The following is a 60,948-nucleotide window of genomic DNA, read 5'->3' as shown; positions in this document are numbered from 1 at the left end:
ATACACACATATACACACACACTGCTAGGAATAAACGTACGTATTCCTTAGGAAAACCTCCAAGCAAAGAGGAAATCAAGAGTTTCATGGACGGCTGGCCTTAATATTTGAAGTGTTTAGGAAGAATGAATTAATCTCACTTATAAGTCACTGGGGGAGTGGAGTATTGCACACTAATAGACAGTATTACTAGACAGAGTGTTACACTGTCTAATAAACTTGACCTTCTTTCTACACCCATGTGAAGTTCCTAGAGAAGTTAGTCTGATACGTCTGCCTTATGATCTGCTAACTTTTCATGTATCAGCCAAGTTTCCACTGCTTCTCTGTGGTGAGGAACGGAGGTGTGCAGGGTCAGGTGAAGTAGCAGGATCTTACTTGCTGATTGCATATCTCCTCACCTAGGACCCCTCTGCTCTACACATACATCTCCAGCCTTCCTCATTCGGCATTGCAGAAGGCGCCCAGATTTCATGCTTGTCATCTCTCATTATGTACCTGTCCTTTCATTCCCCCATCTTCTAAATGAGTCCTTTTCCCCCCTTTTTGTTTGTGTTTGGACCACAGTTACGTGAGTCATTATATCTCTCCTGAACCCAGAGACAAATTGGCATGAATACACAGGAAATAAGTGCATGGAATTGAAAATATGACTTGGATTGCTGGTTATTCTGACGCAAGACTGTAGCTTCCACGTGTAACTGGTTTTGGTTTCCTCATAGTGCCCCTGAGTTGATCTTCGGGTGACCCTCAAGGGAGTTTAGGTTTGAAATTTATCCACAGTGGCTGTTTCACACCTGTGAGATCTCATAGACAGAAAGGGAGAGATCTCAGATACATGAGGAGACTTTTGCTTGATGAAAAAAGAATGGGTCCCTTGGACTTCACAGTCACTGGGTTGAGACAGTGGAGGTGACTTTGGGGTTAGCGTGGGCCTCCACATAGATGAGGAGAACACTGAAATAGTCTGTCTGTTATGCATGTAGTCAGTTAACTCTGAAATAGTTTTCACTACTTAGAGCTATGGTAGTGGATTTTTTTGGTAGTGGATTTTACCTAAGAAGGGAGGGGGGGAAGCCTTGCTAAGTTTCAAACCATTGGTCCTTTGGATATCTAAGTCAATACTCTGAATGGGAGAAAAGCAGTGAGCCATTCTGTGGCCTTTCCATAATGTAACGCTGGAATTTTAACCTAGAATAATGAATATTTTTATCCTTTCCTACTCCCCATATCTTTTATTTTTAAGGCAATATATTTTTAGTTTTGGGCTCTGAGGGGAACTAACTAGACAAATGATCCTGTTAGTTGGTTGTTACTAGGGGAAAAAATGGGAAAGTTTTTCTCTTCTAAACCACGTATAAACTTAAAGTTTTTGATGGGTGTTTCTTAACTTTTCACTTTTGTAAATTGCGATTTTCACAATAAATTACATCATGTTGGGTTGTACGTCAGAGTTAAAATACTCAGCAGGAAGTTCAGAGATGAATGAGGATGTGGGAAGCTTGCCCGAATTGTTTTTCCCGTTAAACTCTTCTGGCTTTGCTAAAGCCTGTACAGCTTTGGGGTTTCAGGCAAACGTTTGTCTGTGTGCAGTGGACTTAACGTGGTTTACCGAAAACTGTCGGGATCCCCAAAGTGAGTCTTTTTGAGGCCCAGATCTTTGGTAAAAGGTGACCTCCCTTATAGAAGCTGCTCATTCTTGTTCATAATTCCTCAAAAGGACTGGAGCTCAACTCTATTATATATTGAGATAGACATACAATTAAAACAGCAACCATTGAATTATAAGTAACTTTTTTCCAGAGATTTTCTGAGATTATGCTCCCTATATTCATTAAAATATATGTTAGTTGAAAAAATATTTTGAAAGGTGTGTTTATATTAGCCCACTATCCCCAAAACACTGATCATAATTAAGTTCACTATGAGATGGGAAATCAGTTCACAATGAATGTGTGTTGTCCTTAGGCTACACATGTCTTCAAGACATTTTTATTAAACATAACGTCTCATGAACCTCATCACTTTTTTTTGTCTAGGTTTCCTTTTTGTGGTTAGGCTAATAAAAACAAATGCTGAATTTGTGGTCTCCCTGTGGCACACATATAAATCATCACAATGGTATGCCTTTTATTTTGAAATGTCTTTTATTTTGAAATTCTCAAACTTACAAAAGAGCTTAAGGGATAGATAGTACAATGAATATTTTTTATCACCTTTGCCCTAGAATCACCATATATTTAAAATTTTACTTTCCTTCCACGCCCTCACAAAGACTTTTTAAAAATTAATCAACCATTTTAGCCAACTCATTCAGCACATGGCATCTTCTGCTTATGAGGGTCTTTATTTATAATCTTAGCACCCATTGATATTATCATGAATTCAGTAAGATCACACAAAACAGTGCACATCAAGATTTGTCCGGTTGTCCTAAAAGAGTCCACCCACATTTAAACCTTGCATTTGGTCTATGCCTTCTTAATTTCCACTGCTATAGAAAGATTTACTGATATTTTTATTTGATAACACCGACTTTCCGCTAGACTGTCCGTGAGATATCTTGAGAATGTTTTACTATCTTCATTTCTCTGATTTTTTTTTTCATGATCACATTCAAGTTAAGCACTTTTTGTAAGACCATGCAGTGTTGGACTTCGTACTGTATGATGACGATGTGAAAAGCGATAGACCTGAGTTTTCAGCATTGTTTGATCAGTGAAAGCGATACCTCTCAGATTTTCTACTGAAAAGGCACAGTTTCCTCATCTGGGGGAGATATACTGAGGCCATATAATGTACTTCTGAGCATTGTGCCTGGCTTAATCTTCCCTGTACCATTGTTTATTTATTGAACCCCACTTATTATGTTCCATACCATCATGTTTTGGGTAAACTTATAAGGCATGTCCTTTCACCTCTGGAATAAAGTAGAAACAAGCTATGATATACCTAATAAAGATAATAATGATAAGCTGTTTTCAAACCCCTTCCATATAAAGCTCTTGGGAGAGTCATAACAGAGTAGCTGTTTTCATTTAAATCTCCGAACGTTTCCTAGTCAGTCTAATGAACATCTCTTCCCTTATTCTCACTTGGCGCTGAAGCATGCATGTCTAATAACAATGACTGGTTCTCACTAGTGCTTGCCTCTCTCTGTCAGTGTGACTTTAGGAATATATCACTTGCACGATGACTAACACGGGAACAAAGAGAAAGATGACGACAACACAGATACATCTGAGCCAAAACAGACGAGAGGGCGATGCCTCAGGGTGTTTGAGCACACGGGTTCTCAGGGGTTTGAGGATCCGTTCTCTCTGAGTGAGGATGGCTGCCCGAGCCCCCGCCCATTTCCCTGGCCCCTGTAGACGGTACTGGTATGGGGTGCAGGGTCCCCAGAAAATCTCCTTGGCCAGCTTTATGTCCCAGAGGAAGAGAGAGAGCAGGCTGGGTTTGACACCTAACTCTGAAGCGATTTCATCCATGTAGTCGATGTACTGCACTCGATGTATGCCTCTGGGACTTTTCACAAACCTGGAACGAGAAGAAACATACTCGGACGCCTGTGTTAGATCTCACCCCTGAGTTTCCAGTGGACTTTGTTTCTGCTTTGTAGCATGTTTATTTTCTTCTGTTCACAAATCATCTATCTTCATTTTGTACACAGGCTTTACTACAGGTTTTAAGGATAAGTCATATTTTACTGACATCTTTAAGCTTCCCAAAGGAACCAGTAAAGTGACATAAACATAGAAATTGTTAAATGAATGATTAGATTAATTCTTGGAGAGATATGTGTGTTTTTTCCAGACAGAGAGTCCACTTTCATCATATAAAAGTGATAGGCAAGAACCATGAGTTGAGTAGAACACTGATAAACTGTACTGTCTATTTCATGGTTCCTAGCTACATAAAATATCTTGTTATATATTAATTTCTGGATACAAATTATGGTCTGGAATACTCTTAGGCAAGAGCAACTTGGTCCACAACCTTGGAAATTTAGAAGCCCTTGGCTAAATTTTTCTTGAGTAAAAGAGAAACAAAACCAATATTATAGACAACTTATGAACTATCAAAAGTTTTCAAAATGTTTAAAAGACACTAATGAGTATTTTAAAAATATCATAAAATGTGAATGAGCATCTAACTAAATGAAAAAGTTAGTTGGGAACACAAACCAAGGCATAAGAGAACAGCAATAACCCATTAATTAAGGCAAAAATTGAATCCATGAAATCCAGAAAAGGAGAATTGGTGTATAATAAAGGTAGTTTCTTGAAAAAGAAAACCAGATAGTAAAATAAGCACAATTCTTAAAGTTATGAAGTTGTGATAAGAATATTTTATCATGTCTCTGGTTTCCCTAGGGATGTTCTTGAGGAAAATGCCCAGAGTAGCTGATAAACCAATCAAAATAACTGTGTATCTAGCTACCAGCTACTGCATTAAAATGTTTGTTTGTCCCCTGGATTCTGAATTTAGCTATTTATTAAGTATTCTTCTTACAAGGAGTGATTGACTGCCTCCCGTGGGTTTTTTTTTTTTTTTCTTTTGTGGTTTGTTTGGAGACTGCTGACCGTGTAGACTAGAGCATTCTGGGGCGGTTCAGTTAGTGTAGGGACTTGTGCTCCATTTGCTGGGTGTTTTTACACACACACCCTTTGTGCCATTGAACAGAAGCAATCATATCAGATCATAGTGAGGCACAAAGCATGTGAAGAGAAAAACAAGGAGTTCCCTCTGGACGGGTGTCATTGACTTTAACAACAACAATAACCAAACTCCCCCAACCAAGCTCCTTACTCCTTCTCCATTTTCTGTTTCCTTCTGTTGATGGCTGCCAGCATGTCACTCTGTGAGGGCAACTTTTTCAGTCCTGAGAAAACAAGACAGGCTTTGGAGGACTGTCAGGAGGGCTGGGTAAGAGAAGCAAAAAAAAAAAAAAAAAAAAAAAAAAAAAAAGGCTGGCTCTGAAGTAGAATGGTTACAATGGTTACAGCCATCGAATCTCCATGGAACATACAGTCATGTATAGAAAACTCCCCAGAAGGCCATTCTCTTCCAATCAGCTTTAGATTATCAGCAAAGGGAGTCAGTTTTCTCTCACAAGAAAAATAGGTTTTTGAGTTTTTTTTTTTCAGTTTAAATCCATGCTTAAAACTCATGACTATTAAACATTCATGTTAATATGGCTTTTCGATCAATACATAATATTTGCATATATTTATGAACTACGATATGAGGCTTTAATTCATGTATATATGGGGTAATAACGAACTTGGAATAATTAACATATCTGTTACCTGAAACCTTTTCATTCCTTTTAAAAAGTTTTTAATTAAGTTGCAAAGTAGTAGGTTTCCTTATGGCAGAACCGCAGAGATAAAATAAAGTTGGGCTCATAGTGCCATAGTGATGGGGGGGCAGGCATAACTGATGGTATGCAAGTAAAAGCCATAAGAGGAGGCAGAGAGATGGCTCAGCAGTTAAGAACACTTGCTTCTCTTCCAGAAGATACAGGTTCAGTTCCTAGCATCCACATTAGGCCACTTGCAGCCATTTATATAATTCCAGTTTCAGGGTTTCTAAAAACACTCCTCTGGTTTCTAGGTGCACCTGCATGCACCTGGTACACATACATACACACAGGCACACACACGTACATATAATAAAAGAAAACAAAATTAAAATAAAAAAAAGCCACCAAGTCGTTTGCTCCTAAGAGTAAGTTTCCCCTGTGAAAGTTAGATTGCTCACAGGATGGACAACTAGGGTGTTCCTTAAATTAAAGGGCCAGATATGAAAGATAGATTGTAACCCTCCCCCCCCCTCCCCGCAGTTCCCCTTTTCCAATAGATCAGGGCTATCAGCCACTCTAACAATAGAGCCCCCAAGTCAGCTGAGGGATCTCATTTTTCAATGTTAAGATTCAACCAGAACTAGAATTGTGGGGGAACCCAGGCCAGTGCTCTACCACTGAGCTACAACCTCTGGCCTTGGCGGAATAGGGAATAGACAGAAGAGAAAACTAGGTACCCTTAGCATCTGAGTGTGTGGTCAGGGGCACAGGTGCTCCTGTGGAGACCCTCATACCTGCAAACACACGTGCAACCCATCGGCTTTGGAGCTCTGAGGTGGGAATGGTGGCCCCCACTGGCTGGAGGATGCCAATGAAAGCTAGGGTTGGCTTCTCCAACTTGGGAGGGAAGACAAACTTAAACATTGTGTGTTTGCTGTCCAGGATCTCAGAGTTGTCATCCAAGAAAGGGAAAGAGAAGGTGTAGCCTGTGGCAAAGATGACAACATCTACAGCCTCCTCAGTGCCATCCTCAAAGATGGCGGACGTCGAGGTGAATTCTTTCACGTTTGCCTTCACCTGCACTTTCCCAGTAATGATGCGATTTGGCAGGTCGTCACTGAAGATAGACTGATGGCTGAGAAATCTGCATATTAAGGAGCATAATAATATGGAATGGGAATGAATATCCTCATAAAGAAGCTGAGGTTGTTAGCAACTAAAAAACCACAGCAGTATTTCAATAATTTCAATATTGTTTGCTACCCTCTCTGGACACCTGATAGTGTTTACTGGTGAAGAACTAGGTTTTGGAGTCAGAATGGGCTTTATACTTATTCTACTTTTTCTCACTGTGACTTTCTGGGCAGGTCATAAAACAGTTTATTCTCAACTTCCAAATCTGTAAGACGGTAATAAAGACATAACAATCAAACCAGACCTCACTAGTCACATCATGGTAACATGGAATTTTTACCAGAAGTAAAGTTCTTCAATATTGACTTAGGCATTTGTGTTTGGAATCATGTAAAAATCGACGTAAATTGGTGACCAGTCTCTTTTAAGGGTCCTAAGAGGTGTAACTGCATGACGTTAATATTAAATCTTCACTGGGAAATAGCTGCGCTTAGTGACACACTGATGTCGTGAGTATAAAGTCGAGTTACAAATTTCTTGCACAAAGCCCTGTTCCCAGGCATGCTTCATAGTTGGCACATTTGTCTTCTCTCCTCTTTTACCAGGCTTACACACCCAATATCATAAAACTAGGCAGGTTCTTACTCTGTAGCTCATGCTGGCCTGGAATGCATTGTGTAGTGTAGGCTGCATTCGTACTTAGTTTTGCCACAGCTTCTGGAGTGCTGAGATCATAAGCATGATCCACTATGCCTGGTTTACTTAGCCTTTTCAAACACAGAAATCGATGTCATGTGGGGAGGGAAGAGGACCAAGAGAGACCATATGATGACACCAAATTATAAGTGTCAGTTTCTGGCAAAGCACCGAGAAATGAAATAGAAGGAGAATATCTATGGAATTGGAAGAATCAGTGAAGCGTGAGAGGGATGAGAAAACTAGATAGATTGAGAAAACTGGATTGGGTGGAATGGGTGTGAGGAGGAAGAGGGAGAATCAATCCACAGATGTCACCTGAAACCACAATAGCTCTGGGAAGTAGGGTTTCATGTGGTGGTGAGTGTGGATGGTATAAGTGGCTGATGGGATGATGGAAGAAAGGACCAGAACAGCCGGATTCAGATATGTCTGCACTGCATGAGTGTGGGGTGGTCAGAACTATGGATGGTGAAACTGTCCTAGCTGACAGCAGGCTTGAAGGTTACTATGGAACCATCCATGCAAATCCGGAAGACGAGGAGAAAGCAGTTGACAGGTGATAGTGCAAGAGGTAAGTGAGGTGTAAAGGGGCACAGTGAGACAGGGTGAATAAGACTGGTGGTTGAATGTAAGACTGCTTCACCAACGTGTATCCCACATGCATTCTTTTATAGCTCAGTAGAATGGCCAGAACACCTAGTTGGCAGGAAATGACTTTGGTGTTTCCAGTTACGATAAATTCTATTAAGACTCAGAATGTCACCCGTTAGTTTTTATTTCACACACCTACCTTATATAATCACTGACTGGCATTGCATTTTTGTTTTTGTTTTAAATCATTTGTTTTAAATTGTATGTGGTGTGTGTGTGTGTGCGCGCACACGCAGTGTCCTTGGAGGCCACTAGAGGGCATCAGATCCCTAGGACCTGGAGTTACAGGCAGTCGTGAGCCTCTAGATATGGGTGCTTGGAACAGAACTCTGGTCCTCTGCAAGAGCAGTAAGTGCTACTAACTGCTGAGCCATCTCCTCAGCTCTGGCATAGCAGCTTAAAAATATTTCCTTGTCTTAAATTTGGTCTAGATCTTACCTGTGTTTTGCCTGCAGTCCATAATTGGCATGATTAAACTTTGCATTTAATTTATTCTCTGCCCATCTGTTGATCAAGAATGTGGGATAGAACCTTTGGATGGTTCTGTTATAACGGGTGAAGAGTGTGGTGTCCAAGGGATTCCCATTATCCCAAACTCGGTTCCATATCCATGCCCCTCTTCTTGTGCTGAGGAAAACCTGTGTAGAGGAGTGGTCACCCGGTAAACCATTTGTTTCTAATCATATTGGCCTAAAATTCTGATAGTTTCACTTTTTAATTGCCAAGGAGGTAGGATTAACTGCTCACATCGCCTGCCTATGCTGTGAACATGTCTAGTAACTTAGCAGCTTTTCAGTTCACTTACTGTTTGTCATGGGTCTTTCTTCCCCTACCTGTGCCAGATGTCTGAAATGTGTTAGGCTTCAGAATATGAAGACTTTATCCCAAATAACTGACTACATTGGGAGTTATAAGTTCACCCACACGTTCCCGGAAAGCCACATCATTCTATAGTCCACGGTGATGGAAAAATAGCTGATCACAAAGTATGTAGTAACAACCAAAATGAACGGGGAAAATTCACTCTGCAAATGTCCTCATATTTACAGATGGACAGTTCCATACGAATAGTATACCGTCACAAAGCCCAGGATATACCTATGAGAACTAGCTCTGCTCCCTAGTTTGAATCATTTAACTGAGATTTTGAAGCAGGATGCAGCTTTTTAATGAAGACATAACCACTGTCTTGCAAGGTCATAATCACAGAGATTTATGATTCATGTTTTATATACACAAAGCCTGGTGTGAGTCAGTAGACCACAGAATGTCTGGTTATATGCTGTGTGGGCAGAAAGCATCCGGTGTTTGAAAACTCATGTGTTCTTGAGCTATCTTGAATTAATATCAAAGACTAATTGTGAATGACAGAGAGTGACCTTCCATGCTCTCTAGAAGTCAGCAGCATTTGCAGCCGAGAGGGCTGCTTGTTTTTTCTTACTCTTTATATTCTTAATTAGTGAGATCCCATGGACCTGCTGCTCTGTGCTTAGCTATTCGTTCATAAATCAGCAGAGTACCTCCATTCATGTCCATGCATATTGTTCTCTGTAAAATCATGTCCACTATGAGCACTTGGGATTTTTCTGTAGATTTAATTTCAGTTTTTAAATATTTATCTCCCCAGTGTAGCCACAAGCAGATAATTCCAGTAATTGACTCTAGTTCACTATCTTTCACAGCTCATTCATTATGTAGAAGAATATCAGTATTTAGGTATCTTTCTATTATTTCCTTTTATATATATCCAGAAGAAAATAACGCATAATTGCCTTTCTCAGCTTTCAGCCAAAATAGGAGCACCGCCTCTAGAGCCAGAGAGAAAGCCTGGACTCACGCTCTCTGCAGGTATCAAGGTTATCCCCAAGAGCAGAATCAGGGTAGGACACCAAACCTGTTCAGCAACACGGCTGATCTCGCCTGCCACATCTGCTCCAGAATTCCCGATGCCGATCACAACCACTCTCTTCCCCACAAAATTGTCTGGGTGCTTATACTCCCAGCTGTGGAGATGGCTGCCTTGGAACTTGGTGATTCCTGTGAAGGAAGAGTCACATCTCCCAAGTCACAAGCAGAAGTGGCGAATACGCATGGGGCACATTTCATTCCTAAACTCTAAGTTCATGTGTTATGTAACCCCCTTCTCTGATCTTGGCCATTTATTGCCAGTGTTACAGAATAGGATTCTCCAAGGAAGGAAATATTCATCTGTAGCAACTCTGTGCTTAAGTTCAAAATCTAAGCACATGAATGTTTTTCTTTCTTTCTTTCTTTCTTTCTTTCTTTCTTTCTTTCTTTCTTTCTTTCTTTCTTTCTTTCTTTCTTTCTTTCTTCCTTCCTTCCTTCCTTCCTTTCCTTCCTTCCCTTCCCTTCCCTTCCTTCCTTCCTTCCTTCCTTCTTTCTTTTTTTTTTATTTTTCTTTTTTTGAGACAGAGTTTCTCTGTGTAGCTTTGGAGCCTTTCCTGGAACTCACTCTGTAGCCCAGGCTGGCCTCAAACTCATACAGATCCGCCTGCCTCTGCCTCCAGAGTGCTGGGATTAAAGGCGTGCTCTACCACTGCCTGGCTTGAATGTTTCTTTCTTTCTTTCTGTTTTTGGTTTTTCAAGACAGGGTTTCTCTGTGTAGCTTTGCGCCTTTCCTGGGACTCTCTTTGGAGACCAGGCTGGCCTCGAACTCACAGAGATCTGCCTGCCTCTGCCTCCCGGGTGCTGGGATTAAAGGTGTGTGCCACCACTGCTCGGTGAATGTTTGTTTTAAATTGTCCGATTTTAATTTGCCCAATATGATCACTCACGCAGCAAGAGGAGGCCATTGACTTTTCATTGCTCTCTGTTTCTCTGTGTGCAACTGTTGGTCATTCTCTGTGACTCTGATTATGCATCTCACAAATAAGTGAGCACCTTCCCATATACAACAAAAACTGTTGTTTAAAAGGAACTGAATACAAACCACATATACAATTTTGTAACAGTCACATAAAAATAAGTACAAATGATATTTTCTATTATTATTTTTAGGGTTTTTTGTGTGTCTGCATGTGAATATGTGCACATGAGTACAGCTGCCTGGGGAGTTTAGAAAACTGTGTTGAGTCCCCTGGAGCTGGAGTTACAGAAAGTTACAAGCCACCTGACAGGGTGCTGGGAACCAAACCTGAGTCCTCTAGAAATGCAGCAAGTAGTCCTAACTGCTGAGGCATCTCTCCATCCCCAATTTCAATGACATTTCTTATTCAAACATAATCGAAAATATTAATATATAATCAACACATAAAAGCATTGATGAGATATTTTGTACATTTTTCTGTATAGTCTCTGAAATCAAATGTTTATTTTACATTGAATGTTTGTCTTAGTTTGTGTCAGATGCATTTCTTTAAAAATTTAAGAAATGGGCAAGGGTAACTATGGTCAATATGTAAAATAAATGAAAAAATGTTAATTAAATAAAAATTTAAGAAATGGCCTGTAGGGTAAACTCCCTTTGCGTATATATCTCTGCTTCCATTTTAGTGTTTTTATGGGGTTCCTGTGTGTGTGAATGAGTGGGTCTCTGTTTCTTGTGCCTTCTCTTGGGTTCTTTTCCTTCAGTTTGCTCTCTTTATCCAATTCTGATGTGTTAGTGTTTGTTTTATCTCATACTTTATTTCATTTTTTATTACGTTTTAGATGCCTGTTTGTTTTCTGACAGAAAGGAGTGGATCCGGATGGGAGGGGCATTGGGGAGGAACAGTGAGAAGTAAAGGCGGGGGAAACCGTAATCAGATACATTATGTGAAGGAAAAAACCCTCCATTTTCAATAAAGGGAAATGAATTAGAAAATGGTTTATTTGTTTTTATTTTATGTGTATGGGTATTTGGCTTTCATGTATATCTGTGCACCACATGTGCGCATTGCTGTGGGGGCCAGAAAAGAGTGTTGTGTCTCCTTGAACTGGAGTTCCAGACAGTTGGGAACTGCTGTCATGTCGATGGTAAGAACTGAGCCCAGGTCCTCTGGAAGAGCAACTAATGCTCTCAACCCCTGAGTCCTCTCGTGTGAGTTGTGTTTCTAGTGCTCAATAATAATACATGGCTATTTGCTATTTTATTAAATCAGGTCAAATTTTGAATATTAGAATCTTTTTATTTGTTTATTAAATTGTTTTCATAAAACATCTATTGATCATGTTTTCCCCAACTCCTTCCAGATCCTCCCTGTTCCCTATCCTCTCTTATGTTCTTTCTTTCATTTCATTTTTTAAGATTGAAAATAGAGTTTAAGACATCTTTAAAACAAAATTAGTTATATCTCAAAAATATTAACCAATATTGGTGTAAAGTCCTGTTTTGAGGGGGCACTGTCTACAGTTCCACGGTACTGTGGCCTCTGCAACGTCTCTAGTTTCGTCTTCCTGTTCCAGTCGTCACCATCCTCCCCCTCCTCTCCTTACTGATGACCTTCCCTTTATTCTCCTCTCAATTCGTCTTCCATCCCACTGACATACCAATGATGTAAAAATATGATCAGGTATCTTCACACACAGTCAGTCAGTCAGTCACTCACTCAGTCAGTCAGTCAGTCAGTCAGACAGAGACACCACCTTCTCCCTCAATGGTTTTCTGTAGACTCTCCATACTCCTCTCTGCCAGCCACATCAAGTGTGAGTCATTCTCTAAGTTCACAGTCTCACACCCACTGCTTCTCACATGGTTTCTTTTCCAGAAAGGTCCTTCTCCAGGCTTGTGTTTGTGGCAGGGACTCTAGTTTCCAGTTTGATTGTTGCGTCTATTGTCAGATCTTTCCTGACTGTTAAGGGAGTGCCTTCCTCTGTAGCCATTCTGTATCAAATAAACACATCTGCCCAGGTCTGTGACAGTATAGCAATACAACTCTTGCAATATTAGGACTTTTCTTGTACTTCATTCAGTTAAATACCTGTAAAGTCCTGCAAGGGCAGATACTTCTCAGTGTAGTGACCACTGCAGACCATGACCCCATCAAAGATATATGTTTTCTGCTTTCCGTCAACCTCCACCACAACGTCCCACTGGCCAGAGGATGAAAAATCAGGACGCTTCCTCACCCTGCATACCTTTGTCTGGGAAACAAGAAACAAACAGGAACAGCTAATCCTAGAGCACTCCATATCTTCTCCTGTTTCTTTTTCCTTAACCTGGACATTTTGTGTTTCCATAAATAACATAGTTATTCCTTCTGCTCAGAGCTCCTGGTTCCTTTGGATTTCAATACAAAAATCAATAAATATAGTCCTTTTCAAGGATTGTGGTGTGTTGGGAAAATAATACACTAACTCCTCCCCAATCCATCTCACATTTTAGTTTTAGTAAAATTAATTGGAAACCAGATTTTAGGGACACCCCCTGCAACAAGGCTTTTATGCTGAGGAAAAACTTAATACAGAGATATGTCTTCACTATTCATGAGAGTAGCAGAGACATGGATGGGAAATGCAGACTGAAACTGTGCCCCAGCTGGCTCTGACAGTGCACACTTTACCTCAACCAATGAGCAGGTGGTGGGCGGGGTTTCACTTCTTACCTGGAACTGGATGTGTTTCATCAGCCCGAAGTGCCTGGCATACATCCTGAGATACTCCATCATTTTGGTGTTGTGCATGTAGTTGGGGTAATGGTCAGGGATGGGGTAGTCGCTGAAGCCTGTCATCTCCTTGGACGTATTGCAGGTCAAAGATTTGTATATCCCAGGCCTTCCACTTTCTGGTGTCTCCTAAAGGAAACAAACCAACCCTTGGCTTCCAGAAATTTAGGAAAGAATGCACACTGAGTTCAGGGATGGTGAGAGCTGTGATGTTGGGTTTATATTTTATTAAAAATTCTTATCACTGTTGGGGTCTGTAATAATGCTCAATTGTATAACAGCATTAGACTCTTGTAGAAGGAAGCCCTTAGAATTTTTATGGTGACAGACCCAAAATGACACCAGTAATTCAGTCACTCTAAAAGTAAGATAATAAATTCTTGAAACGCAAGAAATAAAATGAAAACAAAATGAAAGGGATTTGGGGTGAGAAACCTGCAAAGGATGAAATGAGACTGTCAGTTTGATTGGCTTGGGAAGAACCTAGGAGATTAGCAAGGTACGCCTCTGGTTTCATCTGTGAAGGCATTTCCAGAGAAGTTTACCCAGGGGGAAGACCTACCACGGATATGGGTGGGACAATTTAATAGGCTGGTGTCCTGGTTGGAAGGAAGAGGGAAAGAGCAGAAAGCCGGTCTGTGCAGCCATTCTCTTTGCTTTCTGGCTGCCTTGATGTGAGCTGCTCAGCTCAGTCATGCCATCCCTGCCCTGACAGACCAAAGCACAGGAATCCATGAGCCCACACGAACCTGTACTCTTAGGTTGCTTTCCTGAGGTATGCTGTCACACGGACTAGAAAGCTAACAGGATTCAGAGAAAGATTCTTCATGTACTTGAGAAGTTTCAAGTTTATATGAATAGAAGATAATGCTACTTTGTAAAGAATAGTTACCTTATTTAAAAATCTATGTGAGCTAATTCATGTTAGAAAGTATCCCTCTCTCTCTCTCTTTCATGCACAGATATCATCATACTTTATGAGAATATAATTTATAAAATCACCTCGTATCTCCACAGCCCTCCAATGTCACTGCTCTTTTCAAAACACGTAGGCTCAAGTCCTTCCTCCAAGCAGCTCTTAATGGCGCCCAGTCCGCTGACCCCGGCACCTATGACTGCAATCTTTTTTACTTCCATGGTCTCTGAATAAAGAAGAGTTCTTTCAGTTTTGCCTGAGGAGCAAAATCAAGTTCATCACCAGGTCGGTTCTCCCATTAGTGTTAGCAACATTGGCATTTGTTCTGATAGAAATTTGATTTTTTTTCTACCATGGCTTCTATTGTCTTGATTTGGAACACACAAGTACACATGCATGTACGCACACAAGCAAATACACATGTCAACATACTATGCACACACACCACCACTTATCCCCACACAAACACTCCTCCAACACCAGATTGTTTGGTCATTTTATTCTTTGGATTTCCTTGGTGTCTGTTAATTTCTGATTTTGTTAATTTGGATATTCTCTCTCTGCCTTTTAGCTAGTTTGGATAAGGGTTTGTCTACCTTGTTGATTTTCTCAAAGAACCAACTCTCTGTTTCATTGATTCTTTGTATTGTTCTCTTGGTTTCTATGTTATTGATTTTAGCTCTCAGTTTATTTCCTGCCTACTACTCCTCTTGGGTGTGTCTGCTTCTTTTTGTTCTAGATCTTTCAGGTGTGCTGTTAATTCACTCATATGAGAATTCTCTAATTTCCTTATACAGGCACTTAGTGATAGAAATTTTCTTCTTAGCATTGCTTTCATTGTGTCCCATAAGTATGGGTATGGTGTGCATTCATTTTCATTGAATTCTAGGAAGTCTTTAATTTCTTTCTTATTTCTTCCTTGACCAGGTGGCAATTCAGTAGAGAGTTGTTCATTTTCCATGAGTTTGTAGGCTTTCTGTTGTTGACGAAAAGGTAATTTTGTTCTAATCATAAAATTTTTCTAATTTAAACAAAATAGAATTGCATGTAGTTGCAGATCATGAAAAATACCTTTAATAATAGAAACACCCAAGGTTTTTCATATTGCATTAAATTTTGTCTTAAAAGATATATATATAATTGGAATATATATATATTTGGAAGTGACTATGATTTTGGCCTACTCACTCACTCAGGGCTGGCACAAAGTTGCATGGGGATATTGTAGTTAGTCTCAAGTCAACAGAAACCAAGATATCAATATATATATATATTGATTCAAATGAGCTATATATCGTGACTCAACATTTGGTAAGTTGACATGGAATATTTTGGGGAGTAGTCTTAGTTTTGATGATATGGGGGGGCAATGGTAGAAAAAGCATATTTATTCCTTATTTAATCAGAGCTCTGGGCTGGCAAGATGGCTCCAAGGGTAAAGGAACTTGCCAGAAAAGCCCAGTTATCTGAATTCTGTCCTTGGAACCCATGTGAAAGTAAAATGAGAAAACTGGCTCCATAGAGTTGTCCCCTGTCCTCCACAGGTTGCTATGACATGTGCCCAATAATAATAGGTTAACAAAATTAAAACAGAATCCATGTGTCCATCTTGCTTTTGGAGCCCTCCAGGAACCAGGCTCTATCGTACCATGTTTCTCTCCGTGTGCCTCTTCCTCTTGGGTGCTATCACTCACTGCACAGAATATTGGGTGGCACCCCCTAGTCTGGCAATTCCTTATTCCCTTCATCAGAATATCTTCTCTTTCCCTGTGTATCCAAGCACATCATCAAGACTTAGTTCCGAGAGAAATATTGTTGCTGGTCCCCTTTTACCTCCTCGTTGACACCCTTTAGTTAGCATATACTAACTGTAGAAATAATGGGATTGTGACATTTTATACACACGTGAAGAGTAATTTGCTTATATTTGCCCCCATTACCCTCTTCCATTTCTCTGGTCTCTTCTGGATCCCCCTTCTTTCTTAAAGTTGCCCCATGCCTTTTTTTTTTATCTTCTAGAATCCACATGTAAGAGAAAGCATGCAATACTTGACTGAGCCTGGCTTCTTAGCTTAAGCTGATGATCTCAATTTCCATCCATTTTTGGGCAAATGACCCAATTTTGCTCTTCTTTGTGACTGAGTAAAGCTGTCTAGCACCTTTATTTATCCATCTATTGGCCAGCAAGAGGGCTGACTTCATAACTTAACTACTGTGAATGAATCTGGCCATTTTAAATGTCTTTGTGCTTCTCTCGTTTACCATCGGTTGTCACATTTAGAAATTCACTCCAGTTATCTCATTTTCTTTTGCACTACATTATATTGGACACATCACATTCTTCTGCAATTAGTTGGTGAAGCATGATGGGGACATCACATTCTCTATGAGTCTGCATCATAATGCCAAGGGACGGCATGGAACTCAATGACACAGAAATGTGCTCGGTTCTCTTAAGACTACGTCCTTATCTCTAGCTTGGTTGGATGGGGGTGGGGTTCCAGCTCTACTCCCACCTGGGATAAATCAGAGGGGCTTTGCTTCTTGTTTTTCTTCTCTCTACACTATGATCATGGTTCATGTGGAAGGGGAAATGGCCCCTCTGGAGGGTGACATGCAGACTCTGGTACCTATGTTAGGAGCTATAGCAAGCCTGGGACTGTGCCCTCTTTCTGAAGCTCTTTCCTATGTCTGGAATGGTGTAAAGTGAACTGTGGTCACCCATGTATCCAACATGATGTGGTCTCTGAGAAATGCATTCTCCCAGGAAGTTTCCAGTCTAGACTTGAGGAAGAAGAACTAGGAATTCTATTCAGGTTGTTGGGTAAGCTACCTTCTCTAACACAGCTTTACACTTTGGGCAACAAGCCTCCATGGTTTTAATACCTGGTTTCTTCCAATGTTCTTTCCTCACTTGTAAGAATCAGTAATGAGACATGTTTATATTTTAAGTACCTCCATATTCAAAATAATTGCATACAGTCCATTATTTCATTTCTCAAAATACAGATTCTATGCTTATTTCAAAATGGTGTTTATAATTCACTTAATCTCATGATAAATAAACTCATACCATTTAAACTTTCATATACATTTACCATCTAGAATGTTCATAGAGAGCTACTGTAGTTACGAATTGTTACACAAACTTAGGAATTTTGTTTATTCTTTTTTTCTATTTTACAATCTTGCTTGCTAATTTTGCAAAAATCATGAGATAGATAACTAAAAAAAAAAAGGGAACAGGATTACAAGTTCTACCAAGAAGTTATCCAGTATACTATACATGGGTTTAGACTGTTATTTTATGAATATGCTTATGTGTATATCTATGCATTGATACCCACAAAACTTTAATATGCTACACAGCATGCCACTTGATTTTCAGTAAAAAATATTGTAAAGATATTTCTATGTATATGGAGGCTCTCAGGAAATGTTTGGTAAATGAATTGGTGAATTTTAATAGGATAGGATATTCGGTCGTGTAATATTCTGTGGCAGTTTAGAATCTTCTTGCTTGCCACTGTTGTAAAGAAACAAAGGTTATCTTACTTTTCAAAAGTTCTTCTCTAGCTACAAAAGTTCTGCTGCTTTACCTTCTTTCTATGAAAATAGAACCGCTGACGATCCAGGCTATGAGACATAATTGTCTCTGTCGGATAGTGCCTGGAAGGTAGCACTTGCTCAGTACATGGGAGTCAGCATTTTAATGAGTACTTGGAAAGTTCCGTTATATAAAAAGATACAACGAAAATGTAATCATTGGGAGGAGAGGGTGTATCTATTAAATTCTTATTCCGTTATCAGTAGTTTCCCACCTAGTTTTATGCAGTGTTATTTCATTTTCTCTAGTTTCTGGGCTTTCCCCAGATTTCAATGTCACATCCCTATGGAATTTTGAATTCAGAGAAGCAGTGTATTATGAAAAATAAGATTTGAATCTTCCCAGGAATTTTGTGTACACTGGGGGGACAAAACCAGTATAGTGAGGATATGACTCACGATATCACATGAGTGTTATGAATATAATTAACATTTTTCTGAATATAAAACCTGCATTTTTTCTATTTATGTTTCAATCTATGACAAACTATTTAAAATAAAACATCTCAGAACAAGCTCAGTCAAGCCATTTGCCCACAATGCCATGAATATTTATGGCTAGGCTCAGGACTAGGATGCTACCCCTTGCCTTGAGTTTCCTTAGCGGCTCACAGCTAAATGGCCCTGGACAAGTTGCTTGGTATGCCAATTAGTCCTGTTCAACCCTAATAAATAACGAAACAAAACCCAATTAGAATGTAACTGTACATGCTTCTTTGGTCAGATACAAATATTCTCTTTTTTTTTTTTTTTTTAGTATCTGACCAAAATGGGTCCATAAAAATAAAGTCAATGTATTTCATTTTCATCCTTGATTTATATTAATTGTATTCCACATCCACCTTACTGTTTATAATCATTATTTCCAAATCTGCTTGTAGTAGCAATCTGAAGCACATGGAATAATATGAGATATATATTTCTTCAATGTATTATGCTAAGAAATGCCTTACCTTAGGTAATCTATTGTAAATTGCCTCAATATCCACTATATTATGCATTTCAGTGTTTTGCCTCTTTTATTAAAGCTTAGTCCCTTGGAAAATTTAAAGAGAGAGAGAGAGAGAGAGAGAGAGAGAGAGAGAGAGAGAGAGAGGAGGTGGGGTGGGGGGAAGGGAGGGAGGGAGGAAGAAATCCTGGCATTTTGGGGCTATATTTTCGTGACTAGAAACGGGTGGTTGGAACCAAAGAAACAGAAGTTTAGGACAGGAAGGCAGAAGGAGACAGGAGTAATTGTTTTTGCTAACCACAGTCTTTTGATGTCCCCGTGGGCATCAGAAGCTAGAGGAAGGGCTGTCCAACTTACAGTCTTTGAAAAGGAAGCGTCCTATTCCTGGATTGAGCTGTGTCCCGTGCTGTTGGTTTTCTGGCTTTGAATCCTTGGGCTAAGTTGCTTCTTACCAAGAAAGGAGATACAGCCACTCTTTTCTCTGCCGGTTTTCGGTGATCTTCCCCTTAGATATCATCCTCCAGAGGAACCACAGCGCTGATCCTCCTTGATCCTCTTTTATAGGCATTTGGTTTCCCCCTGGCCCCACCGGAGAGCAGGATCTTCACACCTATTGCTAGAAGGGCCCACCCATATTTCTTGAAATGTGTGATCACTGTAGATAGAAGCAAAGTGTTTCCACATCACTGCTACAAATCACTTCTGAGGATATAAGTCTTCAGTCTCCCACCTTGGGGCTCTCAAGCACAGAAAATCCCCTTTTTACAGATAATATCAGGATTTTTTCACTGACAATACAGTGCTCACATTTCCAAAGCAATGTGTCCATACTTCACATCTTATCTAGGGTTCTCCAGAGAGACATATAAATATAGTAGAAGAGATTTATTAGAGAAATCGAGTGATATAATCATGACAACCAAGGAGTCCTCAGGGCATCGGTAAGCCTGAGACACTGTAGTGCAGCCAATGTCTGATGGCTTCGGAAAGAGAGAAGCTGATGGAAAGCCTCTTCATGAGGCCAAAGGTACAAGAATGGAGGGAGTTGCTTGTTTATGTCCTGATGTCCAGAGGCCAGAGGGCCTGGCATTGGCATTCTCATATACAAAGGCAGAAGAGAATTTCAGCTCTGTAAGAAAGAGAGAGAGAGAAAGTTGCATTTACTATGCCTTTATGCTCTGTTCATACACCAGTCCATTAGAATTGTCTGCTCACGCTAACCATGGTTTCTCCTTGCTCACCTTATTGAATTGCAGCTTGATCTTTGGAAACATTCTTACACACCTGAGTCAGAACAATTATTCTGACTAAAATTCATAGCAACTGGGTGTCCATCCAGGAGAAGAGGAATGGGCTCAGTGCATGCTAGATTTAAGTTTAATTAATGCTTTCCTAGTCCTTCATCCAGTGAGGTTAGCTTTTACAAATAAGCATTGCAAGTCTACCCTTTGTTACCAGGGCACCCATGCACATCTCCTTGAACCACACTTGATCTCCAAATGAAGCAATAAGATCCATTAACTGGACACAATTATCTGGTGTGCAACCAAAAGGCCTAGTCCCTTCTCCACAGAGGAAATAAAATTCCCAGATAATGCTTCCCATCTTTTGCTATGCTAAAACTCACACATTATGGTGCAATTATTTTTTATATAAACCTCTATTTTTAATATTATTAGTAATATTTAAATGCCAATATAAATTAAGTCTTATTTTATATGATAAAAGAATAATAAGTGTGAAACAAATGTATACACATTTATACATACCAAGAATGAGTACAGAGAAAAAATATTCCACCACAGCCACCATAACATATTCTCAATAAAATAAGTAGGAAGTAATTGTGACAATTAGGATATTAATCTCTGTAACTAGTCACATGATTAAAACTGGTATTGATTGACTGATGAATTGAGACAGGATAGACTTGACCTCACACCAATCTTCTTGCATCTGTCTCCTAAGTGCTGGGCTGATATGGGCTTCTCTCCAGGTTCCACCAAACCCCGCAGTCCCACAATCCACGTATAAAATAATGACTCAGACACTTATATTACTTATAAACTGTACGGCCATGGCAGGCTTCTTGCTAACTGTTCTTTTATCTTAAATTAACCCATTTTTATAAATCTATACCTTGCCACGTGGCTGGTGGCTTACCGGCATCTTTACACGTTGCTTGTCCTGGCAGTGGCTGCAGTGTCTCTCCTCCTTCTTCCTGTTTCCCCAATTCTCCTCTCTCCTTGTCCCGCCTATACTTCCTGCCTGGTCACTGGCCATCAGTGTTTTATTTATATAGAGTGATATCTGCAGCACTGATAGGCATGTGCCATCAAGCCTGGGTAAGGCTGATAGTTAAAACTACTTTTTTTTTGTTCTCAGGGTCTTTTCTTTGCTAGAGAAAACATTCTAAATATTTAAAAATAACTTACACAGTCCTCAGTCCTAAGTGAAGCCGGTTCAGATGTGTTCAGACATTCTCAACCCTCTCGTATTCCTACAAGTTTCACTCTCACCAAAAAAGAAAGGGACGTGTCAAAGGGCAAAGTGTGTCCATCATTCAAAGCAACAAAGATTGAGTTGTTTTACTGAATAAGCTAACTGTTCCTTGTTTGGAAGAACCAACTGCAGATGGTGTTAATTCAGAGAGAACTGGCAGACTGACCCCATGTTCCTTGGAGTTCAGCTGTTAGAGATATCAACAGAAACACGGTACAAGCAAGTCCAAGGACGTCCCTATGATTTTGGCTATGTAGAGGGTGTTCAGGACAAAAGTGGCCAAGCTTGAATGCATCCTTTTAATATCGTGCTAATGTCAAAGAGTCAGGTGCATTCCCAGCACCACAATCAACTCCTAGAACTCCACATACCACAGCTTCTACGCAGGGACAACTGACTAGGTTCCTCAAGGCTCATGGGGCAATCACCGTGGCGATATATCAAGATGGCTGCTAAGCTGAGCCAATGCTTGTAACTAGCTCTTAAGATCTTATAGTGTCATCCCCTCACCACACACACCTTTGGCAATAAGCCCTGGGCCTGGAATGGGTTTGACATTTGTGTAGCAGTGTTTTGTGAGGCCTGTCATCTGGCTTGTCAGCAGAGTCCATGTCAACAGTAGAGGCTCACGCACCACGACAGACTAAGACCATTAATGCAAGGGAAAATATCAACCTTTGTTTTCCCACGCGTAACCAAATCAACGATCAACGTCTTTCCTTTAGAAGGAGCAAGATCAGACAAGGAATTAATTCAAGTTTAACAGGTTCTAGAAAAAAGTAGTATGCGAACCCATATATGTATGTAAAAACAAATGTTTGGTAGGGATTTGTAAAGGTAGATCTACACCATCCCATAGATACTATTGTTAATACGCTAGCCACATAGTAAGGCTGGTTCCCTGAGGGGAAAACCTCTATTTTTAATACACTTTCAAATGTCCTTTCCTTATGTTTTAGCTAGAATTTTTTTTAGGGGAAACTGAGTTCACTCAGAGGCATTTCTGTGTATCATTTCTATGAAACAAGATGAATATTTCCTAAGGTGTTCCTGCCTATCATTGTAATTTCTTCAACATGTACTCCATCATTTTGAGCAGAGCAGACCCTAAAAGGTGTCTGCCATCTTCCTTCTTGAATTATGACTGAAACTGAGCATGCTCACAAATGTACCCATTTATATGATAAAAGAATAATAGGTGTGAATTTATTTATCAAATAAATTTTTAATGTGCTTTCCTATAAGAGTTCATATAAGTGTTCTAAATAAACCCCAACACTCTTTTTGTTGGGGGGGGGGTTATTGCCCCAAAGAGATCACCTATGCTTTCCTTCCCTGCTGCAGTGGGTAGATCCCTTTCCATTCTTTTATTTCTTGGATGCACTTGTTTTGGCTGTGTGTGTCCTGAGATGTGAAGTCACAGTGTGTGATTACAAACACAGCCACAACCATCAGGGAGAGCAACCAGCCACCGGCCAACAGGACAGGGTCCCTGGATGACTGCCACATGTGATCATGAAAATAACAGTTTAGACCAACTGTGGACCTACCAGGTACTTTCTGTACCCTACTCAGGGCATAAACTATATGGCTACACAGCTAGACTAGGAAAGGATAGATGGAACTGAGGGTCATTCCTCACACTGGGAAAAGAAGTCACAGGACAATCCGGGGTACATAGACCACTTGTGAACCAATCAAACCATCTCATCTTTTGATTGTTTGCAAAGGGCAAAACAACAGCACTGTCCTTACATTAACTGTGGCTACACAGTGTCTGCACCCACAGTCTGGGTGTGGATGGTGTCAATGGCAAGTGTACCCAGCCACTCATATGTGACGATTATGTCAGCCACACGATTATGTCATGATTTATCAAGTGTTTAGGCTCATTCCTGGGTGGTGTGTCCTGGTCACTGTCCATCTGTCATGCACACACCTGTATCACACTTACCTCCTTAGGACTTTTGACAGTGGTGATTTCATTGGCTCTCTTTGTAGAATTGATGAGATCAGTAGATCATGTTTTGCTTGTCACAGTGACATCCACAGTATAAGTGTTTAATGTGCTGTCCAGTCTTAAGTACAGCTGGCTAGTAACATGGACCTTATGCCACTCATAGCCCACTGACTCCTTTGGTTGCTTTCCACGTCAGAACAGTGCAAGTGACAGATTATACTGCAGCAGTAGTCCAGACATGTACCCCACCCTCAATGGACCCATATGTTTACTATAGGTTTTCATGTGTGGAGACTACCTTCTCTAGTAGTTGGAGGGTCGAAGACACTATACAGCATCAGGGCTTGTGGGGTAGTTTGGTAGATAACCAGGAATCATCACAACCCACAGCTCAGGAGCCAGCATGTTACATGGTTGTAGAACTCTCACCACTGATTAGAGTAGGGAGGTATATCATAGTGGATTGTGTTGATAAGATATCCACACATCTCTTTTATAGGCTGGCAAGTTCCCAGTGTCACTCAGTGAGCACTGGCCAGTGGTTCCAGTTGTGGTAGGGCATGGAATACCACTAGACGCTGGTGTTCTAGGGAAGCCATCTGCTTCAGTTTCTCTAAAGCTGTGACTATAATGTCAGTGGCCATCTTTTTGCCCTTGTTTTTGCCAGAGAGCCACCCTGATGCCATCTGTTATGCTAGCGACATCCGATTGCCCAGCATTCTTGATTCCCCAGCTACCCCCATCCTTGACTTTTACATGCTCCTTTCTAGGGAAAATCCTGTTTGACTCTGTCTTTAGTTTGCCAATATATTGAGCATTGACATTGGTCTGACTAAGGAATAAATGTCTACCAATAACACAGGGACCCTACAAACGCCTGCACATCATTGATCACATAAATATGGAGATGTTTTGCTGTTGTTGTTGTTGCTGTTGTTGTTTTAACCTAATACTACATCTGGAATCAAATAAGTCTTATTCATGCAGATACTTGTAGGTACTTTTTGTGTATTCTGCAGCCTAGGACCTCATTGGAATTGAAAGCCCATTCTTGCATGCAGAGGTGAGTGAGCTCTCTCTGTTCTGCTCAGTCATATAAGTGAGTCTAATTTTCACAAATGAGCATATCATCTGGATAATTGGACTAGAAAATCAATAGAGAATAAGAACAGAGGAGGACCTGGGCAACCATGACGTGACATACAGAGGTATTGTGTAGTTACCTGGAATGCCCACGGTCCTTTTTCTCAAATAAATGCAAACTGGTTTTGTAAGTTTGGCTGCAAAAGAGTCCTTAAAGAGGCACTTGCTGAATCCAGAACAGAGTAAACAAAGCCAAGTAAGGCCTTAAAAAATATCTAAGTGATGTTGGGCACTGTGGGATGGATAGGACCTTCCTATCCATCCTAATTAGGCAACTTGTAGTCAAAAGTCAACATTTTTTTTATCTGGCCAAACAAAGCTAGCCAAGGCGTTACAGACAGGTAGAATTACAAACTGTTCTTACTTCTACATCCTATCTCATGTCTTAATATGACCACCTGGCAGCTTGTATTGCCTGAGGTTCACCCACTTAGGCCAGGACAACTAGCGGGGTGCCATACACCCCTTTAACTATCTTTGCTATTCAAACTTTGAGTATCCATTTTTCCTCCGGGAGTCTGTAGTGTCTTTCTGAGTACAACATCCTTCCCCAGAAAGTTTTAAAGTAGACCCAGAAATCAGTAGAAGTTCTTTGTTTTTCCTCTCTTTTTAAAAATGGTTCTTTGGGAATTTCATACAATGTGTTTTGATCATATTCACCCCCTCCCCAAAATCTTGCTGGATTTAGTTTCTCTTCCCTACGCAGCCAACTTTATGTCCTCTTTTTTGTTTTATTAAAAATGTTTTTAGACTTATCTATCTTAAATGTACTAGTGCTTTGCCTGCATGAGTGTGGGTGTACCATATATGTGCATGGTGCCTGCTGAGGTCAGAAGAGGGTGTCGAATCTCCTGCAATTGGAGTTACTGATGGTTGTGAGCCACCATGTGAACTGAACCTGGGTCCTCTATAAGAGTAGCCTGTGGTTTTAACTGCTGAGTCATCTCCCCAGCCCTCTCTTTTTAAATTTTATTTTAAACACATCAAGTACAGTTGGTGCTGACTATACGCTCTTCCATGTATGACCCTCCCCGGGATCATGGTCAACTCACCAGGGGCCACACCTGTAAAGTAAAGTGACTATTGTTCTCCTAGACGCTGTCAATTGTCAATAGCTCCTAAGCTAGGGTGGGACTTGCTGCCTGCCTTCCGTCTCTGGAGCCTGCTCAGGTCTTGTGCATGCTGTCTCAATTACTACAAATTCCTATGTGCAACTGCCTTGTTGTGTTGAGAAAACAGTTTCTTTCTCATCACCGACATCCTCTGGCTCTTACAATCTTTCCACTCCCTCTTTCAAAATAATCCCCGAGCTTTGAAAGGAGGGGGTGGGCTGTAGTTCTTTCCCAATTCTAGAAGGGGCAATTCTGGCTTCCCTTTGTTGGTCTCACTGTTCTTAGAAAACTGTAGTCTTTGCTCTGATGGTCTTTTTGTTCCTGAAGGATCAGCAGTAGTGGTTCTCAAGGGAGGCCTCTGTTAAGTCCTGGTGTCCCTCATTCTGATGTGACATTGGCGCCACCTTAAGTAAAAGGAGTGGGAAGAAAGTATTACTCACAGCTGTTGAGGCCAGCTCCCAAGCTCTTCCTCTGAGAGCCATGGATGAGAAGGATTGGAGCGGCTGCTAAAGCCAAGGCTCCTTCCACAAATCTACCAAGCTTGCAAAGGGCTTTTAATCTATCTTTTCTTCAGAGGGTCAGCACAACCATGTCACACCTGCTTCTTACCTTAACCAGCTTCGAATTTCTTTCATTTCCCGTTTTAAACTTGTTTCTTTCTCTTGTCAGTTTTTGTGACAAGACACTCCCTGTCCCAAACGTGCAATAGCCTCACCCACATGATAAACATCATCTCCAACATTTTAACTGAGGAGGGAGAAAACAAATCATATTCTTCTTCTTCAGGGGTGTTTCATAACAGCTTTTTTTTTTTTTTTTTTAAATGTTGCTTGTTTTGTGCCAACCATGAAACCAGCTTTTTCAGGTCCTAGAAATACTTGGAAATAAATGGCCTCTCTCATGCCTAATACTTGCAGAATACTCTGCCTGATTTTTCTTTTCCGTGGAGTACCTGTTCTGGGGGACCACTAGTATAAATCTGGAGTCCAAGAGATATAGAGTTTAGTGTTAGAATAGCTAAGGGCACAGTTAGAGAGAGAAGAAGGAGAGAGAGAGAGAGAGAGAGAGAGAGAGAGAGAGAGAGAGAGAGAGAGAGAGAGAGAGAGAGAGAGAAAGGAGGAGGAAGGGGGAGGGGGAGGACGACAAAGAAGACAAGGACGTGGGGGTGGGGGTGGGGGGGTGAGGGGGAGGGTGAAAGGGAGGGGAGAAAGGAGATGATCTTCTGTCTGTTTTAAGTAGCAAGCTGACTGGAGAATGCCTATCTTTCTGAGTGTGGGTCTTCTCCACTCAGTCCACGCACCAACACCCGTCTCCTCTGGAAACATCTTCACAGACCCACGGAGCAGTCCCGCTTCACTAATACTTCCGGATGCCATTCTACATCGCAGTCAAGTTGATAGCCCCAGTTAACCACTGTAACACAACGGATGAAACTGAAAACTCTCACAATCACCGTGGGTTGAATTAGTTTATTGATTCTGGGAGCAGAACTAGGCTCTAAAGGGAAATACGCCGAGTGTTCCTCTTCCATGCGCACACGAAAGGCAGGGTGAATGTGATGGAGAAAGTCATCCAAGACACCGACGAGATCTCAGTAGATCCGAGCCACACTCATCTGAGATCCTCTTTTTATTTTCTTTCTGTCATTGCATTACTGTTTTAAGACAGGAATGGCGTCTCAATGAAAGTAACACCGTTGCTTCTGTCTTATTGAAAACCGTGGTTACACAGAAATTCGGAGACTTTTGTAGCTTATTGGATTAATGAATGATCCTTTCCCACGACTCTCCCAGTGTGGACTAAACATTTTCCACAGGTATTTACTAAAGGGGTTCGTGCCGGTTAATTTGTGTCACCTCGACACAAACTAGAGGAGGAGGAGGAAGAGGAAACCTCAATTGAGGAAACACCTCCCTCAGATTGTAGGCATGACTGTGGCCATTTTCTTGATTGCCGATTGATGTGGGAGGGTCCAGCCCACTGTGAGCAGTGAGACCTAAGGGCAGGTGATCCTGGGTGGCACAAGATATAATACAGAACAAGCCACGGAGAGCAAGCCGGTAAGGAGCCTTCCCCCGTGGTTTCTGCTTTGGTTCTCGCCTTGAGTTCCTGGCCTGGCATACCTCAATGATGGACCTCTAAGCTGAAAAAAAACCCCTTTCCTCTTCCAAGTTGGTTTTTGGGTAGTGTTTTATCATGGAAACAGAAAGCAAAGTAGGGCAGGATTGTTGTTGTTTGATTTTGGTATTTTGCTCTTTTGGGGGACTCTCCACCCAGCTCCCAAATAAATCACTCACAGAGAGGCTTATTCTTAATTGTAAATGCCCGGCCTTAACTTGGCTTAGTTTCTTGCCAACTTTTCTTCTTTTTTTTTAAGATTTATTTATTTATTTATTTATTTATTTATTTATTTATTCATTCATTCATTCATTCATTCATTATGTATACAGAAGAGGGTGCCAGATCTCATTACAGGTGGTTGTGAGTCACCACGTGGTTGCTGGGAATTGAACTCAGGACCTCTGGAAGAGCAGCCAGTGCTCTTAGCCTCTGAGCCATCTCTCCAGTCCCTCTTGCCAACTTTTCTTAACTTTAAATTATCCCATCTATCTTTTGCCTCTGGGCTTTTCCTTTTCTATTCTGGTATAACTTTCTTTGTTTCTTACTCTGTGGCTTGCTGTGTAGCTGGGTGGCTGGTCCCTGGAGTCCTCCTCAGTCCTCCTCAGTCCTCCTCCTCTTCTTTCTTCTTCACTCCGCCATCTCTCTTTACATATTCTCTCTGCCTGCCAGCCTCACCTACCCTTTCTCCTGCCTTGCTATTGGTCAGTTCTTTATTAGACCATCAGGTGTTTGAGACAGGCACGGTAACACAGCTTCACAGAGTTAAACAAATGCAACACGAACAGAAGTACCACACCTTAAAATAACAGTCTACTACACAGGCTCGTTTCTAACTCACTGCTAGCCGCAATTCTCCCACTGGCACTGTCAGGCAAGGAGCAGATCTCTTAGTGTGAATGGCCCTGTGCGTGTGAGCAGCTTGTGCTTTCAACCCTTGAGGCTTATGCGGCTTTCAGAACTGAGGTTGCTTCTGAGAATGCAAATGGTTGATTTAGGAGGAAAAGTCAAAGGAGACACAGCCACAGGTGTTTACAGGCAAAGAGAGAGTGGTTTTTCTGACACCTTGGTTCTGTTCACAGCAGGGGGGAGTTCCTAATGGAGTAACACAGGTTGAAGATATTAGAGAAGAGAATTGATGTGGTGCTTCAAGCAGCAGGAGGAGGTGGATGCCATAGCTTCCACAGAGATGCTGCTTTGGACCCCGAGGAAAGACTGGAGGGAAGGACATCGTGAAGGTAGGTTAGCCAGGAGTTTGAGTCAGTTTATATCTGACTGCTTTGATTATCTGAATGATATAGGAGATAAAACTGTGTTCTGTGGGAGCTGAGGTTGGGGATTCGTCTGGGATGTGAGAAAAATATGAATGACGAGTCATTAAGAACAGTATCGAAAGGGAAGGTTGGTAGTCTTGGAGTCAGGCTGGTCCTGATAGCACTAAGCAACATGCAGTGTCCTCTGTGTCTGCCTCCGGCTCTCTCTCTTCTGATCTGTGTGTGTAAGTGTGTGTGTGTGTGTGTGTGTGTGTGCGCGTGTGTGTGTGTGTGTGTGTGTGTGTGTGTGTGTGTACATTGTGTTTAATGTCTTACTCATTTCAATCTGATCAGTGTGGATCTCCCACTGTTAGAATGTAAGCTCCACGCTGTCTGTTCTGATTTCTGATGTAGTCCTGCTGCAGACGGGTACAGAACAGGCACAAGTACCTGTTTGTTGAAAACATGAACTGCTAAGCAGCATTGAGAGTGGAAAATGGAGCTGCTTAGAGATTCCAGAATCCAGAGGTGTAGTTTCACTCATCAGTACTTAAAGAAAGAAGTGAAAATTGATCTGAGTCTTGGATGAAGAATTTACTAAGTGGATACTGCAGAAAAACAGGACCTGGGATGATATTGGAGTTGTTAGGGCCAAACCTGGGCCCTGGTGGCCTTAACAGGCTTCTCTTAACTATTTATTATCCTCAATGGACCAATGAAAGAGACAAATAAGAGTGAAAAGCAGAATGGATTTATTCAATGTAGACACTTTAGAAATGGGAAGAAATAAAGAGGCCTATTGACTTTTCAAGTCCGTCCTCAGGATCCTGGCATGAAGATGAGGTTTAAATATTGGGCAAGCAGTGTTCCTAAGTCAGTAGTGCTGGTCAGTGTTTTGTCTCACTCATCAGCTGCTCTTCAGTCTACCCCATAGGGGGTCGAATGAGCTGTCAAAACTGTGTGAAATGTCTGTCTGGCACTTTACCGACTTACCCATCTCCCAACTCCAGATCTTAAAACAAGACAACTAAACTCTAAAACTGCTGGAGGAAAACAGAGAGAAAATACATCAAGACGCATGTACAGGCAAGAAGCACTTTCTGAGAGCTCCGGGGTCTCAGGAAATAATCTCAAGAACTGGCCTGTGGGATTGCATGAAATGAGAAAGCTTCTGTACCGCAGCAAAGCAAACAACCGACAGAATGAAGCGTCAGCCTGCAGAATGAGAGCCCGCCTTTCTACATTTGAGGGGGGCTAGTAACTAAATATGGAAAATAATGAAAAGGGAATATCAATAAGAACAAAGAATCCAGTTAGCATGTGGGAAAATAAAATTACAGACCCTTCTCGAAAGGCAAAGAACAGAGAGCCAATAGACAAATGAAAACCCTCAGCATCAGACACAAGTCAAGTGCAGATAAAAGCCGTATTGAGATGCGATCTCATCTCCGTCACAATGGCAGTCATTAAAAACAGCAGCAGCTGGCGGGGCTGTCTGAGATATAGCACTGATTAGAATGTAAAGTAGTCCAGACACTACGGAAATCAGTGCAGAGGTTCCTCAGAAAGTTAAAAATATAACTACTATATGATTAACCACACCACTTCTGGGAATATACTCAAAAAAAAAAAACCTAAGTCAGCAAACTACAGAGAAAACTGGTTATTCATGTTTACTGAAGCAACATTCAGGACAGCCAAGTTACAAAATCAGCATGAAGTGTGCATTAAAACATGAATGGGTAAGAAAAATGTAGTACGTGCACACAATGGGGTTTTATTTAGTCATAAAGGACAAAATTATGTCATTTGCAGGAAAGTAGATAGAAGTTGATATTATAGCAAGCAAATTAAATCAAATCCAGAAAGACTCATAACATATATTTTTCTTCATACATGTTATCCAGGTTTTACACACACACACACACACACACACACACACACACACACACACACACACACTGAAAACATAAGGACGACTACTTGAGAAGAGGAAGAGCTACCAGTTACCAGTGCTGGGTAGGTAGACAGATATTAGCAAGCTTGGGGGCCACTGAAGATGGACCCCCTCTGGCCAAAGCAACTTTGGACTCCACATGCCATTTTCTTGGTAATACAGCAGTTTTCTGAAAGGCGGGAAGGGGAAACACAAACGTCCTTCCCTGAGATTTAGCACATGGTATAAAGGGGAGGAAGATGGGCCGGTGTTAAGTCCCATTCAGGGAAAACCATTGCCTCCTGGTAACATATGGTTATTTTCTAGATATTTTTGATTTTTTAAAATTCTCTCTAGTATGTTCTATTACATGAGGTCTGAATAAAAGAATGAGATCTGAGTTGTTTCTCTGAGACTGAGTGGAGACAGCATACTCTTAATTGCCCAAAACATAAGATTTCTAATACTTGTGGTTCCTTCCCTTAAGAATTAATGCATTTGGGCCTGTTAATCACATGGCCTAAAGACCACTGCTCAGGAAAGCTGATACACCTGAAGACTTGTCAAGAAAGTGGAAGTAATAATTATCTCTTAGTGAGATAATGTACTCAGGCATCTCAGGGGCTCCTCTCTCAATGCACTTGCTTACAAGTCTTCACTGCTAAATATTTCTCTTTCCTAAGTTCTAACTCAGAAAATGTAGATTTTCCCTTTACTTTCATGTATCTCTTCTTTGGATACCTGCCCAAATCCCAGGCATGCTTACCTTGACTCTCTAGGCATTTCTCACTTGTACAGAGACACCTCCCATCATGTTGCTGCTGTTATACTTGTCTCTAGCTCAAAGAGCATGGTTGTCTCTATTCCTCTTCGTTTTCTTCCTCTTCCTAGGAGCTGCTAAGATTTATGGTTTGTCTGTTTTGCTGTTTTTTTTCTCTTAAACTCCAATGCAATTGTCCTTGACCTTCTTTCTGAGTTCATTTTTAAATTATTTTGTATACGAGGCTGAACCTGCAAAAGGAGGCCCATGTTTTCCAGTGGCACAGGGGAGGGAGGCAGGCAGGAAAGGGTAGTGGTGAATGAGCATGGTCAGTATACTTTATATACTTTGAGAACAATCTCATGAAACTCACTGCCTTTTATCACAGACTCACTACCTTGTATTATATGCATAAGAATGAATTAATGAAAGAATAATACAGAAGTGAAGATTTTAAAACAGTGAAATACTATTATAGCATCTGCCAATATTCTTTCCTTGTTGGGATGGGTGATAGCTTGCCTACCCTGAGTTATTGTTTGTAACTAATTCTGCTGGTGGGGGAGCAGTCATGCGTATCTCCTAAGTTCAAACAGGTTAGAGCAGATAGGGCTATGCCAGGCTGCCTTCTCTCTTCCTTGCTGTTGTGAATTCCTGAGTAGGAACAAGCAACAAGATAGTCTTCCCTGTTGGAGAGGGGTGTTTCTCATCCTCAGCATAGGGTTTCCACAGTGGAAGGTGCCCACTCTGTCAGCCACCATTTTCCATATGTGCTGGGTGATGGTGTTAGATTTTAATATCCGAGGCATCGACCTCATCTTGTGTTTACATCCACCTCCTTATCATGTCTTCATGTGCTTGGAGTTACTTCAAAGCTAGATAGTGCCTTACCAGGGCTCCGCTGCTTTTCTGCCAGTGGCAGCAAACTTTGCCTGGGTATATTTGCTTCACTTGGTTAAGAGCAGTTCTGTGGTTCTCAGGGTTGCCATGTGCTTAGTCGGTGGAGTGGGTGGGGCTCTGAAGTTGGAGCTATAGTAGTACTGAACTGTCCATACTTCCTGGCATAGTGCATAGTGGTTTTGGAATTTCTTCTTCTTCCTCCTCCTCCTCTTCCTCCTCCTCTTCTTCTTCCCTCTTCTCCTCTGCCTTCTCCTTCCCTTCCTCCTCTTTCTTCTCCTCCTCCTCCTCTTCTTCTGAGAGAGAGGGAGAGAGCTATATTTAGGGCAAGATACTGCCCTCAAGGATATGCCCTCAGTGACCAACTCCCTTCAACAATGTCCCACCTCCTAAAGTTTCTAGCATCTCTCAAATTAGTTTCAAGAACTGGGTTCTATACCCTCAAAACATGAGTCTATTCTAGACATATTAAAACCTAACAACATACTTCAAAAACCTTAAAAACTCCTCTAAAAGACTCAGGTTTGACAAACAAATTCAATAAAGTAACTGGCAATGATAACAATCAAGCCAGCACTGAAGAAAATTTTAAAAGAATATGACACAGAAAGGAAGAAGAAGACAGCCTCCTCCAGAAGAACACATGGAAGTGTCCAGTCTATGATGGAAGCAGATGAACCAAGAAGAGCCAGGAAAGAATAAGCCCTCTCCAACATGGCACATAAGAGGAAAGAAGGAAGGAAACACCAACAACCCACCAAGCTGGAACAGAAGCAGCCACATTCCCAGCAAAGAGCAAACCCCTTTCAGTGATGACATTAAATGTAAATTACTTCCACCCACCAGTAAGAAATTGCAGACTAACCAACCGGGTTAAAACACAGGAACTATCCCAAACCATCACTAATCAGAAGAGATTATATTAATAAAGGAAACAACTCATAGAGAAGATGTAATAATTGTAAATATTTATGTACTAGTGAAGCCTTCAACTCCTCAAAAGAGACATTAAACTCCCCCAACACCACAATCAAAACCCCACACCCATATTTTGATAGGCCTTCCAAACTAAAAAAAAAAACAAAGAAACCTCAGAGCAAAATACACTGTAGATAACTTAACCTAACAGATATGTGTAGAATATTTCACTTAACAGGTAGAGAATACATGGTCTCAGTGGTATATGGATTCTTCTCCAAAGCTGATCACATCATAGGCCACAAAACACGCTGTAACAAGTACAGAAGTATTCAGATAACATAATAAATTATGAGAAGTAGAAATCACAAGATAAACTATAGAAACTATAAAAGTACTTGGAGAGCAAACAATAAACTTAAAAAATATTTTTCTCTTGTTTTTTGAGATTATTGTGGAATTGCACCATTTCCCACTTAATTCATTTCAAACTCTTTCATATATCCCTCCTTGCTCTCTTTCAAATTCATGGCCTCTTTTTTTCATTAATTGTTGTTATATGCATCTCTCTCTCTCTCTCTCTCTATATATATATATATATATATGCATATATATACATGCATATGTATATATTCCTAAATATAACCCACTCAGTCTGTATAATTTTACTTATATGTATGTTTTCTGGGCTGACCATTTGATGGACAATCAATTGGCCTGCTCTTTCCAGGGGAAGACTTTCTCCCAATCACAGTGTTCCTAAGTTGCCTGTAGCTTCTTTGTGTAGAGTTGAGGTTTCATGATCATTCTCCTGTCTGCTTTAGCTTGTTGATTGTTGTAATCATGGTTCAGCTCATGTTTAGACTCTCGTTGGTGAGACTTTATGGGTGTAGCTTCAGACATGAATAGGAGACACAGTCTCACAGTGAATTCCTTGATCCTTTTACACATTCTATACCTCTTCTGCAATGTTCCCTGAGCCTTAGTTGTGGGAGAACATTACACTTTTAAATGAACAATCAGAGAGGAAAAGCAAAAATTCCTAGAGTCAAATGAAAATGAGAATATAACCGACTAGAAAATTCTGGACACTGCCAAAGCAGTCCTAAGAGGGAAGTTTATAGCTCATAAGGGCTCATGTTAAAAAAAAAGTAGAGGGATATCAAATTAAGAAACCCAATGATTCACCTCAAGACCCTAGGTAAATGTGCAAATGTGAACAGTGTCATATACCAAGATGTCTTTTTTGGGGGAACACTTGTGATATATAATAGCAAAATAAAAGTTCTGTACAGGAAGATACTCCTAGCATAACACACATTGGAAAAAGCAAAACGAACCAAAACCAAAACAACAACAAAACAGAAGAGACCCCAACACACAGCTCTTTAAACAATCACATTTTAGTTTTACACAAAGTAAAATTCAGCATCCCAATGTTGTAATGACCCAATATAATGCTTTCCTTTCATCTCTTCCCGTTCAGTTCATCGGAAGGTATAGAAGGTGGAGATGCCGCAGACTTACTCAAGTTACTGAAACATGCAAAGCAGAGTTTCTTATTCCAGATTGTACCTACTCCTTATTTTCTTTGTTATTTTTTTCTCTTTGCAAAAGTCCCACGGGTCGCTGGGCGGTGGTGGCGCATGCCTTTAATCCCAGCACTCAGGAGGCAGAGCCAGGTGGATCTCTGTGAGTTCGAGGCCAGCCTGGTCTACAGAGTGAGATCCAGGAAAGGCGCAAAGCTACACAGAGAAACCCTGTCTCGAAAAACAAACAAACAAACAAACAAACAAACAAAAGTCCCACGGGTCAGGCTTTCTCCTTTCACCTTTCGTGGGCCGTATTTGAAGGAACAGAAACTCTCATCCTGTGGTCTTCTCCTGCTTGCTCCTATTAAGCAAACACCATCTCTTGAAATTGCTTTTCCTACCCTTGTGTATAAACTACTTCCTTGGATGTAGGTATTGAGGAAAGAGAGATAATTCTAGAGTTTTAACTGAGGAATATTTCCACCCTAAACCATTTCTAAAACTCCTGCTTTCTGAAATAAAAAAATACAAGGAAGCAACTTTAAGTTAGAAGAGAAATAAAATTTGACTCGTGTCCTTGGTTTGGCAGAGATTTGAACTTCTATGTTTGAAACACGAGGAGTATATGTGTTGTCTCCTGTGTCCTCTCTTGGATTAAGTTTATTCTTTTGGGATGGCTCACCACAAAGCAAAGTCATGTTGGTGTTTCCCTTCAGCTTAGTTTTCAGAAGCCCAACATGGTTATAGAACAGAATATGATGTCAACATTTTCCAAATCCAGCAGCATGGGTAACTTGTCAAGGCTGAAATGATTAAAGGGTTGTATTAAAGAAAATAATCTTGGATTTAGAAGCTTAATCCCACTGTAGAAATGGAAACGAACAGTGATCTGATGGTACTGAACTATCACCACGCCCTCTGTACTGTCCGCAGTTACTCTGGTCTGGTTCACAGCAAGCCCCGAGTGCTGCTTCCCACACTTAACAAAAGTATTCTCTGAGCTCGTGGTTCCTCATTCCTCTGGGATATTTATGTTTCTACAGTACATTTTATTTCCTAACTGTGTTAATGTGTGACAGCACAAAGTGACACAGGAATAGAATACAACCTTCCTGCATTTTGTAAAACTTTGTGTGTCTTTGTCTCTCGGTATCTGTCTCGGTTTGTTCCATTCTTTTCCTACCTCTGTGTATGTTCTACATATATTTGTATACGTGGATATTGTATTCTGTTTCATTTCCTGGAAGATATTCTGAGGTATAGAATGTATATCATTCATCTATGTTGTAGTGATATAGGTAATGAAACGAAAATCAAGAAAAAGAATTGTAAATGAAAGTATTGTAGTATGGCGGCCGGAGTCTAAAGGAACTGAGCCAGTGTTCAGTCAGTACATTCTAATTGAATTTCCCCATAGCATAATGTACCATTTTTTGTTTCTTTATGGAAACTTAAGACATGAGTTAAACATGTATTAAAATAGCAGAGCTAGCTCCAAGTCTCTGCGTTCCAGGCTTTTCAGAATAGTGCCTCCCTGTGTCCTTTTGTGCTAAGACGTGTTAACACAGCGAGGTGGTTCTTCACAATCAGTTCAGGCAAAACTCTGGCACTTCCGTGACGAAGGGTTGAAAGTACAAAGGACACTTCTGGCTTCATCATGCTTAGGAAGAAATCTTATTACTGTCTTGCTTCTATCTAACCTACTTTTTTTGAGAATTTTCTACTGAGGACTGTGAGGGGTAAGGATTCTCTTCTGACCAGTTTTTTAGCAAGGCAGAGGCACATGAAAACATACAGAACGGTACAGAGCAGCACTTTTCAGCCATGTGCAGAGGACAGTGGGGTATGCAGGTGCTGGGATGTTATCAATGTGTTAAGTCTGTGCTGCTGGAGGACAGAGTCCTGGAGCCGTTGCCTCCCTGCTTGCACTGATTGACAAGTTCCCTCAATGCCCTCTCACTGAGCCAGAGATATACATTGTTTCACTTGTTAATGTGTCTCTAAGTCAAACTAGTTTGGAAACACTAGTATGGGATGCTAGTAGACACACTAGCCAGGTAAAGTACCAGCCAGAGCTCTGTGATGTTCTCACCCCCATGTACAGAGAGCGAAAGTCTTTGAAATACTCAGTCCTAAAAGGGATATCTCTATCAAATTCCTTCCCTTAGGGTTCAGGGAACCCTGTAGAAGAGGAGTCAAGAGAAGGTGGAAAGAATTTTTTCCCTCCCCTAACTCCTTAGAGATCCTCTCAACTCCATTGGAGAGAACTAATTTTTCACTTGTGAGTGGTTATCAATTGGAGATAGCTTCTGGATTAGGGATGGAGCATGTGTCCACGTGATCTTTCAGCACTGGGAGCCCATCTTTCTCAGACCTATGTAGTTGGAATCTTCTTTCCTATAAGAGTTCATATAAGTGTTCTAAATAAATCCCAACACTCTTTTTGTTTGGGGGGGGGGGCGGAGTTATTGCCCCAGAGAGATCACCTATGCTTTCCTTCCCTGCTGCAGTGAGTAGATCCCTTTCCATTCTTTTATTTCTTGGATGCACTTGTTTTGGCTGTGTGTGTACTGAGATGTGAAGTCACAGTGTGTGATTACAAACACAGCCATAGCCATCAGGGAGAGCAACCAGCCGCCGGCCAACAGGACAGGGTCCCTGGATGACTACCCCAAGTGATCATGAAAATAGCAATTTAGACCAACTGTGGACCTACCAGATACTTTCTGTACCCTACTCAGGGCATAAACTATGGCTACACAGCTAGACTGCGAGAGGATAGAGCCTCAGATGAATAGAAATGGGTTATTTAAGTTAAAGGGAAAAAGCTAGCTGAGGTCAACAATTCGTTTAGATGTAACACATTTTCAGCACTGGAAGTTTCATTTGATGATGAGAGATGTCCAGGGGGTTCCATCTCTCCTTATTTGGCAATCTCATTTAAATCACCTTCATACATGTATATATTTTAGGAATCTCTTATAGTATTCAGTTTCCATATAACTGCTTGAATGTCCTTTAGTTTTGTTAGTTTCTCCCCATAAAAAGGTAGGGGGTACCTTTTTAATTTTCACTTATTGAATTTTTTGTTTTCTGATATTTTATTTTCCTCTACTAAAAGCTATTTATTTTCTACTGTTCTTTAAACTTACTGGTTTTTAGTTGCATCTCATATCCTTTTGCTTCTGTTTTTACTAAACTTCTACTCTGAAGCCTGTGCCTTAGACTTCTTTCTATGAGGACCAGGAAACCATAAATTCCATCTCTGTAAAAACCAACAACCACAACATGCAATGAAAATTACTTTTTCTTTGTCTAATTACTCTAGTTTTTTAACTCTAAAGATATTTTTCCCCAGTAAAGATATTTAACTCTTTCATATTTTTTTTCTGACAAGAGATTGTTAATGTGCTTGTTGCTTCTTTGATGATCATTTTTCCTTGGTGTATGCTTAAGATTTTTGCTTTGTCCTTGGCATTATGAATTTTCATTTTATCTTAAAACATACCCTGCTCTAAATTATGCATGAATCTGCAGAATCAGTTTAAGGCAATGTATGTAAAATTCTCAGTCAGGTTGTTTGATTACTGTTCTAGGTTGCATCATCAGGAACTCCCATCACCTACGTGGTGATCACTCACTCCCTCAGGAAGCACTCTAGGACCTGGGATCACACAGCTTCCCAAGTCAGCCTATTTGATTATGGACGCTCCAATCATTAGAATGCTCTTCCAGGCTTGGAGCAGAACTCTATTTCTCTAGAATCTTTTCTTACAAGCTTTAGTTTTGTTTTCTTAGATGATACAGACTTAGTACATTTCTTTAAGTGACAAATCCCAGATGTTTGAAAAGCCAATGCTGAGTTTTCTTTTCTTGGTGAAAATCTGAAGTTCAATGTGTATCTTTAAGGAGTTCTCTTGGCGACAATGCAGACAATACAATAATCATGCCTCATTAAAAATGTTCTGTAGAGAGTGCAGGGATCATGGACGGTAGTGCTTCTGGTGTTTGGGGAAGGAAGATGAGGTGTGAACTCTTATTGTGGAATGACTAAATTTAGGTATATAAAGGTAGGAACTATATGCATATGATTTCATGCTACAAAAATGGGTAACTTTACTGGGGAAAATATACTGAAAGGTTAAGTGAGTGGGTGTTTAAAGGAAGTGTTGACAAAGTATTTTAATTATATTACTCTTTAAGCAAATACACATTTCTTGTAATTATATGTCACAAGAAGACCAAAATTTAGAGCAGGTCAGAGGCAGAAGCATCACATTCTGAACCCTCCCAAAGATGACAATAAGGCTTAATGCATGTCATCCCATCAGAAGAGAGTGAATACCTGGAACAGGCTGCACCTGCAGATGATAGCGCTTAGTGACTTCTGCTGACCAGAGAAGACAGGACAGAGGAGAGATAAGAAAGAACTTCCGGCAAGTTCTAAGGAGTACAGCTTAAAATGGAAGATTATCTATGATTTGATGTTGGGCGTGGCTGTAAGTATGGTCTACATGTATAACAGGTTTCTGATCTTCAAGAAAGGGCCAATGAGTCAGACCATTCATGGAGGGGAAGAAGAAAATATTGACTTGCATTAAAGTTTTATTCTAAATCTAAGAGTAAGTAATGCATTATGTTTCATTTTACTTAATATTTGGTTTGATGTTGGCACAGGTCTCGTGTCAAAGGTCCAAGGCAGAGCCATTTGTTTTGACTCTAAGGAGTGATGAGGTTTGGACTGAGCACTCTCAGTTCGTTTTTCCTCAGTACATTGTAGACTGTGGCGGTTTCCCTAGGCTGAGGTCGATTCACAGGTGAGATTATTGTAGCTCAGTAAAATGATAATTTGCAAAAGGTATATGTGGCTTAAAGATTATTGCCTGGAAATTCTTTTTTTAAAAAGATTTATTTATTTATTATGTATACAGAAGAGGGTGCCAGATCTCATTACAGATGGTTGTGAGCCACCATGTGGGTGCTGTGAATTGAACTCAGGACTTCTGGAAGAGCAGTCGGTGCTCTTAACCTCTGAGCCATCTCTCCAGCCCACCTTGAAATTCTTAACTGAAGACATTAATAATGTCAAGAAGAAAGTCTGAGCTGACACTTCTCTGATTGCCAGTGTGGATTCAATGAAGAATTGTACGCAAATAGAACTTGACAATCTCGTAGGCAGTCCTTTCCTCGACTGTCTTAAGCCTGGAAGTTCTACCAGCCCTGAATTTGAGATGTATTTGAGGCTTCACCAAACAAAAGTCCACCCTAGTACTGCTAATGACTCATAAAACCTGCATTTCTGGAGCTTTCTTCCCAGCTTGCAAGCAATTCCACTAGAGTCTCCTTTCTCCAGCTATTGTTTATGGCCTTTCTAGCCAGGGGCGGGGCCTTGTGAGTGCCCTTCTTTTCAGGAGCTTCCTAAGACTTGCAAGTTTCATCGTCTCCAGCGTCATGAGCTTCTCCCCACAGCATTCCCCTCCCATCTCCCTTCAGGAAGGAATGTTTCAGTGTGGGGAAATAGCTACACAACAAAGGACTAATGAATGGTGGGGAACTGTTTCATAATGAATGGACTCCTGCACTCTTAATGTTCCAGGGAATCAAGACCAAGGTTGTCAAGGAAGGTATTTTCACTACAGTAAGCAGTCATTAAACCTTCTCCCTCATTTTAGCACATAAATCACTGTAGAACATAATTTTTAAAACTTATTTTTTATTTTGAATTTATTAAGTTTACAAAAGGGCTAAAAGATTAGTGCTATGAACAGCTGCACAACTTTTAACCAGAGTCACAAGTGGTAGAAGTTCTGCCCTTGTGTTTCACTTCTGTGTTTCTTACTCTGTCCCTGCCAGTTTATTGTAAATAAAATGTACACATCATAGTACTTAACTCCTACATTTGCCTACCTCTTAGAAATAAGAATATTCTGATGCATAAACATAATATTTTATACCACACAATATTATCATTAATTAAATAAGATCATATAATAGTATATCTTAAAATTCCCTCATTTATTAGATTTGTCAATCAGTGTTCAGATACTTTCATTTGATCATTATAGCACTGTTGTTCAGCTTTCATTTGGAATGGAGCTAAGTTTTATTGGGAATGTTGACCTTTCTTCAATTTCATTCAAGCTAAACATTCTGGCAGCGATATTAGACTGTGATATCAGCCTTTGTACTGCATCAAATCAGGAGCTACAACATATCACGCTGACCTGTAACACTTGGACAAATAGAGCTGTTTGGTAAGTGATAGTTGATGAATTTCAGAGTTTTCTATTGAAGAATCTTTTTTGAGGGCCCAGTGCCTGGCACTGGCTTACAATTCCAGCATACAGTAGTAAAAGGCGTGAATATGAGGCCATTCCAGACTACATACACACTGAGTCTTAAAACTAACAACAAATCAACCAAACAACAGCTCAAAGCAGCTATAATTTTCTAGGGGGTCAAGAATGGGGAAAATATTTTGAAGTCTTAGAATGTGCTTTTAAGGGTTATCCCTCATTACATAGTCTCTATGCTCTTTTGTTAAATAAGGTTTATTCCTGGTTTTGGTTAAGTAAGGTTTACTTCTGGTTAATTAGTCTCTCTTGTCATTTATTAAATAAAATTCATCTCACTTTTAATTATTCCTCATGGTCATAATATATATATATATATATATATATATATATATACTTTTGGAATAAAATGGAAATAAATTATAACTTTTCAAAGCTCTCCTCATAAAGTCATTATTGAAGTAATTTTGTTTGTGTTTAAAGATCCATTTGTGAACTAGTCTAATAAACATGTTTCCCCATATATTTAACAGATCCTATGACATACAGTTTAGATAACAATAGTTTACTCTCCAGCTTCATAAACATCTATGTCAATATGAAGTTAATGACTTGTGATATGCATGATAGCTAACATGGAAACAAAGAAAAAAATGACAACACAGATACTTTTGACCCAGAAAAGACGAGAGAGGGAGGCCTGGGAGTGTTGGAGCACTCGGGTTCTCAGGGGTTTGAGCATCCTTTCTCTCTGAGTGAGGATGGCTGCCCGGGCCCCCGCCCATTTCCCTGGCCCTTGTAGACGGTATTGGTAGGAGGTGCAGGGACCACAGAAAATCTCCTTGGCCAGCTTTGTGTCCCAGAGGAAGAGAGAGAGCAGGCTGGGTTTGACACCTAACTCTGAAGCGATTTCATCCATGTAGTCGATGAACTGTACTCGACGAGAATCTCTGAAGTTTTTTGTAAAGCTGGGATAAGAAGAGAAAGACAGGAAACATCAGATTTCAGTTACTATTGTTCCCCCAAGTTTCCAGGAGAGTTTGCTTCTGTTTGCTTATTGATTTCATGATTTTACACGATTATTAAATCTTAATGTCGCCGGGCGGTGGTGGCGCACGCCTTTAATCCCAGCACTCGGGAGGCAGAGCCAGGCGGATCTCTGTGAGTTCGAGGCCAGCCTGGGCTACCAAGTGAGCTCCAGGAAAGGCGCAAAGCTACACAGAGAAACCCTGTCTCGAAAAACCAAAAAAAAAAAAAAAAAAAAAAAAAAAAAAAAAAAAAAAAAATAAATCTTAATGTCATACCTTTGCTTCAACTCTCTTAGCATACTATGACCTCTTAATACATGATACAAATCCCTGAAGACTTTAAAGCTCCCAAGTACCCAGCAGAGTGACTGACATATATAAAGAAGAAACAATGAATGACTGGATGAAGTTTTTTTAAATCTAGATTTCCCTTCTAGATACAGAATCCAGTTCCATGGTATGAATTAAATTAGCAAGGAATATATAAGTCACAGTGTATGAAACTCCATTGATTACTTCAAGTTTCCAAGCTACATAAACCATCTTCTCCATATGCTAATTCTGTACACAAATTCTTTCTTTGAATGTTCCTTTAGAAGGAATTCCATTAGAAGGAAATGTTAAAATAAGGCTAAGGAGAGCAGTACTAAGGCATTTATTACCAAACTCATGGATGCAAGGGGAGAACAGCCATCACTGGTCTTGCCCAACTGTGAACCTTAGTGACTGTCAATATCTACCTGCCAGGCAAACTATGTCCACTGGTACAGTAGCAGCAAGACTGTTGTGGGGGTAACCAATCACCCTCTGATGGGATCTGAGGCCTGCTTCACAGGAAGAAATTCATGCCTCATACTATAAACCCAGTAAAAACCCCATGACTGCAAAGTTTAGGGGCAGTAGGAGAGAATTTACTATTGTGTAGTTAAGTTTGTGTGACTCCAAACCACCTTCTAAATATTTATGTTTATACTCATTAAAAAACACTACTACTCTCGGCCTTAACTGAACAGTTTCTCTTTGTAACGAGTGATGATGAATTCAGAGCCTCATGGTGCTGAGGATAAAGGATAGCTGAGTGTTCGGCCCTACACGGGGCATTTGTACTACCCATGCTAAGGTTCGGAGAATACCAAGGAAGAGAGGAAGGAAGGAATGCAAAGCCAGAAGATGAAGAGAAGGGCTGCCCAATGCTGTCTTCTGGGTGTCACAAACCCTTCTTTGCTCTGCCATTTAAGTTTCTTTAAAATTATACAGGGTTCCATAAGTGCCTTTTCATGTAAGTATACATGTGCTTTGAGCGTGTGACCCCCTGACCTCACTACCCTTCACTTTACTTCCCCACACTGCCATTGGTCCCCACAGTCACCCAGATTCGTTTGTTTCTATTTTCATGTCACCAGTGCAGATTATTTTATGTATCTGTAATGTCTAGGGCCCACAAATGAGAGAAAAGTGCAATACAACATCTTTTTCATTTATATACATGTTCTTGCAAATGATATAACTTATTTTTGCTTAGGACTAAAACTCCATTGTGAATACAATGTGCAGTTTTTGCTATCCTCCTGGATACCTGCATTGTTTCCCTAACTTAGCTACTGCGAATAGGGATGCAATAAATACTGATGTGCAGCTTGACTTTGTGTTGACCTGGAGTCTGGGAGAAGTGGTATATCTGGTAGGGCTATGTTTTTTTTTTTTTTTTTTGAACCTCTGTTCTTACTTCCATAGTAGGAAATAGGAATTGCAGGAATTGCATTCTACTCATCATGTAGACTTGATGTTGTGTGGTTATTTAACATGTCATGTCAGATTTATGTTCCACAATCAGACCCGTGTTTAAAAAACTCAGCATGATATCACTGAACTAAGATGATCTCATTAGGGCTCATGCAGGTTATGACTATAAAAACAAAATCAAATATCCCCCTCTGAACAGGTTTTGTTTATTTTAACAAAAAATTAAGTTTCTTACTCTTTTTGTCTTTTTCTGTTGATGTCAGCCATCATGTCTTTCTTTGAGGGCAACTTTTTCAGTCCTGAGAAAACAAGATAGAGACATTGGAGGGTTGACATGAGGACTAAAGTATACAAATAGACAAAAAGAATGGTTTTGAAATAGAATAGGACCATCAAGCCTCTATAAAGTTTCTAGTCAAAGTTTCTAGTCTTATGTTTAATGAATTTCAAAGGAAGAGAATTTTCTTTCCATCACCATGCCCAGGATGTCAGGTAGGGAATTCAGCTTTCCCTCTAAGATAAATAGATGTTTAATTTCTTCTTAGTTTAAATGTACACTTAACATCCCTGAGTACTGTGAATGCTCTAAACATGTCTTATAGTCTTCCAAAGATCCCCAAACTATCCTGGGACCTGACTCAAAGTTTCTCTTATCTGAACATGGCTTAGCACTGAGCTTACATCCCAAACACAATTTTTCTGTCTTTTGAGTTAAGAACATCCCTTAGTTTTCATTGTGTATTCTGAAAGTATACACTGAAGGAAAATGCCCTCACACTGCAATAGCTACATTTTGAAAGGAGAGCAAGTAATTGCATACGGAAATTCTGTATGTGTGAATGTGTCAGGGACAAGGAAGCTACAACAAGCAGAACGTTAAATAACACTAGGGAGGCAGGACAAAGAGGACTAGGCACGCAGCTTGGAAATGATCTGTCTTGTTGCTTCACCAGGTGTCACATATCTGTTAGTATCTGAAAAAATATGGCCTATGCACAAGTACCCTCATATATTTCAAAATACATTTCAAATATGAGTGTGCAAAGCATGAAAGGAACAGAATTGGAGAACTGAAAGGTCACGTAGGACTTTAAATTACTACTGTACACATATGCACATCTTGTGAAACATCAGTTATTCTTCAACAAATATACCAAATGGAAATCTGCATATACTCTATGAAATACATGTGCAGGTTTATCCAGGCATCATTTGTTTATAATAATTATATAAAAGCACTGCAAGGCAACTCTCCTGAAACTGACTTTGATTTCATTCTACTAGCAAATTTGTTTTGCCCAGAAGCATTAATTTGGGTAAAGACTTGGGAAACAAATCAAGAATATGATTGGAGTTGGTCAGCAGAGTAAAATGACTTCACTACATTTCTGAGATGTGTCCTAAGTGGTTTGTCTCTTATTTGTTTTCCAACCTAATTCATGTTTCCATAAAACCTCTCCCTAAGTTAGTTTTCTGCTGAAAAGTAGCAGATGAATTAAAATAAAACCTCATTACAATTTTTTTTGGTTTCACAATTTTTATTATTTGGGTGTTGTCATTTTTAGTAGGATTCTCTTAAAAATGAAATATCCTTCAGAAGAACCCAAAGTAGTTTATTAAATTAAATTAATTTATTTATTTTAATTATTTTGTTTTTTGTTTGTTTTTCCCCAGGAGCTGGGGACCGAACCCAAGGCCTTGTGCTTGCTAGGCAAGCACTCTACCACTGAGCTAAATCTCCAACCCTTGTCTTGGTTTTTCAAGGCAGGGTTTCTCTGCATAGCTCCATCTGTTCTGGAATTCACTCTGTAGACCAGGCTGGCCTCGAACTCGCAGAGACCTACCTGCACCACCACCTGGCTGTAGTAGTTTATTTTTAATGGTGGAATTTCAAACAATTTGATGTAATGAGAGCGATCAACAGAAGACCTCTTGGTGACTCTTAAAATCACAGAGCATTTGGAACATTCTGACTTCATGGGGAGATCAGTACATACCTGTGAACACACGCACAACCCATCGGCTTTGGAGCTCTGAGGTGGGAATGACGGCTCCAGCAGGCTGGAGGATGCCAATGAAAGCTAGGGTTGGCTTCTCCAACTCAGGAGGGAAGACGAACTTAAACATGGAGTACTGGCTGTCCAGGATGGTCGGGTCATCATTCAGGAAAGGGAAGGACAATGTGTAGCCTGTGGCAAAGATGGCAACGTCGATGCTCTCCTCAGTTCCGTCCTCAAAGATGGCCGATGTTGAAGTGAACTCTTTCACGTTTGGTTTTATCTGCACTTTTCCAATAATGATACGGTTTGGCAGGTCGTCACTGAGAACTGTTCGGTGGTCAAGAATTCTGTGTCAAGAGATGAGTATACAATAAATAAAAATAATAAATAATAAAAAGGTAGTATAGGCAAAAGCTTTGGAAATGGTTGCGTAGCTTCAATAATTTTTATTCTGCTTTTGCGCATCCTCAGAAGGCAATGTAGATCATTAGTCAAGCCCTGATTTTCTGATTCAGAACTGAACCTGATGCTTGCTCAGTCTCTTACCCATTGGGAGACCTTTGAATAAACCATGGGACATTTTAATTTCGCTTTCTTAATTAGTAGAACACCAATAAAGATACAACACCATGTAAGATTTGCTAATGCATACTAAATTTCTTTAGATAATAATATTTTTACAAGGAATAAAGTGTATTAATTGTTTATTGAGACAGAGATTCACCATGTAGCCCTGGCTGGCCTGGAACTCATTTTGTAGCTCGGGTTGCTCTTGAACTCACAGAGATCTACCTGTCTCAGCCTCCCAAGTGATTGAATTAAATGTGTATGCTACAAAGTATGTTAATTTTTGATGTATTTATTTGTACTTGATACTAGGTAAACTCAGGTAATATTTTCTTGCATTTATTGACTTATTACATTTATTTACTTATTTACTGACTTACTTGTGTGTGTGTGTATGTATGTGTGTGAGCATGTAGAGGTCAGAGGGCAACTTGTGGAAGCTGATTCTCTCCTTCTACCATGTGGGTTCCAGGTTCAGGTTGTCAGGCTTGGTGACAAGTGCCTCTATTTGCTGAACTACCCGGCCAGCCCTAGTTGCTAAGATTGTTAAAGACCTAAGGAATGAATCTTCAATGAGAATGCTTGTCATCAGTGACACTGAGACCTTTGGTAAACTTCAGTTTAAGGTTTGAGCTATGAATTAGCAGCAGGGAGTCACATTCCCAGGGTACACTAGTACAAAAGTAAGATTATTAAACCTATTTCACAGGTTGTGGATAATTTCTCCATAAAAAGGAACTTGTAGTCATACATATGATCCGAGTTAAGCAAAAAACTATGTATGCATTCTTCTAGGTACCTGTTAATATTGATTTTATGTTTTCATTAATTCAAACCTTCATTATATTTTTCCTGGTATTAAAAATTTACATTTATTTTCTTATCTGTGTGTGTGCACATCAAGCGCACCACAGTGTGTGTGTGTGTGTGTATGTGTGTATGTGTGTGTGTGTTTATGTGTGTGTGTGTGTGTATGTGTGTATGTGTGTGTGTGTGTGTGTGTGTATGTGTGTGTGTGTGTATGTGTGTGTGTGTGTGTGTATGTGTATGTGTGTGTGTGTATGTGTGTGTGTGTGTATGTGTATGTGTGTGTGTGTGTATGTGTTGTGTGTTGTGTATGTGTGTGTGTGTGTGTGTGTGTGTGTGTGTGTGTGTGTGTATGTGTGTGTGTGTATGTGTGTGTGTGTATATGTGTGTATGTGTGTGTGTGTGTGTATGTGTGTGTGTGTGTGTGTGTGTGTGTGTGTGTGTGTGTGTGTGTGTGTGTGTGTATATGTGTGTGTGTGTGTGTAGGTCAGAGAGTAACTCGTGGGAGTCAGTTCTCCCTCTGCATCCTGTAGAGTCTGCGGATCAAATCCAGGTCGTCAGGGGTGGGAGCAGGTGCCTTTACCCACTGAGCCATCTCTCCAGCTATGGGATTTAAAATTTTAATGCAGGGAGCTACTTAAGATGAAAACAAAACAGGACTGAGTGTGGACACACGATGACACCAAGTCTTAGCTGTCCACTTAGGAGAAAAGAAGAAGAAAATAGAAGAAAAGTGGCCATAAACTTGGAAGGACCAGAGAAGGAAGACATGGGATTAGAGGACTAGGTCAGGGCTGAAAACTGGCTGGTGTTGAGTGAAGCAAGAGTAAAGAGCTAAGAATTCTCAGGTTCAGAAGGAGTTTGGGAAAGATGTCTATAAACATGGCAGTTTTCAGTGATGAGGGCTAGGGTAGCTGAGTCTGGGAGTCATGCAAATGGGCTAGGACGGAAAGGCAGTGCAGGCGAAGAGGTCAAAGGCCACGAGGTTGTTGTATGTGGATAATGAATTGTCCTGGATGGTGATGGGTCTGAAGGCAAGCACGGAATCAGAGTTTTTAGAGAGTGAATATGAAGTAGTCAACAGAAGATGGCAAGAAACCAGGAGAATGTGGCAAGTTGACCTTGTATGAATTTCGAATAAGACAAGTTTTAAAACCTCTACTTCCCCACTCTGCACAATTTTTCATCTACCTTAGCTGGATAACAAAGAACCTTTAGTAGGAAGGAAATAATTTGGATATTCCCTGTAAAATCAAATGCCATGAGGAATTAATGGTATCACTTATCCCATTCATGTACTTACAGATTTAGTTGATTAGTCTAATAGCTTGAAATTCCAAACTTTACCTGTGTTGAGGCAGCAGTCCGTAATTGGCATGGTTAAATCTCAAGTTTAACTTGTTCTCTATCTGTCTGTTGATCAGGTATGTGGGGCAGACCTTTTGGACAGCTCTGTTATAACGAGTGAAGAGTGTAGCGTCCATAGGATTCCCGTGATCCCAAACCCGGTTCCAAATCCACGCCCCTCGTCTTGTGCTGAGGAAAACCTTCAAGAGAGGAGTGGTTGCCTAGTAAGTATTTAGCTGCTAATCACTCTGGTCTTACATCCTTGGAGTATTTTTTTAATTGTCAAGGGAATGGAATTAACTTCTCATATTGCCTTGTCCAACTAGCCAGATTCCTTTCCCTGCCCCTTCTTTATAAAGAGATCCAGTGACTGAAAGTCATTTTGTCATGGATCTACTCTCCTTGTGGTGTTTGCTCCAGCTATGTTAGATGTGTAGAATATCTGAGGTCCCCAAATATGGGAAAAACCCCACAACAACACAATAGGTTATTATGTTGAGTGTTAGCAGTTCACATTCAAATTCCATGTAAGCTCTTTCAGGTGAAATTTTTAAAGTGATAGAGAAACATGTGAATGAAACATTTGGGATGAAAACAAGTCAGATATAGAAATTCACACTGGAATTTTCTCACTTTTACAACTGGAAAATTACAAACAAAATGCTTGCAGTGCAAAAAAAGGAAATACACATTTTGATAAGCGTTTTGCTCTATTTTGTGTCATTTAACAAGACTTTGAAAAGAAAGCTTTTTATCAGTGTTAACAACCACTAGAGTGATGCCATTGTCATGGAATTCTGTGACTCATGTATCTCAGAATCATGACATGATTAACATATTTTACAAAAATTATTCAAGTTGGGAAATCTTGTGTTTCCTATAAAGTATGAATCAAAATAAAAAAGCTAATTTTGAGTTATAGGAATGACCTTCCATGCTCAGCGATATTCACTACAGAGGAAGGACTGTTCCTCTTCCCCTACTTCTTATTTGGTCATAGTCAGTGGAAACCATGGAAATTGTCCTCTTTCCTACCACCTTCAGCACAGATCAGCAATCTATTTTAAACACTCAGATTTGTGTATATTGATTTGCTCTTTAAATTTCATTCCCAATATGAAAACAGGGTCTTCTGTAAAATTCATTTTGTTTTGAAATTTCCCATTTAGCTATTTGTAGTTAATTCTAAGTTATCTGACTCTAGTTAGATTATTACTTCCACAGCTCCAGTTATGGACTTGGAGTATTGTCGCTTTGGAAGTCTTTATTCTTTTATTCACATATACTCAGTAGAAAAACATGCCCTTGCAGTCCAAATGAGAACATCCCTGCTAAAGCCAGAGGAAGTCTAGACTCATGTTCTCTGCAAGTATCAAGTTTACCCAGAATCAGGGTAGGACACCAAACCTGTTCAGCGACACGGCTGATCTCGCCTGCCACATCTGCTCCAGAATTCCCGATGCCGACCACGACCACTCTCTTCCCCTCAAAGTTGCCTGGGTGCTTATACTCCCAGCTGTGGAGATGGCTGCCTTGGAACTTGGTGATTCCTGTGAAGGAAGAGTCACATCTCCCACGTCACAAGCAGAAGTGGAAAACATTGTTTGGTAAATTTTATTCCTAAACATTAAGTTAACGTTACTTAATTCTCTCCTTTATGCTTGGACTTTATATGCCATGAATACAGACTATTCTCATCTAAGGAACAAAGCATTAGTGACTATATGGCTGAAAACAAAATCAGAGCAGATTTTTCAAAGTAGCCAACAAAAAGATACCCATTTAAGACTGACTCAATGTGTTAACTCTTAGTCACTTTATAATGTTATTGTATTTTTCTAATTTTCTGTTCAGACATATGAGACTGTTTCTTCACTTTTCATAACTCTGTTTATAAAATTTGTAAAGGTCCTTAGCAATGTACATCAGTGTTATCCAAAAGCAATTGAGTGCTAATCACATATGCAGTTTTAAACTTCCCAGAAGCCCAGAAGTGCTGAGAATGATAGTAATTTTAACTCCATATTTATCATATCCTGTAGGCAGAAGGTTATGTGGCTGGGTTAGTGTTCTAATCCTTCCCCTGGAAGTCTTGCCTGGCCACAGCAGATGTCCAGTTCACTCTACATATCCCTTATTGCTAGGAGTCTTATCTGGGTCTTATTCCCAGGGTCATCCTTATAGATCCTGGGAGTTTCACTGGCACTAGGTTTCTACCTTGCCCCGAAATGCCCCCTTTGCCAGTCATCTCCTTCAGTACCGTTAATGCCTAGCCAACCAATGACTGGTCTAGCCTGAGACCCAGAGTGAGCCCACCTCTGACACTGCCTGGAGTGCCAGGGCCCAGAAGCTGGACAGCCCAGAGACCTAGGATAGTACCAAATATGACTGGCAAAAAAAAGTCAATGTAATGATGCCTAACAGTGTTCTGCTATACTCATAGATTGCTGCCTGGCCCAACTGTCATCAGAAAGGCTTCAGCCAGCAACTGATGAAAACAGATGCACAGCCAAACATTAGGCGGACCTCAGGTCCTGTGCAACAGGGAGAGAAAGGATTGTAGGAGCCAGAGGGGTCAAGACATTACACAGAATCAACTAACCCGGGCTTGTAGAGGCTCACAGAGACTGAACCGACAACCAGGGAGCCTGCATGGGACTGACCTGGGCCCTCCACATGTATGTGACAGTTGCGTAGCTTGGTCCTCTTGTGGAACTCCTAACAGTGGGAACAGGGGCTGTCTCTGACTATTTTGTTGGCATTTGGGGCCCTTTCCCTCCTACTGGGTTGCTTTGTCCAGTCTTAAGATGAGGGGAAGTGTTTAGTCTTACTGCAACTTGATATGCCACACTTTGTTGATATCCATGGGAGGCCTGCCCTTTTCTGAATAGAAATGGAGGAGTGGATGGTGGCGGGGGGGGCAGAGGCTGGGGAGGGCAAAGATAAAGAAGAGGTAGGAGAAGAGACTGGGAGAAAAGGAAGAAAGGGGAAACTGTGGTTGGGATGTAAAAATAAATAAATACATTAATTAATTTAAAAGAGATTAGAATCCTAAGAGTCTTCTCACACACTCACACACACGAGAGAAATACCTGGGAAATCCTGTAAAGGAAAATGCTTCTCGCTGTAATGTCCGCTGCAGACCATGACCCCATCAAAGATATAAGTTTTCTGCACCTCATCAGCTTCCACCACAACATCCCACTGGCCAGAGGATGAAAAATCAGGGCGCTTCCTTATACTGCACACCTTTGTCTAGGAAACAAGGAACAAAGCCTGAGTTCTAGGACATTTTTGCCCATTTTTTTTTTTTTCTGTAGAATTTTATGTTTAAGTTGGGAAAGTAGTTCTATGCATGGCTCCTGGGTGGCTAGGAGTTGTGTGCACATAAAGTTTCTAAAATGACCATTTCCCAAATGTTATGGTTTCTTAGAGCACAAAATACATTGTTTCTTATTTCCTGTGACCTGTATTTTTATTTTACAAAATTAGCCAAAAATTGGAATTCAGGTTCCAGCTGGGACTGTGTCCATCTGGTGGGGTATATAAGATAAATATGTCTTCACTATTCATGAGAATGGCAGAGACATGGATGGGAAATGCAGACTGAAACTGTGCCCCAGCTGGCTCTGGTTGTGCAGACTTTAACTCAACCAATGAGCAGGCGGTGGGCGGGGTTTCACTTCTTACCTGGAACTGGATGTGTTTCATCAGCCCGAAGTGCCTGGCATACATCCTGAGATACTCCATCATTTTGGTGTTGTGCATGTAGTTGGGGTAATGGTCAGGGACGGGGAAGTCGCTGAAGCCTGTCATCTCCTTGGACGTATTGCAGGTCAAAGATTTGTATATCCCAGGCCTTCCACTTTCTGGTGTCTCCTAAAGGAAACAAACCAACCCTTGGCTTCCAGATGTGCTAGGGGTAACCAGAACTGTGGTGTATGGTATACTTGTCTTTGAAAAGCCATGATTTGGTTTTCAGGTTTTGTGATAGTAACTCATCAGGATGAGGGTGTTAGGCCCATTTCCTGATGAGGGTTCTCTTGCTATAATTCTGCTTATAGTGATTGACTCTGTGGTAGGAATAATTATTTTGCGACAGCAAAAAGAGAGCAGGCTCCAAGGATGCCCACAAACCGACACAAGATTAGATAGATAGCTCAAAGAAGGTTTGGAAGGGAGATTCCTAATGGACAAAATCTACCTCACAATGGAAGGGATTTTGTTTAAGAGAAGGTAATAGAGAATACAATGCTTATCTGCTTTGGGACAAAAAAAAGTCATGCAGCTATGGGGTATATTAAAATACAAAGAAATAATAATGGCGACAATAAGATAAATGTGGTGAGTTCATAAGAACTGCTTTTAATGATCATGTGTTATGCTTCACTAAGACACATCAACGTTAAGATTCCTCTTCCACCCTTCTGACTTCTGGAGACACTATGAGATAGACCCACTTCTTTAAGTTATTATGCATGACACTGTTTGTAAGGAAGCACATGTTTCTTGGTGGAGACATATTTTTCCAATAACTAATAAACAACACAAAATAACGCGTAGGGAGATTGTATGATGTGGAAGAAAATGCCACAACTAATAGTGAATTTGATAGAGGGATAATAACTTTTACATCTCTGAGTTTCAGCACTCTCATGCCAAACTTGCGCATCAATATCTTAAGTGTTATATGTAGGGCTGGTTGTCAGGGACGTGAAACTGAATAGGACTGTGCGTGTCCCACAAGGAATTTTAACTTTCTTTAACTATTTATCACTAATTTGGAAAGTACACTTAAGAAATAATTTATAGTATCAGTTTTATTTCTTAGTTGAATAGAAGCAACTCTCATACACCTAGATGATGTCATACTCTGAAAATTTATAAAATTACCTTATATCTCCACAGTCCTCCAATGTCACTGCTCTTTTCAAAACACGTAGGTTCTAGTCCCTCCTCCAAACAGCTCTTGATGGCACCCAGTCCGCTGACTCCAGCACCAATCACTGCAATTTTCTTTACCGTCATGTCTCTGAATTAAGAAGAGTTATTTCAAGTGTGCTTTTGAGCAACAAAGCCAAGGTTCATCACTCTGTCAGTGCCCTGCCCGCCTTCATTTTAGCATAGATATATTTTGGGGCCACAGCTTTAGCTGCTTCTATTATACCTTATACTGTCTTAGCATACACATTCTATTTTAATTTTATATTATATAACTCTTTCCCTCCATTTCAGAACACTGTGCACCTACATATTCAACAGCAACAGATGGAAAAATCTTAAAATGTACATTTCTATTGAACATACAGAGATTTTTTTCTTGTCATTACTCCCTAAACAACATAGTCTAAAATCTATTCAGAGAAGTTGGTGAATATTACCATTAATGAAGACAAGATTTAAAGTGTATGGGAGTTTGTGGATTGACTATATGCATATGTTATCCTATATACGTAAGAAGTGAGCACCTGCAGATTCTGACATCTGTAGGGAATCCTAGAACCAATCTCCTGCATGTGCAAAGGATGATTGTGTGGTCATTTTGAATAGAACATTTTGTCAAAACAAGATTTGTAATGAATTTCAAGATGATTAATAACCTTATTAAAGAAACACCCCAGATTTTACTATATTGTTAAAGCATGATTTTAAAACAGTCATGCTGTGAAATAATCTGCTTACTAATAGCTATCAAGGTGTACAAATTTTTGTTGGAATGTTGTCCCGAGTCTTAGTGCTGTATTGTCTTTACTTTGTTTTAGTTCTATTATCTATTTGATTTCTTCCCAGTGAGGTCAGATGTACTATATTTTAATACCTGCACAGAAATGGAAGAATAATGCAAAGATTGAATAATAATAGGTCCACTCAGTTTTAGGTCTCTTGGGTGATGCTTGTGGGAAAAGACTGTGGTCACCCAGGGACATAGGGTAAAACCAATACCATGGGTCTAAAAAACACACCACACCTTTCAGCAGGTTGGACAGGAAATAATTAGACGCTGAGGATAGCAGGATATATTTTTATATTAGCTAAAATATTTTGGCTGGCTGCCCTTTGTGGTTACAAGGTACCAGACATTGAGTCTTAAGAAACAAATCTAAAAGAGTTAACTTTCGTTCTTCAAGAGGGCTGATGTAAGTGTTTGCACCATGTAGAAAAAAGAACATTCAGTTTTCTAGGTTTAATAATAAGCACACCTTCCCCATGTTCCTTTGATCTACACTAGCTGTTTTAGGCACAAATGTAGACTTTAAGCCTTGCTCTGGGCAATCCAATGTTCTCAAGTTTCCTGTAGCCAATGTACCAGTACATTGTTTCCTAACACCAACTGTCCATGAAATATTTCCTGGGATCAGTGCCTCTCAGAATACAATCAACAGGACACATTAAGGATTCCTAAGTGGGTTCAGATAAGGTAATTTCTTTTACAGCAGTTGGGGTAGTCACAGATTCATGCTGAGTAGGAGTGAACAGAAACATAGGGACATTTGTCTATTCCCATAGTATTCCCCATTAGTTCCATCTTCTCAGACATTCCCTGGGGAAATTGTTCTCCATTTCCTTATAACATACCCTCATTATTCTCTTGTGCCCAAATCACCATGAAAAACCCAGTAGTAACAGCAACAAGACCAAGAAAGGAAAGCCCCAGGACCAAACATCGTTCCTGGGAATCACAGGAGATAGAAGGGCATCTTCTTGCAGGATGTTTGTTATGGAGCAAGGAACTCAACAGGACTCTGCCATACAGTAATCCACAGCTCTGCACACCTGCAGTGATCCTGGCAGATGCATGGCTCCTGGGATTCCTGAGTGTGTGAAAGAGTGGGTGTCTGACTCTTATACTTGCACTTGGGCTCTTTTCCTTCTGTTGTCTTGTCCAACTTTGATGTGATAGTTCTGTTCTATCTTATTATATTTTACTTTGTTATGTTTTATTGTTATCTCTTGGAAGTTTGCTGTATTCTAATGAGATAGAGAGGGAGTGGATCTGGTGGGAGGGGAGTTGGGGAGGAACTGGGAGGAGTAGAGGGAGGGGAAGCTGTAATCAGGATATATTATGTGAGAAAAGAATCTATTTTCGATAAAAAGAAAAATAGAACAATAGTTTTAATATGGGGCACACATTATCCCAGCATCTCTATCTGGTTTCCAAGGCTCTTGGTGAATCGGGCATCACCTGACTATTTGGTGTTCCTGACGCCACCCCCTCCCTCTGGCTTGTCAATATTGTGACCATCTTATTTTGGTATCTTTCTGCTGTTTTCTCCTTTTGTGCAGAGATTATTATCTTTTCCACATACAGCCAACTGTAATTTGCACTGATACCTTCTGTTCTCACAGTTGATAAAACACAGCTTAGAACTTCACTCTGGATCCTAATTTTCCTTTGCTTAACAGTTTTTTTTAGGATGTGTCATATCTCTTCTTCATTTAGGTGAGTATCCCATTCTCTGAGAACAAGTATATAGTGCCAGAGGGCAATGTAGGGACTCAATGACAGATAAGTAGGCTCAGTTTCCTGAAGGCCAAGCTCTGCTTGACTTAGTCCTGTCTTGATAGAGGGATTCCTAGTATACTTGAATTTTAAGGACTACTTGTGGGTATTAATTCTTGTTCTTTTTTTCTTACTCTACATTATGATCCTTTAAAAATAATTATGTGTATGGTGTTTTGCCTACATGTGTCTGTACACCACTTGCATGCCTGGTACCAGCCCAAACAGAAGGTGTTGGGTCCCCTGAAACTGGAGTTACAGATGGATGTGAGCCACCATGTAGGTGCTAGAAATTTAATGGGGTCCTTTGCAAGAGCAGGCAGTGCTTTTAACCTCTGAGCATTCTCTTAAGACCTCATACATTCTTATTCTATTTTGCCATGGATGAGGAATGGTCCCTAATTTAGGTGAGTAAAAGGCTCTGTTGTCTAATTTGGGAACTGAAGCAAGCCCACGACCCTTCTGTCTCTCACTGAGCCTTTTTCTTTTGTCCATAAAGGGAATGAAGCATATAGTGGTCATCTGCACTAGTGATCAGCTATTTGAAGAATTCATTCTCCTAGCTGTATAGCTTTCAACGTGCTGTGGAAGAAGAAACAGTAATTCTGTTCAAGTTGAAATGTTAGTCATATTCTGTAGCTCAGTGAAGAGAGAGGCGTGTACTTTGGGAAATAAAGCAATTGTGGTATCTTAATGCCCAGCTTTCTTTCTACTTCTCACTTGATTAGAACTAGTACATTATATATGTGTACATAATATAGATATACATATAGATATGTGTATATATTACTTGTTTAATCAGTTTTTGAGTCTTAATCATTATAGAATTATATTCTATATAATCATTATAGAATTTTCCATATATAACTTTCAGCTGGATATTTTAGATTTCCCCCACTATCATAAATAAACAAAAGCTGTCTTATTTTTTGCATCTTTTCTTAATACAAAGTCACCTCTCCTTTATTTCCTTTCTGTCTGTGTCTGTTGTGTCTATTACTCTCAGGCTACAAGAACACAGGCATCTCTCTTGGAATGGTGCCTGGGGCATTGCATTTATTTATTGGGGAATGAGTATGCTGGGTTCCCTACCTGACTTTAGATGCTCTTATCATTCCATCAACTATAGTTTCTGATTTTTTTCCTATTTCCTTAATTTCATGTCCATATAAAATTTTGCTAAAACAGATTTATATTAAACAGGCATAAAGTAAACAGAAAGCCTATATATTATGAGGAAAATTTGTATGGAACAAGGAAAGCCATGTGCATCTCTGCAGCAGTAGGTATGGTGCATAGTAAAACCCAAGTGCCAAGGTGAGAATTGCTACATTACCAGAATATATAATTGTCATTTACTTAATCTGTGTTTCAATCTAGAAATAAAACTATTTTAAGTCAAGAAATCCTGGCAATTCTGAGCTATAATTTTGCAGTTGGAAAAGAGTGGTTGAAATCAATGCAATATGAATTTGGGGAAGAGGAGATAGAAGAAGGCAGGAAAATCTATGGCAGTAATTTACCAAGCACAGCCCCCCAGTGTCCCCAAAGTGGGATTGCCAAGCTTACGGTCTTTAAGGAGTGAGGCTGTCCTTTGATGGATTCAGTAGTGTTGATCTTTCTGTCCTGAGTCCCTTGGGTTGGGTTGCTTATGTGCCCAGGGACCGTTAGCAAAACTGCAGTCTGCTCTCCTTGGCTGGTCCTTGTGGTCTCCTTCCCAGGTGGCTTCTCCACTCTAGAGACGCTAGGCTGCTGCTAGTCTCTTCCCATCCTCATCCCTCTTTTATGTTTATCTCCTCCCTTTTTTTTCATGAGAGGGCAGGATCTTTATACAAGCTCCCAGAAGGACCCACCCTGTTTGATTCTTAGAATAAAAAATCATGATCACTGCAGATAGAGGTAAATGGTTTCCACACGACTGCCAAAAATCACTTCCAAGAAAGATTTATCTCCAACTTCCCCTTTTGGAGCTTCCAAGCACAATTGAATTTTCCTTCACAAATTTTGTCAGGCGCCCGCCCCCAGTCATAAAGTACTGCAGAGTCATTTCCAACATGCTATGCTCCTTACTTTATGTGTCAGAGGTCTCCAGTCCTAATAGGACACTGACGTACCTATGCAAGCACAGAGGCAGAGGCAGAGGCAGAGGCATGGGAAGGGTACTCGTGGTAGGAATTTGTTCACATGGCCATGCCAGCTGATGAGCTCCACAGTAAGCCTGAGACCAGGTGATGCTGCGAGTCCTCAAAGCAGGGACATTGACGGTGGAGCTTTCCATCCACAGCTGGAGGCCTGAAATGCAAGCAATTGCTGCTTTTAAAAACATATTTATTTTGGTAGTTTATACTAGTTGCACAAAACATAGGGTTTCAATGAGACATTTTCATGTACATATGAAATGCCATTTGATCATAACCCTCCCTACATGACTTTTTTATTCTTTTAAAATTTAATTAAATTTTTTTGAGAATTTCATATGTGAGTACTGTATGTAAATCATTTACAGTCCTCCTTCTTCCTCTTCAACTCCTTCTGTGTCCCCCCATTCCCTATCAAATCATGGTCTCTTCTTTAATTATCTTTAATACACACACAATTTTTTAATTTTTATTTTGATATGGAGTTAGGTCATACGGGGTGATAATGCTGTTCCCAAGAGTCATAAACTAGCAAATCTCCCAGTGCTGGGCATTGGAACTATCCTTTTGAACTGTTGGCCAAGGGAGTCCAAGAGACTCCTCAATCAGTATAGGTAGTTGCCATTGCCCTTGGTAAGGGATACTACCAAACTGAGAGGTACTCCCCTATTGCTGAAGATACTACACTTTGGATACAGAAATTGGAGGAATCAAGCAGGAACTGATCTTGAAACCTTCTCCCCAAGGGCTAGCTCTCCTGGTATCTGAAGGTGCTATGTGAGCTGCCATGGCAGAAAAGCAATCAATAGTTCTACCTGTGAACTGCAAAACTGACCTGTTCAGCAAGACATCCCCAGTGGTGCATCAGTGACACTTGCATCTTGAGGGTAACCCATAGATGTCTAATTGGACTTAAGTGATACCCAATAGGAGAAAATCCATGCCTGTAACACTGTAATCCTAGCCAACTCTTCACAGCTGGAGAGGTCATAGACCCCAAAGGAGAACTTACTCCTGCCATTTTCCTAAACCAATACAACTCCTAACTAACTATATTCTACAGAGATAACCTTATGTCCACAGATAAGTGTACCTCTCACTTCTCATCAAAGAAGCTTCTTTTTGCAACAGATGGGGCTTCCCACTTCAGATATCCACAGCTACACAAAATGTAGAGAAAACGTGACCATGTGGTGCCCGGCCCCAGTTCATACATCTACAGGGCAACCTGTATACCCAAGACTCGGAACATCACGAAGAGGGGTGGGGAGGTTGTAAGAGCCAGAAGACCAGGATGCCGACTGCAGAATACTTCCTTCTGGACATGACATGGAAGTTCTACCCACAAAGTTGCCATTTAATTGCTAGAGTCCAAAAGCACAAGAACTTGGAGTCCTGATGTCCAAAGGCAGAAGAGTATTCCAAGATAAGGAAAAAGGATCACCTTGTCTTTCCCTTCCACTTTTATTGTAATGCCCTTGATCAATTGGATGGTGGTCTGCCTACCCTGAAGTTGGATCACTTTATCTCTGTGGACGCTTGAGTCCCATACCAGTGTTTGGCAACACCTTCATAGACACACCCAAGTTAGTTTAATCATTCTGATCAAATGCCAAAGTATCAATTTCCCATCCATCAGAGGAAGAATTAGCTTACTGCATAGTGAACGGTGAGAACAATGCTTCACCAGCTTGGCATCCTTTAATCCAGTCAAACAGACATGTAAAACTAACCACAGTTTGTTAACTTAGCATCCATATGCTTTTCCTTAAGCCATTCTGAATCTTCAATCAGGCTATTCTAACTGTACCATGGTTCATTGAGATGTATAGACTTTGGGTCTGGTTAATTTTTACAATAAAGTTTATAGAAAAAACAAATGAAATCAATAAAAATGAATTAGTTTCACTGAACATGCTATAATTATTCTGCTGATGACAGAAAGAACATTGAACTGTTCCCAAAGAAGAGGCACAATACTTGAGTGATGTGGTTCATTTTCTGATATCCCCAGTCTCAAATGCTATGATAGACACATAACATAAAATCAATACTTAGGTATTTATATAAATATTATATATATGATAGAATGATAAGCATAAGTAAAATAAATCTATGTTATATATACATGAACACATCCACACAAAACATATCCATAACAAAATATAGAGGGAATACTCGTAGCAATTATAGTACTGGTGTTTGGAACTGTCTTTCAATCATGGCCATAATTGGTCAGCACCAAGGAACTTCTTAGGCACCAAGTCAGCTTGTGGCCTTTCTTGCCTGTATGAATCTTATGTAATCAGATTCATGGATTTAGCCACAGGTGCCAATCCTGGGTGCCAGAAAACCCTGTATTCTTGCTATATACTGTGACTTGTGCAGCTTCCAATGGTAGGCCCTGAAACAAAAGGTTAGTCCCAGGTGTGGCATGGTGTCGCCAAATCCATGCCAAGAGCTCAGTGTTATGGAGCTGTCAGGATCAGACCAACTTAGTATTTGCTTGCCAGGCCATGGATTCTTGTCA

General features: G+C 40.3%; 2 protein-coding genes across 2 annotated transcripts; both read right to left on the bottom strand.

Annotated features, from left to right (window-relative positions):
* Positions 1–2,152: 2,152 nt before the first annotated feature.
* Positions 2,153–19,543, bottom strand: LOC114690015 (flavin-containing monooxygenase 5-like). The gene is made up of 9 exons (XM_028864494.2): positions 19,221–19,543; positions 14,395–14,534; positions 13,333–13,521; positions 12,709–12,871; positions 9,684–9,826; positions 8,228–8,427; positions 6,100–6,449; positions 4,810–4,882; positions 2,153–3,537 (listed from the first exon to the last, which is right to left on the bottom strand). Exons 2-9 carry the CDS (start codon positions 14,527–14,529, stop codon positions 3,171–3,173), a joined length of 1,620 nt encoding a protein of 539 aa, XP_028720327.1. The 5' UTR covers positions 14,530–14,534; positions 19,221–19,543; the 3' UTR covers positions 2,153–3,170.
* Positions 19,544–40,768: 21,225 nt separating this feature from the next.
* On the bottom strand, positions 40,769–58,068 carry LOC114690014 (flavin-containing monooxygenase 5-like). Its single transcript, XM_028864493.2, has 9 exons — positions 57,850–58,068; positions 53,673–53,811; positions 52,470–52,658; positions 51,872–52,034; positions 50,187–50,329; positions 48,780–48,979; positions 46,056–46,405; positions 44,294–44,357; positions 40,769–42,255 (listed from the first exon to the last, which is right to left on the bottom strand). Exons 2-9 carry the CDS (start codon positions 53,805–53,807, stop codon positions 41,892–41,894), a joined length of 1,608 nt encoding a protein of 535 aa, XP_028720326.1. The 5' UTR covers positions 53,808–53,811; positions 57,850–58,068; the 3' UTR covers positions 40,769–41,891.
* Positions 58,069–60,948: the final 2,880 nt, after the last annotated feature.

This window comes from Peromyscus leucopus, chromosome 15 (assembly GCF_004664715.2).
Source record: "Peromyscus leucopus breed LL Stock chromosome 15, UCI_PerLeu_2.1, whole genome shotgun sequence".
Classification (NCBI taxonomy): Eukaryota; Metazoa; Chordata; class Mammalia; order Rodentia; family Cricetidae; genus Peromyscus; species Peromyscus leucopus.
This window is presented reverse-complemented; position numbering and strand designations above follow the sequence as displayed.

Bases quoted from the DNA above. Each gene is read 5' to 3' on its own strand.
- LOC114690015 (XM_028864494.2), bottom strand. From the start codon at position 14,529: ATGGAAGTAAAAAAGATTGCAGTCATAGGTGCCGGGGTCAGCGGACTG. The intron at 9,827-12,708 runs GTATTTAACTGA...CTTCCTTCACAG, and splicing joins GCCCTTGCAGGACTTTACAG to GAATCACCAAGTTCCAAGGC. The intron at 3,538-4,809 runs GTAAGGAGCTTG...TTCTCGTTCCAG, and splicing joins AAACAGAAAATGGAGAAGGA to GTTTGTGAAAAGTCCCAGAG.
- LOC114690014 (XM_028864493.2), bottom strand. From the start codon at position 53,807: ATGACGGTAAAGAAAATTGCAGTGATTGGTGCTGGAGTCAGCGGACTG. The intron at 46,406-48,779 runs GTAAAGTTTGGA...CTCTTGACACAG, and splicing joins GGACTGCTGCCTCAACACAG to AATTCTTGACCACCGAACAG. The intron at 42,256-44,293 runs GTAAGAAACTTA...TTCTTATCCCAG, and splicing joins AACAGAAAAAGACAAAAAGA to CTTTACAAAAAACTTCAGAG.